Here is a 72,089-nt window from a genome sequence, read left to right as displayed (position 1 = left end):
ACCGCAGCCAAATAGACCAGCAGAGCTACCAGACAACTGTCATTGTTTAAAAGGAAATACATATGGCAGCCTCCATATTCTTTTCACTTCAGGTGCCCTTTAAGAAGTGAGGAGGAAAATTCAATAGTGCACTTTTCATCAAATATTTCTTCAGCGCTAATTATTGGGATCCATCACCATGCACCAATAAAAACAGAGATACGCTTACCAATAGATGTTAGACCTTTAATTACAGGGTCTAATTGTAGCATCACAGGACCAGCAGCTGGTGTCTTCCCTGCCAACCTCCCTTTTAAGCACCGATGTCCAGAATATCTCACAATGGTGTATCCATCAATTAATTACAGTGCATGCGAAGAGTAATAATAAAGAAGCATCTAAACCTATCCATCTTCAGCAGTTTTAATACAGCATATCAATAAAACCAGATAAGTTTAAAAGTAACTCACATGTGGACCCTTGTGACAGGGACCCAAGATGATAACAAGCATTTCAAAACACAGGACTCCGTCCAACCAATCATCAGGTACACCCAACCTGTTTCACTACAATAGTTTCTTCAGGGACTAAAAAAGATAGGGCTGGAACGGCATTTAAATAACTTTTATCGTATGCAGGAGACGTTTCCCGGCCGCATGACGGGGGAGGCGTGAGTATCTCCTATCTAAAATGGCACTGCATGCCACGCAACATCACTTCCGCTTCCGTTCCCCAATGTCCATGCGGAGACGTCCATACATAATTACGCAAATGCACACTCTATAGGTGTGCAGCACAATCGGGTGTAGGAACGTACGCGTCAACCCAAAAGTTAATTATGTCCCTACATTTCTTACACGCACTTTCGTGCACGTCAATTACTACGCATGACTCAAATGACTTCTTTCCAAATCTTATAAGACAGCTATCATCAATTTATTTTCTATTATTATCAAGTATCCCCCAAAACACTTTCCAGAAAGAAAAAAATGTATTAAAAATTCTGATATTGATGGGAGGACGTCCTGTTCACAAAAGTACAATATTGCATTACAAAATGGCCTCATCTGCCATCTAGTGGTAATTTTCCAAAACTACATCTCTAAAATTACAGAATAAATTACTTATTCATTTGATATAAAACAATTCAGATGCAATTCAATATTCAGGCCTTGTGGAGCCATGCTATTCAATTCATGGATCTACTTGGTCTCCAGTTTTGACACCTCCCTATTTTATTAGATCCCCTCCAATTGCTAATGTATTTTTGAATACCACAAACGTAGGGTCTTTTTGGTGCATTAAACGAAAATGATCCAAAACAGAATGCCCTTCTACTCCATTTTGTAATATTATTCACATGTGCTGATAAACATTTTCTCAACCTCCTCTTTGTTCTTCCAACATATTTTAAGCCACAAGGGCAAATCAAGAGATTCACTACATATTCTGACTCACATGTAATAAATTCTTTAATATCGTAATTATCGCCAAAAGAAGTTCGTATTCTAGGGGTTTGTAAACATGTAGTGCATCCTGTACATTTTCTACATCTGTAGAACCCTTTTTCTCTGAAAAAACATAACCCTCTGTAGTGAAGTTGATCTATAGCACTACTGGTTATTCTATCCTTAAAGTGAACCTAAAGCCGATAAAAAAAAATGAGATTAACTCACCTGGGGCTTCCCTCAGCCCCCTGCAGATGATCGGTGCTCTCGCAGCCCCGCTCAGATGCTTCTGCACCCACTGGCGAACACTTCCGGTTTGGCCGTCACCGGCCGACAGGCATGGGAACGCTAGTGATTGTTCGCGTTCCCAGCCTGTATATCGCCCCCTATGCTGCTATTGCGACCTCCTGGCCACAATAGCAGCATAGGGGGCGATATACAAGCTGGGAACGCGAACAATCACTCGCGTTCCCATGCCTGTCGACCGGTGACGGCCGAACCGGAAGTCATCGCCGGCGGGTCCAGAGGCATCGGAGCGGAGCTGCGAGGGCACCGATCGGCTGCAGGGGGCTGAGGGAAGCCCCAGGTGAGTTAATCTCATTTTTTTTGATCGGCTTTAGGTTCACTTTAATATTCAGTGAATGCCTATATATCATTTCTGGTCGTTCTGGCACTACAGAGCCGAGTATCGGATCTTCCTTTAGTACTGGCCAATATTTATTAATGATTTTCTTAATTTTCTTATGATGTACACTGTAATCAGTCACAAAGGGGCAAAAAAGGGACTTTTTTTCTTCCACTTTTTGATTTTCTCTTAATAACATGGACCTGTCTGATTTCAAAATGTCCTTTTCCACTTCATCTAACTCCTTTCTTTCATATCCTTTTCTAACAAATCTTTCTGTTCAAATCTTCGCCTTCTCTTGAAAATCATTTTTATTGCTGAAGTTTCTGTATACCCTCATTAGTTGACCCTTTGGAACTGCCTTTATCCAATTTTGATGGTGACAGCTTCCAACGGGGATAAAGCTGTTTCTATCTGTGGGCTTAAAGAGACACTGAAGCGGAAAAAAAATTATGATATTATGATTTGTATGTGTAGTACAGCTAAGAAAAAAAACATTAAGATCAGATACATCAGTCTAATTGTTTCCAGTACAGGAAGAGTTGAGAAACTCCAGTTGTTATCTCTATGCAAAAAAGCTATTAAGCTCTCCGACTAAAGCTGGCCATACACTGGCCCGATTTGCGCTAGTTTCGACAGCAGATTCGATCACTGGGATCGAATCTGCTGCCAATCGTTCACGCTACACGCCGAATTTCGATCCATTTCGTTCGATCCCGTCGATGCGCCGTGCGGAAAATAACCGTCGATCGCCCGCGGGTAAAGAGCGCATCGCTAGCGGCATTCGAGTGCCCGACGACCGACGCAATAGAGCCCGCATACATTACCTGCTCTGCCGGCGCGACTCCAGTCTCCCGGTCACCGCTGCTCTGTCTGCGCTCTGGTCTCCAGGTCCGGCATGCCTCACTTCTTCTAGCCCGGCAGGAAGTTTAAGCAGTAGAGGCATGCCTCACTTCTTCTAGCCCGGCAGGAAGTTTAAACAGTAGAGCGCCCTCTACTGTTTAAACTTCCTGCCGGGCTAGAAGAAGTGAGGCATGCCGGACCTGGAGACCAGAGCGCAGACAGAGCAGCGGTGACCGGGAGACTGGAGTTGCGCCGGCGGAGCAGGTAATGTATGCGGGCGCAGGGCCGGATTTGTACTTTTTACCGCCCAAGGCCAACTATACTGTCTGTTTGGTTTTTATATCTGTGTGCCCCAATGAGAATTCTACTTACTTTCCATCATTGGATGTCACAGACAATAACTATTTTAGTAATATGCGTTTAGACTTTGTTATGTTTTCCTTAAGAACTTTTATGTTATGCTTGCCATCTCATTGATGATGGAACCATTGTGTCACCATTAGAGTTAGGCTGATGTGTACCTGCATGATAGAGCTTACATGTCTTGCAGGGACGTCACGAGTACAGGACAGAGGGTTCAAAGGGTAAATCTGTCCTTGTAGATAGGGTTGGCTGCATAGAACAGCTTTACTGCCCCTCACTGAGCCGCCCCTAAATTTCTGGTGCCCTAGGCCATGGCCTATGTGGCCTTGCCAGAAATCCGGCCCTGGGCGGGCGGGGGCAGCAGCACCACCACCACCACAACAGATTGTGAACGGTTTCAGGCTGAAATTGGTTCACAATCTGTTTGCTGTAAAGGTAGCCATACGATCCCTCTCTGATCAGATTCGATCAGAGAGGGATCTATCTGTTGGTCGAATCTGATGGCAAATCGACCAGTGTATGGCCACCTTAACTTAGTCGTGGAGAGGGCTGTTATCTGACTTTTATTATCTCAACTGTAATTGAACTGTTTACTTTTCCTCTGCTAGAGGAGAGGTCATTACTTCACAGACTGCTCTGAAAGACTCATTTTGAATGCTGAGTGTTGTGTAATCTGCACATATTATAGAATCATGCAATGTTAGAAAAAACACTATATACCTGAAAATAAAAATATGAGAATATTTTCTTTGCTGCTAATCTTCTAGAAATTATTCATAGTACACAACCAATTCATTATATCATATATTTTTTTTCGCTTCAGTGTCTCTTTAAAGGACAACTGTAGGGAGGCTGCCACGTTTTTTTTTTCTTTTTGTGCAAGTTGCCCCAGTACCAGTTGCCTGGCTGTCCTGCTGATCCACTACCTCTAATACGTTTAGCCATAGACCCTAAACAAGCATGCAGCAGATCAGGTGTTTCCGACATTAATGTCGGAACTGACAAGATTAGCTACATGCTTGTTTCTGGTGTTATTCAGACACTGCTGAATCCAAATAGATCAGCAGGGCTGCCAGGCAACTGGCATTCCTTAATGGGGAATAAATATGCAGCCTCTATATACCACCCACGCTACAGTTGTCCTTTAAAATATGTGCTAGTAGTAAGAACTTCATTATTCAAATTAATTTGAAAGTCTAGAAAATGGATGCTCTCCCTACTATATTCACAACTTAATCTAATATTGAGCTCCTTTCCTTTTTAATTTCCCAATGAACTCAAGCAAAGGTGTCTCTTCTTCCTTCCACATAAAGAGCACGTCGTCTATGTACCGACCCCAAAGGAGGAGTCCCGAGGAAGCGGCCCCATAGACGACACACCCCTCCCACCTGGCCATAAATAAATTAGCCATGATTGGGACAAACTTAGCCCACATGGCTACACCCACGTGTTGGAGGTAATAAATCCCCCCAAACCAAAAACAATTATGCTTCAATGCAAAATTAGTACATTCAATCAAAATTCTATCTGCTCTTCTGAATAGAGATTCGATTCTCTCAGAAAATAGGCTATAGCTTCTAAGTCTTCCTCATGGCCAATTATAGTGTAAAAGGAGGCTACATCGGCCGGCACTGAATGTTAAACGAAACACTATCGCGAAAATCATAACATTTTAAATACATGTAAACATATACAAATAAGAAGTACATTTCTTCCAGAATAAAATGAGCCATAAATTACTTTTTTCCTATGTTGCTGTCACTTACAGTAAGTAGTAGAAATCTGACATTACCGACAGATTTTGGGCTAGTCCATCTCTCTATAGGGGATTCTCAGCATGGCCTTTATTCTTTATAAAGACATTCCCTGAAGAAGATGTATAAAAAGATGCTGGCCAGCCTCTGTGCTCGCTGCACACTTTTTTTTGGCAGTTGGACGGAGAAACTGCCTTTCGCTAAGTGCTTTTGAAACTAAACAAAACCATAAGAATCCCCCATGAGGAGATGGGCCTGTCCAGAACCTGTCGGTTCTGTCAGATTTCTACTACCTGCTGTAAGTGACAGCAACATAGGAGAAAGGTAATTTATGGCTCATTTTACTCTGGAAGAAATGTACTTCTTATTTGTATGTGTTTAAATGCATTTTAAATTTTACGATTTTCGCGATAGTGGTCCTTTAAAAGTGTACGGTGAGCAGTGAGGCTGGCCAGCATCTTTGTATGAATCTGTTTCAGGGAGTGTCTTTATAAAGCATAAAGGCCATGCTGAGAATCCCCTATGGAGAGATGGACTAGCCCAAAACCTGTCGGTAATGGCAGATTTCTACTACCCACTGTACTCTTTACTGTACTACTTACTGTACTCTACTACTACTTGTACTTTTTTTCTGGTTGAACTCGATGGACGTATGTCTTTTTTCAACCCAAATAACTATGTAGCTATTAACTGTAAGTGACAGCAACATAGGAGAAAAGTGATTTATGGCTCATTTTACTTTGAAAGAAACATGCTTCTTATTTGTATGTTTTTACGTGTATTTTCAAAATTTTTGGATTTTCGCGACAGTGAACACTTTAAGATTTGTTATTAAAGAGGATCTGTATTGTTAAAATCGCACAAAAGTAAACATACCAGTGTGTTAGGGGACATCTCCTATTACCCTGTCACAATTTCGCCGCTCCCCGCCGCATTAAAAGTAGTCAAAAACAGTTTTAAAAAGTTTGTTTATAAACAAACAAAATGGCCACCAAAACAGGAAGTAGATTGATGTACAATATGTCCATATGTCCACACATAGAAAATACATCCATACACAAGCAGGCTGTATACAGCTTTCCTTTTGAATCTCAAAAGATCATTTGTGTGTTTACCTTCTGTCCCCTTCTTCTCTCATGCACTGAACATTACAGGCAGGGATGCTCAAATTCGGCTTCGGGAGATATCCGGATTTTTGCTATCCGGATATCTCCCAGTAATGCTGTGCGGGCTGGGCGGGGGGGTCAAGCTTACCTCTCTGACGTCTTCTTCGGTCGTCCCTCGGCGCCTCCCACGATGCGCTCCAAGCGGCGGTCACCTGATTACAAACACTTCCTCCTTCCGGGTTGAAGGAGGAAGTGTTTGTAATCACGTGACGCGCATGGAGCGCATCGTGGGAGGCGCTGAGGGACGACCGAAGAAGACGTCAGAGAGGTAAGCTTGACCCCCCCGCCCAGCCTGCACAGCATTACTGGGAGATATCCGGATAGCAAAAATCCGGATATCTCCCGAAGCCGAATTTGAGCATCCCTGATTACAGGCTTCCTGCAGACAGCTCTGCCTGTGCCTGTGTTTGTAATTCCTCATTATGTGTCAGCCAGCTACTTTCACAGCCTAACAGAGGAGGATTTTTATCCAGCTCTCTTCTATCACTGATAAGATAGCAGAGAAGCTGCTGGCTTATGTAAATAAAACACACACTGAAGTGTGCATAGAGGAACAGACCAGCACGGAAGAGTTGGCAGCCTTCCAGACACAGGCCGACAAGTCTGACAGGGGAAAGATACATTGATTTATTACAGAGACCGTGATAGTACAAAGTGCTGCAGTGAGCCAGAACAGATTAGAATAGGTTTAGGAACTTGTAGGATGGTAGAAAAAACGTTGTAATTTTTGTTACAGAGTCACTTTAATGGAGTAATAAACTTTTGATATTTTGCATATATATCCCGGAGTGGTACTGTATATATGGGGGACCTTCACTTGTTCCTATAAGAAGAACCATCAAGAGAAAAATTGATTGAGTAGAACCCACATGACGTCTTTCACGTTATACTTTTCTTAGTCTATATATATATAAAATTGTATGTATTTATGTATGTGTATGTATGTGCCGCGATCACTCGAAAATAGAGTTGGGCCGAACGGTTCGCCGGCGAACGTGGTTCGCGCGAACTTAGGTGGTTCGCGTGCGGGTGTCGCACGCGAACGTTTTGCGGCAAAAGTTCGCAAAAAATCGGTTCGCCCCATAATGCACCTGAGGGTCAACTTTGACCCTCTACATCACAGTCAGCAGGCCCAGTGTAGCCAATTAGGCTACACTAGCCCCTGGAGCCCCACCCCCCCTTATATAAGGCAGGCAGCGGCGGCCGTTATGGCCACTCGTGTGCCTGCATTAGTGAGAGTAGGGCGAGCTGCTGCAGTCTCTCATAGGGAAAGATTAGTTAGGCTTAACTTCTTCCTGGCTGCATACCTGTTCTGTTCAGTGAGCCCTCAGCCCACTGCATACCTGTACTGTGATCCTGCCACTGCATACCTGTTCAGTGATCCTGCCACTGCATACCTGTTCATTGATCCTGCCACTGCATACCTGTTCAGTGATCCTGCCAGTGCATACCTGTTCATTGATCCTGCCACTGCATACCTGTTCAGTGATCCTGCCAGTGCATACCTGTTCATTGATCCTGCCACTGCATACCTGTTCAGTGATCCTGCCAGTGCATACCTGTTCATTGATCCTGCCACTGCATACCTGTTCAGTGATCCTGCCAGTGCATACCTGTTCATTGATCCTGCCACTGCATACCTGTTCAGTGATCCTGCCAGTGCATACCTGTTCATTGATCCTGCCACTGCATACCTGTTCATTGATCCTGCCACTGCATACCTGTTCAGTGATCCTGCCAGTGCATACCTGTTCATTGATCCTGCCACTGCATACCTGTTCAGTGATCCTGCCACTGCGTACCTGTTCAGTGATCCTGCCACTGCATACCTGTTCATTGATCCTGCCACTGCATACCTGTTCAGTGAACCCGCCACTGCATACCTGTTCTGTTCAGTGAACAGTTTGGTGTGTCAGTGTGAAGCAGTACCTTAATTACACTACCTGATTGATGTATACACATGCAAGATGTTTTAAAGCACTTTAGGCCTGTCATTTAGCATTCAATGTGATTTCTGCCCTTAAAACGCTGCTTTGCGTCAAATCCAGATTTTTCCCGGGGACTTTTGGCATCTATCCCACTCCGCCATGCCCCCCTCCAGGTGTTAGACCCCTTGAAACATCTTTTCCATCACTTTTGTGGCCAGCATAATTTTTTTTTTTTTTCAAAGTTCGCATCCCCATTGAAGTCTATTGCGGTTCGCGAACTTTAACGCGAACCGAACCTTCCGCGAAAGTTCGCGAACCCGGTTCGCGAACCTAAAATCGGAGGTTCGGCCCAACTCTACTCGAAAACGCCTTTGACTGATTTCAACAAAGCTTGGTATACAGATCCCTTACTACCTGGGATGATATATAATTTCTATGGGAGAATGCAAATTATTGATGCCAAGGACCACAAAGCTCATAAACTTGGTCATTGAGTGTCTGTATGTCAATGTTAGAAACAGTGGGTGGAGCCAAAAACAGTTAACTTTTTACATGGAAAAATATAAACTGCAGCCATTCTTACACTGTTAATGGCAGGGTTCTCAAACTTTACACAGTTGGTCACTGGGTGACTGGGGTTAATATTCAGAAAAGTGGGTGGAGCCCAACAGCCAATCAAAACTCAACTATCGATTTTCAAGGGGAATATTTAACTTGCTGCCATTCTTAGGCTCCCTGCACACTGCAAATCCGATTTGAGATTCCGATTCCGCTTTTCAAAATCCGATTCTGATTTTCCCTGAATGCTATGAACAGAAAAACGCAGAAAAAAACACAGCATGCAGTAACGATTCGAAATCGGAATCAGAATCTCATGTACAAAATCGGAATCGCATGAAATGTGCAGGAAGCCTTACACTGTTAACGGCAGAGGCCTCAAACATGCTACAGTCGGTCATTTAATGACTGGGGTTCAAATTCACCAAAGGGGCGGAGACACAAATTCCCAATCAGATCTCTTTGCTGGATAAACTACTTCCATTCAAACAATTTTGATGCCAGGAACCTGAAAGCTCACAAACTTCATTGAGTGTGTGTCAAGGTTACAAAAAGTGGGCAAAGCCAAATACAAATTTCACTGGTTAAATGTAAACTGCAGCCATTCTTACATTGTTAATGGCAGGGCTCTCAAACTGTGCACAGTTGGCCACTGGGTGACTGAGATAAATATTCAGAAAAGTGTGTGGAGCCTACAAAAGCCAATCAAAAATCACTTATGGATTTTCAAGGGGAATATTTAAATTGCTGCCATTCTTGCACTGTTAAAGGCACAAGACTCAAACCCGGTACACTTGGTCATTGGGTGACTGGGGTTCAAATTCAGAAGAAGCGGTGGAGCCACAAAAAGCCAATCAGATTTGTTTCATTTCAATGGGAAAATACAAATTATTGATGCCACGGACCCCAAAACTCACAAACTTGGTCAATGAGGATTTGTGTGTTGGTGTTAGAAAAAGTGGGCAGAGCCAACAGCAGCCAAATAACATACCCGGGCAATGCTGGGTCATCAGCTAGTACAGCGCCTACGCAGTACCATCCCGATGACTTCAGCGAGACCACGTGGCCTGCGCGGTGGAGCACAGAAGAAGCCGACCCGGAAACCGACCTGGCGAGGTCAGCTTCACCACCAAAGGAGACCGGGAGCCACCGGAGCTGCGGCGAGGGCACAGGACGGCTGCCAGGGGCTAGAGGAAGCCCCAGGTAAGTAGATATTTATTTTTTTTCCAGCCTGGACGTATCCTTTAACCACTTCACCACTGAGGGGTTTTACCCCCTAAACACCAGAGCAATTTTCACCTTTCCGCGCTCCTTCCATTCATTCGTCTATAACTTTATCATTACTTATCGCAATGAAATGAACTATATCTTGTTTTTTCCGCCACCAATTAGGCTTTCTTTAGGTGGGACATTATGCCAAGAATTATTTTATTCTAAATGTGTTTTAATGGGAAAATAGGAAAAATGTGGGAAAAAAATTAATTATTTTTCAGATTTCGGCCATTATAGTTTTTAAATAATGCATGCTACTGTAATTAAAACCTATGAAATTTATTTGCCCTCTTGTCCCGGTTATAAAACCGTTTAAATTATGTCCCTATCACAATGTTTGGCGCCAATATTTTATTTGGAAATAAAGGTGCATTTTTTTCAGTTTTGCATCCATCCCTAATTACAAGCCCATAGTTTATAAAGTAACAGTGTTATACCCTCTTGACATAAATATTTAAAAAGTTCAGTCCCTAAGGTAACTATTTATGTATTTTTTTTAATTGTAAATTTTTGAATTTTTTTTTAATTACAAAAAAAAAAAAAAATGGGGACGCTCGCAGGAAGTAGTAGGAGGCTGTAAGTGTTTGTTTTTTCTCACAATGATCACGCTGCCCATCGGAGAGCAGCGGATCATTGTGGGGCTTAGATCAACGAACGGGAATGCATTTTCCCGTTCATTGATCTCCGGGCGAGCGGGCGGCAGCATGTTTACTAGCGGCGGGCGGCGTGTTTACGAGCGGGAGCGCGGGCAGCGGCGGGAGCGCGGAAAGTACGGATATCTCCGTCCCTGGGGGTTAAAGGATGGAAAAAGGGACGGAGAAATTCGTACGGGCGGGGGTAAAGTGGTTAAAGCAGGGCTTTTCAACCCTGTCCTCAAGTACCACCAACTGTGCATGTTTTGCAGAAAGCCACAAACATGCACAGGTGAGGTAATTAGTGTTTCAGCAGAGTTGATTAACTGCCTCTGTGGATTTCCACAAAATATGCACTGTTGGTAGTACTTGAGGACAGGGTTGAAAAGCTCTGCTTTAAAGGACTGAGGGGGATATTGCGGCTGCCATGTTTTACTTTCTCTTAAACATTACTGTTTGCCTGGCTGTCCTAGAAAAGGGGAGGGGGAGTTTTACATTGCAGGAAGCCCTTCCATGCAAGTGTGATAAGGTTAGGTATAGCTTCCTTAATTAAGGTCTGTTTTCCTAGTGCTGAACCCTATAAGACTAGATAATCTGTTAGATAATATACAATGCAATTTATTGTGTACGCCAACGTAGAAACATTACCGTGTTCAGCGTGGAATTCCACATAAAGGTGACTGGTACTGAATGTAAGTGTGATCAGTTTATTATGTATTTGACAAATTGTTAAAACACAATTCCACTGATATCAACTTTAACCACTTTAGGTCACAGGTCATTTTACAGGCATTGCTAAGAGCCATTTTCACCTGTCAGTGCTGCTCCTATTTATTTGACCATAACTTTATCATTAGGCTTTTAGTGGGTGATACTTGTTTTCAGTAATTGCTTTATTTTGTATGCATTTTATAGGGAAAAACAAGGAAAATATAAAAAGACACTGTTTTTTCCAATTCCATCCCTTATACTTTTAAAATAAGCAATGCATCAGCATAAATAAAACCCACCTATTAGTCCCGGCTATCACAACATTTAAATTATGATCCTACTACAATGTATGGCAACAATATATTATTTGGAAATAAAGGTTTATTTTTTCTATTTTAGTTTTTTTTTTTTATTTTATACAGTCAACAATGACAAGCCCTTATTTACTAAAATAACAGTAATATACCGTGATGAGACATCCATATAAAAAAAGCAGAGTCCCTGAGGCAACTATTTATTTACTCTTTTAAACTGTTATTTTTTTTTTTGCAAGTGTTTGTTTGTTTGTTTGGGGGGGGGGGGTAATTTTCCTAATTGTTAACTACATTTATTTATACTTTCTTTACTTTCTGTATTTTGAATGGACATGGCCCCCGATAGGGGTCATCTCTGATCATTCCAGGCGCTGCGATTGGCTTGGGGAACACTCGTTCCCTTTCACCAATTGCCATCACGTAAATGCCGACGGGAACGAGCGGCAGGCACGTAAGTGTGCGGGCTCACCTGCCCAGTAAAACTGGATGTGTATATGCCCCTAGTTAGACTTCAGGAGATTCTATCTGGACTACAATAGTCATCCAGATAGACTTAAGTGTTTAAAGAGTCACTTAAGTCTGCTAAAAAAAAATGTGTTTTACTCACCTGGGGCTTCTACCAGCCCCCTGCAGTTGTCCGGTGCCCATGCAGTCTCGCTTGGATCCTTCTGTCCCCCACCGGCAGCTACTTCAATTTCAGCGACAGGCCCAACAGGTTGATTGATTTCTGTTATTGACCTCTGCCTGCTCCTTACTCCGCTTGATCTCCGCCCTGCCCTGACCTTTGCTTGTTTATACTGTTTATGATAGTACTCTGCTTGCCTTGACCCCTGGCCTGTTATGCATTTTATGATTGAACTCCGCCTGCTTTGTCCTCAGACTGCTTGACTACGCTTTGACTGTTTATTCTGTACCACGCTTCTTGGACTCCACATTGCGGTGTCTCCTGTTCTCTGCCTCACTGTTAGGGTCTCTCCTTGAGCTTAACCTTGTGAACAATAGGCATCTGAAAGTTTATCGTCCCTTGCGGGGTGCTCTGGTGAACACCCATGGGCACATAGACTCTACGCTCTTGGAGGACTCTCACCTCAGTGAGAATCAACAGGTTGCTCACCCCGATATAACAATCTGTATGTTATCCACATCGAAACCTATCTGTGTTTATAGAGCATAATTTAGATAAGCATTGCTTAAAGAGACACTGAAGTGAACTAATTTTGCCCATTTTACCTTATAATTCTCTTCAGTGCTCTCATGACAAGTAAACCGCCGCTTCCCGGCCGCAAAACAAGGGCTGCAGAGCCCATAAATCCCTCTGCAAATATCCATGACCAACTTGGTTGTGGATTTTGCTGCTCTGAGAGGCAGAGCTATGAGCTGTAGCTCTGCCTCTCTTGCCGCAATCGCCGCACGGATGTCTCTTTAATAGAATGCCAGGAAAAGAGTCGCCTTCACATTTCAGATCTGCCTAGTCTACGTTTGATGTTTCTCAGGCAAGCATGTGAATCAGATAAGTTAATAATATGTAGTGTGCCAGGTAAAAGGTAACAGTGGTGGAATTAGTTTAAAAGCATTTCCCCTATGAGTTTTTTCCTAGAAGATATTCTTTCATTTTCTCTTTAACCACTTCTGCCTTCAGTGTACAGTATTTTCCCCTTATGGAGCAGAGCAATTTTAATATTTCAACTCTCCTCCCATTCATTTGCAAATAACTTAAAATCACAACAAAATGATTTATATCTTGTTTTTTTTTCCGTCACCAATTAGGCTTTCTTTTGGTGGTACATTATTTTATTCTAAATGCATTTTAACAGGAATAATAAGGAAAAAAATGGAAAAAAAAATCATTATTTCTCAGTTTTCATCTACGAAAGTTTTAAAATAATACATGCTACCATAATTAAAACCCACATATTTTATTTGCCTATTCGTCCCGGTTATTACACTGTTTAAATTATGTCCCTATCACAATATATGGTGCTAATATTTTATTTGAAAATAAAGGTGCATTTTTTTTTAGTTTTGTGGCCCTCATTTACAAGCCCACAATCAGGGGCGTAACAATAGCCTCAGCAAGGGATGCAATCAATGGGGGGGGGGGGCCCTTACAGGGAGAAGCCTAAGGGGGGCTCCTGGTTCTGGGGCCCTCCAGGGCCATTCTTTGGGGCAGGAGGGGCACAGCAAAGGAAGAGGGGGAAAACAGGAACAAACAGCAGCGGAGAAGGAGGCCCCCCTCACCTCGGGCTACCATCAGTGCTCCTTCTTCCAGCAACGACATTTGAGGGGGGGGGCCCATCCAAAAGTTTTGCAGGGGGGCCCAGTGATTTCTAGTTATGCCCCTGCCCAAAATTTAAAAAACAACAGTAATATACCCTCTTGGCTTACATATTAAATAATTCAGTCCCTAAGGTAACTATGAGAGTGTGGGAGGGAAGAAGTTAATTTTAAATGTAAAAAAAAAAGTCTTTAATGAAAAAAAAATGTTTGCAGATGTAATTTTACTATTTGGTCACAAGATGTCAGTAAAAAAAAATGTGTATGCGTCCTGTGAGCGTACTATTAATCTTACAGGAAGTAAAAGGTGGATGGGAAACGTTTTTTTTCATAATGATCACAGCTTCTCATAGAAGCTGCCAATCATTGCAATGGGGACTTAGATCGTTGATCTCCGGGCTGACGGGCAGCGGCGAGAATGAGTGTGGGTGCGCGCAGACAAGCAAGCAGGAGCACGTGCAGTGGCGATCGTGGCAGAGATACGTATATCTACGCCCCTGAGGCTTAGGTGAAGTTTTTAGGGGCATAGATATTCTGTAGTGGAGGCAGAAAAATAAAGGACTCATGAGGCCAAAAAAATAAATCTATCTTTACTTACCTGGGGCTTCTTCCTGCCAGAGCCAAATGACTTCTAGGGGCTGGAAGAAGCCCCAGGTAAGCAGATAGATTTCTTTTTTGGCCTCATGAGTCCTTTAAAGAGAACTTAAGACCATAAATTACAAAAAAAAACAGATACTTTTCTAAGGGAGTGAAGCCTCTGGAGCCTAATGAGGCCTTTTCTGGTCCCCAGTCACTGCCCATGGACCCTTCAGTGCTGTTGAGCCGAAATTATGCAAATTCTGCCGCTACTATGCGAATTCGTAATTTTGTAATTACCATACAAACCATAATTCGGAATTCGTAAATTCTGTCCCGTAATTTCGGTGCAAATTCGCGTCTAATGCAAAATGTTGTAATTTCGTGTTTTCTATACAAACAAAGTCCATTAATCAAGAAAATGGATGTAATTTTGTTTCTAAAAGTAATTATGCAAGTTTAAGTAATTACTAAATTCAGGAAAGTCACTCATTTGATTGCTATTACTGATAATGCAAAGGCCCCTGCACACGCTGTTGCTTTAAATGTATCAGGAGTCTCTAACTGCAGCCACTTCTAAGACAGGTGCTCTTTGTCAAGGTTCACTTAGCAGTCATGCATGCTGAGATACTTAGTTTTGGGCCTTGCAATATGTGATAATGCAAAGGTTCCTGCCCGTGCTGTCGCTTTAAATGTATCAGGAGGCTTTAACTGCAGCCACTTCTAAGACAGGTGCTCTTTGTCAAGGTGCACTTAGCAGTCATTCATGCTGAGACACTTGGTTTTGGGCCTTGCATCATCTGATAATACAAAGGTCCCCGCACATGCTGGCGCATTAAATGTATCAGGAGGCTCTGGACTGGAACACAATTTCAAGAACGGCTGAATTTCCGCGTTCAACACAAAATTCGGATTCATTTCCGTTACGGAAATGATCGTATTTACGGAAAACGATTCGCAAAATGATGAATGTCCGATTATGGCCGTAATCATAAGTTTGCGAATTACACAAAATTTCATGTCATTGTAATTAGGTCATTACGCTCATCACTACGCTCCAGCTGATCAGAGCCATGCTCCTTTTCTGGTACGAGTGTAGCAGTGCTGGAGCTGCATGAGCGCACCTGTGCAGTAGCATGGCCGCACTCGCACAGGCACAGTACAGCCACACTCGTACTTAAAGATCAGATTGCCGACAAGCTCTTGTCTTAGTGGGCACTTTAACCTCCCCGGTGGCATGATTCCTTCTGATTTTAGGGTCTAAAAGTGGTACAATTTTTTTCATTTGTAGACCCTAGCAGCATAAAGAAAAATCAGCGGTGAGAGTGCCTGCGACCCCGCGGTCCCCCGGTTGTATGGGGGCATTGGGAAGCCTCCCCGTGGCACTCCTGGATAGTGCTAATGTGGCATGAACTAATTCCCGCAGGGCGACCGCTTTGCGGTATTGGTTTTTGAACCCTGCATAGTTTGGCGTGCGAAAGCAAATGCATATTTGCATGAGCATTGCCTCATGAATAGCCAATTGAGCCAGATTTGCAGAACCAGACTTGCTAGGGTTAAAACTTGGTGTTAGAGCATGCATACATTTTCCTCAGGTAAGCATAAAAAAAATCATACCACAAGAGTCTGCAGCAGCCCCAGAATTTACTCATCTCCTGGACTCTAGCGCTTCAGTTTTCCCTCCGTCCTCCGGGTGGTGCTGTAACTCTATAGTGAGATTGCTGGCTGTCGTTATGACGACAGACGGCGATCTCACCAGGGGAAGCAGAGCCTTGGAGGAGAGGAAGAAGAATGGCGGCCGACGTCGGGAACCCCGGGAGGGGAGTTCAAACTCCCGCTGCACACATTGCTCTGCATAGACCTCCGGCGGCTACCCTTAGTGTAGGTCGGGGTTAACGCTTTGAGCTGCGGTTATGAATCTTGTGAATCAGTCCTAGGGGTCTGTATCCACCAACTTCTAGCACATAGCCCTCCCATGGAATTCTCTCTACTCCAGTTAGAGAAAATCTAATGGTGTTTTGGGGGGCGAAAGTCGGCACTTGATTCACAAGAGTAAGACCCAGCAGTTACTTATAACTTTACAGGAGAACAGATCCATTGAATACGGGTTACATGCTGGATACAAGGGTGTAACTAGAGGGAAGCAGCCACTGCAATTGCAGGGGGGCCTACAGCTGTCTTGGGGCCCCAACTAGTAACCCTCCCTTCCTCCGATACAGGAAACTATTTCAGATCAGGTGTTTTTGTGTCTATACTTGTTATGGCTGTGAAGAATGTGATGGCCACACTTGTTTTATGACCCATGCAAGATGGGCCCCAAGGCCGTGTTGGGCACCAAGGGTGGCTAGGGATTGGGGGGCCCGCATCAAAGTTTTGCTGGCGGGCAAAGCTGGGACAAGGTCCTCCAGCACCCAAGGCTGAGACACCGAAGTGCGCCCCTCCATCCCTCCCACACCCCAGCCATCATACACTGATTGCTATTAGACTTAGAGGCGCCCCAGGGCCCCCAACCCCCCCAACACCTGAATCTCTAGTTATCTGACTGCAGTCGCTGCCATGCATTCCCCTTTTCTTATTTCTTTCTGCTTCAAACACAATAAGGGAATGATAGCTGAGCGAATTGTGCGCCCCTCCTACACTGCGCCCTGAGGCTGGAGCCTCTCTTGCTTCTGCCTCGGCCCGGCCCTGCTGGTGGGCCCTATAAATTGCCATTGGCTGGATATCTGTTTTAAATCACTACTAATTTTGTTCTAGCTTAGTTATTCTGATTGTGTTGGAATTACTATGTTCTAGTCTAGACAACATATCAATTTAGCTTCAATTCTAACACTTTTATCTTCTTTGCTGTGTATTTTTACTTGTAGATAAAAAAGGTTGCTTTGGCAGGCCTCTTGAAAGTGACTCAGGGCCCTTTTCCACTAGAGCAATTGTGATTGCTGAATCGCAAAATCGCAAATCACTAGTGATTTTTAAATCGCTAGAGTTGTTACTTTATCATAGAAATCATGAGAAGTATTTTCCACTACAGTGATTCGATTTGGAAATCGCTAATCGCAAATCGCAATCGCTTGCTGGAGCGATTTTTACAATGATAATGCAATGCAAATGAAAATCACAAATCGCAATCGCATAACAGAATTAATGAAAAATCGCAATCGCAATCGCTGGCGTTTGTGATTTGTGATTGCGATTGCTAGTGGAAAAGGGCCCTTAGAGTTCTCCTTTAGTTTCTTGTCAGACCGACATGTTTTTCCAAAGAATGCTGGGCACTGAAGGGTTTCATATTTTTATTGTATTTTATTTGTGTTGGTCACATAAAACAAGCAATTACATCAAATCCATGCAACGTACCAGCCATGTAACGTATAGTCCATGTAACATATCTTTGCCAAGGTACAGTAACTATTTACTGTAAACAGGTAGTCCCCGACGTAACGAACAACCCACCTATACGAACGGCTCGGAAATGCAAAATGGTTTTTAAACTTGGTAAAATGACATTTTGCTGCGGTACACTATACTATATATTCTGTATACACGTTTATACATTCTAACACTTGATTTTGATCCAAAAATCAATCAACATGTCAAGTGGAGTCAGTGGACACAATGGAAAATCTAGGTTAATTGGGCCTGAGGCTGGAGTGGCGGTTCCCTGCTGGAATCTATTTAAAATCGATGTTCTGTGCTTGAAAGGAATCGACTCAAGTCTGAAACGAATCGATTGTTTTGGAACATTGGGTGGAAATCTGAGTATATGGCCAGCGTAACTAGTATATGAGATGAGATACAAATAGGCAAAGCTTTATACTTGCAAATACGGGTAGAAGGCTGCGCATCCCTGACCTAATACTACAGTTAAATGGTTAATCGCTGTGACGTACACCGCCCCTCCTGGACTAAAAATGCACACCCCGCATCCAAACAATGCAATACTGGTTTATGGAGAAAGTTTAGCTTCGATTACAGTTTGCATGCAAAATACAATTTACTGGACATCTGCTCCGGAGAATTACCTCAACGTTGGTGCAGATGTCCAGTAAATTGTATTTTGCATGCAAACTATAATGGAAGCTAAACTTTCTCCATAAACCAGTACTGCATTGTTTGCATGCGGGGCGTGCATTTTTAGTCCAGGAGGGGCGGTGTACGCCACAGCGATTAACCATTCAACTGTAGTATTAGGTCAGGGAAATAGGAACATTTGGGAAATAGTGATCACAACATGATAACGTTTGATCTGGTGACTGATAGGCCACGGGGCAGCGGGACCACTAAAACTATGAATTTTAGAAAAGCAAAGTTCACTCAAATTAGGCAGGCACTAAGTTTGGTGAACTGGGATAATGTACTACAAGGGGAAGACACTAAAGGGAAATGGCAAGCTTTTAAACTTATACACAATCAATACTGTAGTATGTATATCCCATATGGAAACAAAATGTCTAGGAATAAAAAAAGGCCTCTATGGATGAATAGAAAGGTTAAAGATAAAATGAAGAGGAAAAAGAATGCCTATAAGGTCTTAAAACAGGAGGGGACCGAGGCTGCACTAAGCAATTATAAGGAGTGCAATAAAAATTGTAAAAAAGAAATTAGGCAGGCAAAGATTGAAGCTGAAAAACAAATCGCTAAGGATATCAAATCTAACCCAAAAAAGTTTTACAAGTACATTAACTCTAAAAAAAAGAAAGGTTGACTGTATAGGACTCCTAAAGGATGCGGATGGGAACTCAATGGTGGATGACCAAGGTAAGGCAGAGTTATTAAATGCTTTCTTTGCTTCTGTCTTCACAAAAGAAACAGCACTGTTACTATACACGACTTCATAGTAGAAAATAATCTTATTTCTCAGCATCAACATGGGTTTACTAAAGACAGGTCCTGTTTGACTAACATGCTCAGCTTTTATGAGGTAGTGAATGCTAATATGGATATTGGGAATGCTGTAGATGTGATATACTTGGACTTTGCAAAGGCCTTCGACACTGTTCCCCACAAAAGTCTGGTGCAAAAGTTGAGGATGCAAGGACTGGGGAAGAGTCTGTGTTCATGGATAGGGAACTGGCTAATGGACAGAAAACAAAGAGTTGTGGTCAATGGATCGTACTCAAAATGGGAGACTGTTAGCAGTGGGGTCCCACAGGGGTCTGTTCTGGGTCCAGTGCTCTTCAATTTATTTATTAATGACCTAGTAGATGCAGTAGTGATCAATGTTGCTATTTTTGCAGATGATACAAAATTGTGCAGAATCATCAACTCTCAGGAAGATAGTGTCATATTGCAACAGGATCTGGATAGGATGGCAATATGGGCACATACATGGCAGATGAAATTCAATGTTGACAAATGTAAGGTCATGCATTTTGGACGTACTAATGGTCTAGCACCATACAAAATAAATGGGATACAGTTGGGGACATCAAACTTGGAGAAGGACTTAGGAGTACTCATTGACAACAAGTTAAATAATCGTACTCAATGCCAAGCAGCTGCAGCTAAAGCTAACAAAATTTTGGGATGCATTAAAAGGGAAATAAAAACTCGAGATGCTAGCATAATATTGCCCCTGTTTAACTCTCTAGTAAGGCCACATCTGGAATATGGAATTCAGTTCTGGGCACCACATTACAAAAAAGATATTGCAGTTTTAGAGCAGGTGCAGAGACGAGCAACAAAATTGATGCGTGGGATGGAAGGTCTCACTTATCGAGAAAGGTTAGATAAACTGGGTTTATTTAGTCTAGAGAAAAGACGCCTTAGAGGGGATCTAATTAACATGTATAAATACATCAGAGGGCAATATAATACCTTGGCGGATGAGCTTTTTGTCCCTAGGCCTTCTCAAAGGACTAGAGGACATGATCTGCGCATGGAGGAAAAACGTTTTAGCCATTTATTTAGGAAAGGGTTCTTTACAGTTAGAGTGATTAAGATGTGGAATGCATTGCCACAGGAAGTCGTTATGGCAAACTCTATACCTGCATTTAAAGGGGGCTTAGATGCTTTCCTTGCGTTGAAAGACATCCATGGCTACAATTACTAGGTAATGCCTAATGATGTTGATCCAGGGATTTTATCTGATTGCCATCTGGAGTCGGGAAGGAATTTTTCCCTTTAGGGGCTAATTGGACCATGCCTTGTAAGGGTTTTTTTGCCTTCCTCTGGATCAACAGGGATATGTGAGGGAGCAGGCTGGTGTTGTACTTTATACTGGTTGAACTCGATGGACGTATGTCTTTTTTCAACCAAAATAACTATGTAACTATGTAACTATGGATGCGCAGCCTTTTACCCATATTTGTTTCCATACATTTGTAACTACCAGGCTAGCAGCCCCCATTGTGCTTTCCTGTTTGCATGGTAAGTATTTAGTTATGCATATGTCTTGCATCTGTTTGATTACTGAGTGTGTATTTGAGCTGTATAAGTGGTGCACATGGAGGTGATAAGTCATTCAAATGCAGCCCATGTGGTGAGCGCTGGCTTTATTCTCTGCTGTCCATATTGAAAGCTTTATACTTGTTCCCAAAATAAGCAAGCAGACTTGATCACGTAGCTGTGATGGCATTGCTTGCTGGAGGACGCTGTGGGGGAATCCTTTTGTTGCCTGATAATGCCAAATACTAAATGATGCAGATATTCTTGTGTTCTGTAAATAGAAAAGGACAAAAGTAGAATTAGCAATTAAGAAAAATGGAAAACAAATAAAGCACAGCTCCATTTAGATTGCCACCCATCGTGGCAAAAAGATCAATCTTCCTCTGATCTGGATCTGATCAGAGAGGGATCAAATCCCCCCCATACTCGACACCAGGGGGTAACTAGAGGGGAGCTTCCCCTGGTATAGTGGGGGGCCCAGGGCTGGGGGGGAACTACTAACCTTCCCTTCCTCTGATACAGAAGACTATACTTCAGATCAGGTGTTTTTGTGGCTACACTTGTTATGGGTGTGAAGATCACACTTGTTATATGACCCTTGTGAGGTCGGCCCTCAGACCGCGAAGGGCACCAAAGGGAGGCAAAGGAAGGGGTTTGAACATTTGGGGGGGGGCATCAAAGTTTTTTGCTTGGGGCCCCATGAATTGAACTGCACGACACACAGATTTTCTAGTTTTAAATATGAAAAATTCAGTATCAATGTTAACACTCTGTCACTGGCCAATCCCTTATGACCCTCACAGCCTTGGGGCCCATCATGCAAGGGTCATAAAGCAAGAGTGACCATCATGATTTTCACACCCATAACAAGAGTAGCCACAAAAACACCTGATTTGAAGGATTGGTCCTTTTATCAGAGGGAGTGGAGTTGTAGTTGGGGCCCCCTTACAGCTCTGCCCCCCCCCCCCCCCCCCCCGAGTCGCAGGGACTACACCTCTCTAGTTGCACCCTGGTGTGATTGAATCTTATGGTCAAAGTTGATCCATGTATGGCCATCTTATATATGCCATCTGCTGCCTGAGTAGGCATGATTGTAAACAAGGATCTTGCAGTTGAAAGTCCTAAAAGCAGAGTATTTAGGTAAAGGGTAAAGGGTCAAAAGACCCTGTTCAGGGCTGCTCATCACGGCCTCTTGATCACGGCATAGCTGTGGTTCACAAGTATTGTTTCATTATCCGACATCATGATCCGAATTCGTGATTGCCTCTCAATTTTCAAAATTTTTTGTGTGATGCTTCTCAGTTTTATTGTATTAGAGATTGCTTTCACATCACAACTTGAGAAGGCACAGGTGATTGTACAGAGCACAAGTTCGTTATGGCACCGTACAGGTCAGCGCTCGTCGGCAGGTATTAGCTCTAGAATAACCACAGTTATCCAGAGTCGAGACAAGGTCCTCCAGCACCCAAGGCTGAGACACGGAAGTACGCCCCTCCATCCCTCCCACCCCAGCCATCACACACTGATTGCTATTAGACTAAGAGGCGCCCCGGGGCCTCCCCAACACCTTATTCACTAGTTATCTGGCTTGCAGTCACTGCCATGTATACCCTTTTCTTATTTCTCTCTGCATCAAACACAATGAGGGAATGATTGATAGCTGAGTGAGCTGTGCGCCCCCTCCTACACTGCGCCCTGAGACTGGAGCCTCTCTCACCTCGACCCGGCCCTGCAGTTATCAAAGTTACATATCAGGTAAAAAAACATTGTAGAATTTTATAAATCACTTTTCAATTTTCAATCAATCAAAAAAAAACCCCATATTTTTATTTTCATCATCATGGCCTGCGCTCTCGCCAACGTGCACACGAGCACGGCCATCACTACACAAACATTGCCGGCGAGAGGACTGACATTTTATGTCCTGAGATTGTCAACTAATGACAACCCTCTGCGGCTGTTTGCGGCATTGCCGTGAGTTTGGTGTGTCAGTGTGAAGCAGTACACTACTTACACTACCTGATCGATGTATACACACGCAAGATGTTTTAAAGCACTTTATGCCTCCAATTTAGGAATGTAATGTGAAATTCTGCCCTTTAGGGATTATAACCCTGCTCTGCATCAAATCCATCATTTTCCAAGGGACTTTTGGCATGTATCCCACTCCGGCATGCCCCCTCCAGGTGTTGAACCCTTTGAAACAACTTTTCCATCACTTTTGTGGCCAGAAATAGTCCCTGTATGTTTTAAAATCCGCCTGCCCATTGAAGTCTATGGCGGTTCACCCAGTTTGCATGAACTCAAACTTTTGCGGAAGTTCGCGGTTCAAGAACACAAAATCTGATGTTCGGGCCATCTCTAGAAACAAATACCAAAAGTGAATAACTTTAGAAAATAGAAAAACGACTGTTTTTAGTTATTCTATTTACTAAAGTTATTCTCTTTTTGCATTTGTTGTTAGATTCCATGGGGTTGAGCTGCGGTCATCTGATGGTGGTATGTTTTTCTTTGTCATTGCTGTGCATGTACTGGTACACTTGATGATATGGGACAGTGTCTCCTTTAATCAGATCCTGTGGGGTTTGTAGATGCTTATTCAGCACTGGAGCGCTGCATAAATTTGATTGAAGGGGTTTGTTTTTTCAGTATACGAGCTTGTGTTGCCGAGGTAACGTTCAGGCTCCTGATTAGACCTCCCCCTGTTTCATATTTGGACATAGGATGCCGCTTTGATGACGTCATCACGTCCTTGGGAAGCCCCGCCCCATGGCATGCGTTGCCAGAAACAGCAGTCTGTCATTGCAGCCTTGTTTCAAATAAAAGAGATATAATTTCACATTGGTGGTGCCGACCCAACTTTGAGCTATACTCCTGGAGGCCCTGGGGTTGGGGTCTGGACATGCTGCCTGCCTCATTGGGTGCTACTTCATCTGTTTTTGTTTACTAAGCCTGATGTGGCATAGTTTTAACGCCGGCGGCTCCAGAACATGGGATGCAGTAAATAGCCTGTTCCCGCTGGCACAGATCTACGCTGTCTAAAAACAATGGAGTTCCGTACATCGTTCAGGAGCTGCTTTCTTTGGCTTCTGACCTCCTGATCTCTTTGACTGTCTCACAGTTGACTTGAACAGGATTTGATAAATTTTTTACGTACCATATTCTCAAATACATTGTAAGAAAATATAAAAATACTGTATTTTTCAGCATATAAAATGCACTTTTTCTCCCCCCAAGTTGGGCGGAAAAAGTCAGAGTGTCTTATATCCCGAAGGTCTGGCCATGTGTCCCCCCCAAATGCTCTTACTCGTTCAGCCATGCACTCCGTCTCTTCTGTCCGTCTCCCTGCTGTATACAGCCGATTCCCCCACTGTATACACTCGTTCTGCGTTCTGCATGGCCTCGGCCCTTTCGGGATCACTGGTGCCCTCTAGCTGCGCATGGCGTCAGGTCACGAATGATGTGTGCAGCTAGATGGCGCTAGTGAACCCGGAAGGACATCGGCCACGCAGAATGAGTGTATACAGTGGGGGAATCTGCTGTATGCAGCGGCGGAGATGGACAGAAGAGTTGGCGCGCATTGCTGGATGAGTCAGGCAAAGAACACACTTGTCTTTCAGTTTTCTGCGCATGTTTTTCTGCGTACCTTTTCTGCACACCTAAGGCTCAATTCTCTAAAGTGTGATAACTGCTATCACAGCAGTTATCACGCGAGCTGCCGCGCGCAAAGGTTTTCACGTGAACAGTGTTACTTCGCGTGATAAGCCAAGGTTTGCGCGAGATCACGCATGATTTTTAACGTGAAAAGCGCACGTAATCACGCGCAAACCTTCGCTTATCGTGCGAAGTAACGATGTTCGCGTGAAAACTTTTGCGTTCGGCAGCTTGCATGATAACTGCTGTGATAGCAGTTATCACACTCAGTGGCGTAGCTAAGGAGCTGTGGGCCCCGATGCAAGTTTTACAATGGGGCCCCCCCAAGCACTCTATACGTAACAATTAATACGGCGCACCAAAACCTGCCAATGGCAGCTACAGTGTCAGAGGTGCTAGAATGGGATGGGGAACAGTTTGTTAATGATTACCAGTATTCAAAGTATCTTTAGAAGTGATTTTTATGAGCACAGGACCAATAGAGAGCTAATACTGTAGTTGAGAGAGGGCCCTTAAGGGCCCCTCTGGCCCAAGGGCCCCGATGCGGTCGCTACCTCTGCACCCCCTATTGCTACGCCCCTGATCACACTTCAGTGAATCGAGCCCCAAGTATGTTTCTATGCAGGAAAACGCGCCCGTTTTTTTTCACAGCAGCTGATGTAATTTATAGAGAAAACTGACAAAATGTGCAGAGTCATCATGCAGAATGTCAGTTTTGTTTCTGCGCACGAAAAACACATTAAGTGTGAACTAGCCCATTGATTAACAGAGTTTTTCTTTGCAGAAAACGCGCACGAAAACAATCAAGTGTGTTCACTGCCTAAGAGCTTTTGTGGGGGACACATAGCCAGGCAGTTTATGTAGCTCTTTATGTGTTCATTGGACATTTCATGTCACTGTCTCCCAGTGGGGCTCACTATCTGTCAGTACCTGAAGTGCCCAAAAGAAACCTGCAAACATAGGGATATCACACAGCTCTGTGCATGCAATGTCCAGGCTGGGAAAAAAGGTCATCCATGCTACATTGGTACTTATGTAGACTGTGCTGTATCTAGCAATATGTTACATTGCAGATCAATCAGATACAGCACTTAGCTCTAAAACTAGGTGTCCCATAGTCAGTTTACATGGGTGTGTAGTCAGTGAAGCTGTTTGTGTAGTCAGTGTAGCTGTGTGTGTAGTCAGTGAAGCTGTGTGCATAGTCACTAAAGTTGTGTGTGTAGTCAGTGAAGCTGTGCAGGTAGTCAGCGAAGCTGTGTAGGTAGTCAGTGTAGCTATCAGTGTGTCAGTGTAGCTGGGATAAAGACATATTTAGGCAGAAAAGACACATAAGAAGCCCCTGCATTATAGATGCATCAGGGTTTAGTATTTTTAGTTTTTTTCCCCTGATATTTGCTCTCTAAACCTAGGCATGCCCCCCAAGTGTCCCGAATCCTGCGGGACTTTCCCGATTTGGGGGGCTCTCCCGCTATACCGGTATGACCCCCCCCCCCAGTGTCCCGGTCGGCAGTGGGCAGAGAGGTTAAAAAAAATAATGGAGGCTCCAGCCGCACTGATGTGGGATGCGGGATGCTTGGCATCACTTTTCTAGCTCCCTCCCTCGTAATGTGTCCCCCCTGCTAGCAGAGTGTGGAGTGAAGCGGGTTGTCATCTTACCTTCCATCCATGCGTACCGTCATCTGACTTCACCCTGCTTCCTGTGACATCACAGGAAGCAGAGAAGAGCCAGATGCCGGTACTGTGGATGGACGGTAAGATGACAGCCCACTCTGCTCTGCTGCGCACTCTGCTAGCAGGGGGGCACATTCCGAGGGAGGGAGGGAGGAAGGAATGTCATGCCAGGCATCCCGCATCCCACATTGGCGCGGCTGGAGCCTCGATCATTTTTTTTTACTTCTCTCCAGTGGCACCCTCCTCCCCACTCACGGACATACGCCCACGGGCACCCTCACCCTCCTTCCCACTCACGGGCAAAGTAGATAAGGGGATATTAATTAAAAAACAAAAAAATATTCAAAAATCTTTATGGTAGGCGTGACTAGGGGGTGTTTTGGGGGTGTGGTTAGGGGTAAGTGTCTCGATTTCCAATTTAAAAATGTTGGGAGGTATGAACCTATGTGCGTCTCTATATGCCAAAAAATACGGTAGATAAAAAAGTGATAATTTATGAGAAAGGTTTAGGACATCCCACTCTACTTACAACATATGTTGGTTAAAGGATATCTGAGCTGAAAAAAAAAGTTAACCTTTACTTACTTCCAGCCCCTAGAAGTCTATCTGGCCCAGCGCTGCAGTTCTGCTACCCTCCAGGGTGCTGCTGTTCCCTCCATAAGATTGGCAAACACAGCTGGGTTGCAGGCTTCTTGCGATTGCATTCTCATGGCTGCGAGAGCACTGGGCTTGCAGTCTTTGTGAACTTTGCAAGTGCAGAATATTCCCGACTACAAGAGCACAATCACAAGAGGCATGCGGTGCCCCCAGGCATGTGCAGAAGCCCACAACCCAGTTCTGGTCGGTGATCTTATGTACAGTGACCAGATTTTTCTGGGTCCAACCTGGACGTGGCCATGACATTGTATGAGCGGAGCATAACCGTAACCCCAAAGCAGCAAATATAGCCAACTATGACCATTAAATAATAAATACAGCAACAGTTACCCCAAACACCAGAAAATTAACACAATGTGGGCAACATTTCACCAGAAAAAAAATGCAATTTGGGCAACATTTCAGCAGAAAACAAATGCAATTTGGGCAACATTTCAGCAGAAAACAAACACAATTTGGGCAACATTTCAGCAGAAAAGAATCGCAATTTGTGCAACATTTCAGCAGAAAACAAACGCAAATTGGGCAACATGTCAGCAGAAAATAAACGCAATTTGGGCAACATTTCAGGAGAAAATAACGCAGTGGGCAACATTTCAGCAGAAAATAATGCAGTGGGCCACATTTCTGCAGAAAATAATGCATTGGGCTACATTTCAGCAGAAAATAACACAGTGGGCAACATTTCACCAGAAAATAATGCAGTGGGCCACATTTCTGCAGAAAATAACGCAGTGGGCAACATTTTAGCAGAAAATAACACAGTGGGCAACATTTCAGCAGAAAATAATGCAATGTGGGCAACATTTCACCAGCAAAAATAGAAATTTACTCACCTGACAGAAATCTCCTCTCCCGGCCGGCCTCTGGCGCGCAGCTCCCCCGGAGATCTTGCTCCTCCAATCTCCCGTACTAAATGGAATAGCAGGGCTACGGGAAGATGGTGCCCAAAGCCCTGTACTGGAGACACAAATAGTCTCCAGTACAGGGCTTCGGATGCCATCTTCCCGTAGCCCTGCTCTGCCTGCCGGAAGACTATGCAGGCTGGAGCCTGGCTGCGGGCTATGAACTGGCACGACGTCTATTAGACGCCGCGGCCAGTTCATGCAATCGTACGGTGGCCAGAGTCCCGAGGCCGGGACGTCCCACGGCTAAAAGCGGGACTTTTCCTGGGACCTCATGCAGCCTGGGACAAGGGACCCCAAATCCGGGACCTGTCCCAAGTAAATCGGGACGTATGGTCAGCGTATCTTATGGAGGGGCCAGCGGCACCCTGGAGTGCAGCAGAACTGCAGCGCTGGACCAGATAGACTTTTAGTGGCTGGAAGAAGCCCCAGGTAAGTAAAGCTTGACTTTTTTTTTTGAGTTCAGATATCCCTTAACCACTTCAGGACCACATGCTTACACCCCCTAGTGACTAGGCCATTTTTCATAAAACAGGGCTGTGCAGCTTTGTCAGGTTGCTGCACAGCCGTACAACTAAGCACACAAATGAATATTACCTTGTTTTCTTGTGGTTAATAAGACATTCTTTTGGAGGTGTCTGATCGGAAGCGGGAAAAAAGGGCGCAGGCCGCTAGTGGACAAAAAGGGCGCCGCCATTCACTCTCATAAATAACGTTTAATGGGCGCAGGAAAAAAGGGCGCAGGACATAAATAACGTTTACAAACGGCGCCAGGAGATTTTTAATGATTTATAAGTGTGCTTGTGGTGATTTACATTTATAAAATGCACCCGTGCCGAATAACGTTTATAAAAATACTAAACATATTAATCTTATTTAACTAATTAAAACATTATTTAAAGTTTTATCCCTTACTGTTTGTATAACATTATTATTCACAAAATAAAGCGATTAGTACGTAACGTAAATTGCAAGGAGGAGGAAGGAGGAAGTGTTTGAAGTCACGCGAGCGCCGAGTGGAACACATCGTGGGAGGCGCCGAGGGACGGCCGGAGAAGACGTCAGAAGGGTAAGCTTGATCCTCCGCCCAGCCCGCACAGCACAGCAGTACTGGGTGTCATCCGGATAACTACTATCCGGATCACCCGAAGATTGCCCGCCGCTGCCCAGACACTGCCCGGACTTAGATGTAAGGCGGAGGGGAGCGCAGAGGGGAAAGCCCCGAGGTGAGGGAGGGGGGGACCTTCCCCCCTCCCCGCCGAATTGCTGCATGGCTTTCCCCTCATGCTGCGTCCCCTCCAACCCCCACAAAACGGCCCCGAGCGGGGGGGGGGCGCTCAGAAATTCTGCAGGGGGGCCCGGTGGGGCCTAGTTACGCCCCTGGTTAGGGACTTAAACACTAGACCTTAAAGAGACTCCATAACAAAAATTGCATCCTGTTTTTTATCATCCTGTAACCCTGAGTGGTGTTCTTCTTTACTTTTAAGTCACTTTACTTTTTATAAAAGCCACAATAAAGAAAAAGTCCAGATGTCACAGTATGAACTCGTTTTATGCTGAATAAATGTATAACAGGTTTAATCAAGTAGCACCTTATAGGAAATATTCTTCTCGCAGGAAGATCTCGTCTTACAGTAACACCAACTTCAGAGAAAACAGTTCTTCGTTCACTATACTGCAATGTCTCTAACAGGGTTATTTAATCATTAGACAATCTGCCTTCCATGGCATAGCAAGCAATGCAGGATATTCCTATTTATCTCTGATAACTACAATATCCACCACTGAACTTCTTCCTGTGACTGAACAATGTAGGATATTTTATTATTTTGCAAAAGAACACTGTCGCTTTAAGGATTTCTTTATGAACATAACATGCACAGATTAGGTTTTTTTTGTTTGCAACCAAGTAATGATGAGCAGTAGAAATACTTTGTGTTGGTAATATGTAAGATCTCTCTCTGGAGCTACACAGCACAGGTAGTCCGGATGGCTTGAGACACACCTCTTAAGAATATGGTATTGGTGGGTTATTCCTTCCTTCTTCTCCTCTAATAAAGAAGGGCCTGGATAGGCGAGAGCAGGAGCTGAGGAAGGCCTCCCATGATAGGGATAGACCTTCTGTCAGGAAAGGAAGGGGTTAATTTCTGGGTGGGCTTGGCCAGGCGACCTGAGTCAGAGGGAAGGCGGGTCGGACAGCAGTGGCTGAGGACAGGAAGGGTGTCAGCGGAAGGGGAGGAGCCAGAACGAGAGGAGATCACAGGAGAAAGTTGGCTTCTCTGTGTGTTCTCCTGCTTACAGCAACGTGATGGAGGAGTTGGACAGCCTGATGGCAATGCTGAGGAGCGAGGCAGCGGCAAGAGGACCTGAATGGGTGGCACAGCAGATTGCGGAGAGGACGGAGGGCGCAGCCAGCGAACAAGCCAGGCGGGTCAGTGCACGCATCTCCAGGCCGCCGGAGCGGCTGAGTCCCAGCGCTTCCCCCGCAGGTCAGAGGAGAGGAGGTAGCCCGGGACAAGCTACTACAGCCCCCCCAGCAAGGAAGAATAGCGCGGCTGGGAGCAAAGTAGCTGGGAGTAAACGACCACAAGGAGACCAGGAGGTGGCGGGCCCAAGCGGTATGGGGCCTAGTGGCGGCAAACAGCGCAGAGGTAACCCCAAGCAGAGCGGAGCAGCAGCTTCAAACAGGCGAAGTGGTCTGAAGGATACTAGGGGAAACAAGGCGGCAGAGGGGAGGCGGCAGCGTGAGGCGGATGCCCCTACACCCAGGCAGTCCAAGCGATCAAAGAAGGACTCCAATCCGGGGTCTGGGAAGAAGGTGACAGCTGCTAAGGGGAAGCAAGCTTGCAGACCAAGGTCCAGTAGCTCTGATAGCAGCATACGGAGTGCGGCTGCTGGGCATGGCAGGTCATCTTCTCCGTCACCACCTCGTCAGGAAACAGCATCGGGTAGCAGAGGACGGTCTGGGCGCAATGGATCACTTCGTGGTCAGTCGGCTCGAGACGGGGACCGCCAATCTGAGGGGTCTGGGGAGAGGCGACTGGAAAGTGAAAGGCGCAGGAGTAACAACAGGGCCGCTTCCCCTGCGGTCGCTGCTTCCGGGAGATCGGATGGAAATGGTGGTCGGTTCGAGGCGGCAAGGCCAAGAGGGTCGGCTGATCGGGACCCACGTCCGGTGCAGCCAGGTGAGAGCAACCTTGTTGGAAATGTTGTAAATGATGATAACAGGGGTGATGTGCTAGTGAGGGGGGGGGGGGAGAGTGCTAGTGGGGCGAGTAGCAGTGGGGGATCACTGTCTGTAGCACAGTCAGCAGTTACTACAGGTTTAGGGGACAGCTCATCATCGGCATTATCCCTCATTAATACCCTGCTTGTCGGCATCAGAGATGCCTTACAGGGGCCTAGTCGGACCCAGGTGGCCTCTGAGCAGTCACCTGTGGCAGCATGGATTCCTTCGGGTGTGGGAGGGTCCACAGCATTAGTGCCAGCTGGTGGGGTTACGCAGCCTGGGGGGAATGTGGTTACCAACGCGGTGGTCACTGCCCCGGCGCAGAATGCCCCAAAGGATAAGGAAATGGATACGGTGCGGCTGGCAGACGCAGCAAAAGGGGAGGTTTATCTTTGCTTTTCTGGACCGTTGGGTTTGCATTTAAAACAGGAAGTTAGGGAAAAAATTTGGAAGGGTGAGTATATCGAGATCTTCTCGTTACTGCAATTGGGTAAGTTTAACTTGGATCGGGTCAAGCCCGACGAGAGTAAAAAAGAGGAGGAGGAACGTAGGAGGTACCGACTCATTCCCCGGACGTTCCAAAACTGGTCACAGGCTTTTTCCATATATGCCAGTGTACTGGGGGAGAAGCAACCCGAGTGTTGCTCGTCCCTTTTTTGTTACCAGGAATGTATAGCGGAGGCCCACAGGTTATACGGAGGTTCAGCATGGCTGCGCTATGATGAACATTTTAGGCAGTCTAAAGCGATTCGCCCAACGATCAGGTGGGATCAGAAAGACATAGGCATGTGGATGCAGTTGATGATCCCCGGGACTAAGAGCAATCAGCCCTTTCAGGGAGCTGCCGGCAGCTCAGGGTCAGCTGGGCAGCCGGCTAATAAGAAGCCAGGAGTGTGCTGGAAGTTTAATGAGGGGGCATGCAGATTCGGAAGTTCGTGCAGGTTCAAGCATGAATGCTCATCCTGTGGTGGAAGCCATGCCCTTACCAGGTGCTATAAGCAAAACAAAGGTCGTTCCGCAGATGCTGCAAACAAAAGGGAGGACTCCAGTGATGGTGGAAAGGATGGAGCGATATCTAAGTAGGTATCCGGATGCGGCAGATGCGGATTTTCTGCGTAAGGGTTTTGCGGAGGGTTTTCATATTCCTAGTTCAGGTGTTCCAGGTTCTCATCCGCCATATCGCAATTTAAAGTCTGTTATGTTACGCCCAGAGGTTGTTTCTGCCAAATTACAGAAGGAGGTGGAGTTGGGCCGCATGGCAGGCCCTTTTTCAGAATCCCCGATTACTGACTTGGTGGTATCTCCACTAGGTTTAGTCCCAAAAAAGGACCCAGGATCGTACAGGCTGATTCATCATCTTTCTCATCCGAGAGGTTTTTCGGTCAATGACGGTATAGATCCCGAGGCTTCATCGGTTGTTTATACGTCATTTGACTCAGCAGTCCGGCTGGTCAAAAGGACAGGTAAAGGGGCTTTGCTGGCTAAAGCTGATGTGGAAGCAGCCTTTCGGTTGCTTCCTGTGCATCCAGATAGTTTTCGCTTGCTGGGCTGCTTTTGGGAGTCACACCTGTACGTAGACTGCTGCCTCCCGATGGGGTGCTCCATATCCTGTTCTTACTTCGAGCGCTTTAGTTCGTTTGTAGAATGGGTGGTCAAAGAAGTGTCAGGGTTAAAGTCAGTCATTCATTATTTGGATGACTTTCTTTTTATCGGGGGGCAGGCTCTAGCTGAATGCGCTTACCTGCTGGCCTCCATGCGCCAGGTGTGTGCGCAGTTTGGCATACCCTTAGCAGAAGAAAAGACCGAAGGCCCACAGACTACAATCAAGTTTTTGGGGATTGTCATCGACTCGGTCGCCATGGAGTGCAGGCTGCCTGGTGATAAGGTGGATGACTTGCGTCTCACTATTACCAGGACGCTCGGTTCAAAAAAGATCACCTTGCGAGAGCTTCAGTCGCTTCTCGGTAAGCTGAACTTTGCGTGCAGAATTATGCCCATGGGGCGTATTTTCTGCCGACGTTTGGCAAGGGCTACAGCAGGCGTTGCGTCCCCGCACCATAGGATCCGGTTGGTGGCAGAGCACAAGGAGGACTTGCGTATGTGGTTGGTATTCCTGGCTGACTTTAATGGCCGTTCTATGTGGATGGAGGAAGCTCTCGCAAACCATGACTTGGAGTTATTTACGGACGCCGCAGGATCTCTGGGCTTCGGTGCGTTCTTCTCGGGTAAGTGGTGCGCCGAGGCCTGGCCTGAAACATGGGAACCGTTAGGCCTGACGAAAAATTTGATACTGTTAGAATTATTCCCTATCTTGGTGGCGGTTGAGCTGTGGGGACCTTTGTTGAGGAATAGGAGAATCCGATTTAATTGCGACAATATGGGTGTGGTGCAGGCAATCAATAGTTTGACGGCATCATCACCTCCGGTGGTGAGAGTACTGCGTCAGTTGGTGTTAAGATGTTTGAGATTCAACATGTTGATGTTTGCAGTCCATTTGCCTGGAGTAGAGAATGAAGTGGCTGACGCTCTTTCTCGATTCCAATGGCAGAGATTTTGGACCCTCGTCCCGGGAGCAGAACGGCAGGGGGCTTCCTGCCCTCCGGCCTTATGGAAGATACCCGTGGGACAATAGGAGTTTGGATTTCTCAATCATTGTCAGCATCAACCTGGGCAGCGTATTCAGCGGTGTGGACGCAATGGGAGGAGTCGTGGCGACAAGTTGGAGGTTGCCAAGCAGATGAGGAAAGGTTGTTTTTGTTGCTGAAATTCATGGCGGAAAAAGGGGTTGCGGGGATCACCCCGGGGGTAATAGCAAAAAATTTGGCTGCATTATCGTTTTATTTCAAAGTTCAGGGTTTAACTGATGTTACTAAAGATTTCAGAGTTCGCATGGCATTGAGAGGTTTGAGGAGACAAGTAGTAGCCCCCAAGGATACTAGGCGCCCAGTTACATTTGGCCTGTTGATTTCAATTTTAGGGAAGTTGGGAGAGATATGTAGTTCCCCATACGAGGTTTTGTTATTTAGTGCTGCTTTTGTACTGGCATTTTTCGGGGCTTTCAGGGTGAGTGAATTAGTGAGCCCCAATAAAAGAGGGGTGGGTGGCTTCTTGGAAGGGGATGTGGCATGGTCGGAGACAGGAGTGGAGGTGCAGTTGCGTAGATCAAAGACAGATCAGTTAGGCGGGGGCCGGAAGATCACGTTGTTCCCCGTGGAAGGATCAGTGGGTTGTCCAGTGGCGGTGGTGGGTCAGTTTTTGAGGGTGCGCCCCCGGACGGGTGGTTCATGGCTGTGTCACGCAGATGGGGTGCCATTGACAAAATACCAGTTTGTGGCGGTGTTTAGGAAAACATTGAGCAGCTTGGGCCTTGTTGCGGCCGAGTTTGCATCGCACTCATTTAGGATAGGAGCGGCCACGGAGGCGGCCAGATGGGGGCTTCGAGATGATCAGATTAAGAGCATAGGAAGATGGGAATCAGCTAGATTCCAGTTGTACGTCAGGCCACAGTTGGTATGATGGGTCAGCGAAGGGGAGGTAAACTAGTGTTAGGTATTATGTTAGTTGTTCAGTTTTTGTTTATTTCAGATAACCCAGCTCCTCCAATCTTGGTTTGGATTTTCGGCCACTCATATGTCGCATGGGGTGCACGCAGAGCCGCTGTGCGGCCGGACGGCCGGCAGTTGGGTATCCCGAGAGCGACTGCAACTGTCCGGTGGATCGGAATTCCAGGCATGCAATGGGCCAAGGTATTGCCAGAACTGCAGAGATTCGTGGCCCTGGACAGGGCCCCTGAGGTACTGGTTCTCCATGTCGGTGGGAATGATCTGGCCTCAAGGACCACGAGGCAGATTATACAAGAGATAAAATGTGATTTCATGAGGATGCGGTCGACTTTCCCACGAACAATTATAGTGTGGTCTGAGATTATTGGCAGAAGCCATTGGAGGTTGGCTCGGTCCGTTGACAAAATTAATCGAGCTCGCAAGAAGCTGAACAGGGAGGTGTCCCGGTTTGTGGTTAGGAATGGGGGGGTGGCAGTGAGACACGAAGATTTAGAGGAGGATTTAGATTTGTTTCTGAGGCGTGATGGAGTACACCTCAACGCCATAGGTACAGATTTGTGGTCCCTGGCTTTAGAGGGTGGTATTCAGCGGGGGCTCCGTTTGTGGGCTGCACAAGGGTGAGGTTTCTCCCTTGTTTGTGGTGGCGGGGCAGGGAGCCCGGAGGACGGTGGTTAATTATTGGAGGAATTCACGCGGGTGAATTTCTCAGGGTATCCGTCATCTGAAAGAGGTTAGTAAGGGTATGCAGCTGTCCCTGAGCCGGAGTTTGCGGCTGGGGGCCGGTTATATATATAGTTGCATTACCTACGTTTGTTAGCTTCCGGGGTTCCTTGTCCTGCAAGGTTTATACTTCTTAGGTTATTAAGAATTGTTTTATATTAAAATATTGTTCAATAAATTGGGCTGCATTGGCCTATTTTCTCCACGTCAATGGTAGTCCTTTGTATTTTTGTGAGGAAGTTTGGTGAGTGGGTAAAGGTTTGGGGACAGGTAATGGGATATTCCCAGATCAAGAAGGGCCTGGATAGGCGAGAGCAGGAGCTGAGGAAGGCCTCCCATGATAGGGATAGACCTTCTGTCAGGAAAGGAAGGGGTTAATTTCTGGGTGGGCTTGGCCAGGCGACCTGAGTCAGAGGGAAGGCGGGTCGGACAGCAGTGGCTGAGGACAGGAAGGGTGTCAGCGGAAGGGGAGGAGCCAGAACGAGAGGAGATCACAGGAGAAAGTTCCCTCCCACCCTCCCTTAGTTAGAAAGTTTTAGTTGGTTGTCATTGCAGCTGGCGGGGCAGGGAGCCCGGAGGACGGTGGTTAATTATTGGAGGAATTCACGCGGGTGAATTTCTCAGGGTATCCGTCATCTGAAAGAGGTTAGTAAGGGTATGCAGCTGTCCCTGAGCCGGAGTTTGCGGCTGGGGGCCGGTTATATATATAGTTGCATTACCTACGTTTGTTAGCTTCCGGGGTTCCTTGTCCTGCAAGGTTTATACTTCTTAGGTTATTAAGAATTGTTTTATATTAAAATATTGTTCAATAAATTGGGCTGCATTGGCCTATTTTCTCCACGTCAATGGTAGTCCTTTGTATTTTTGTGAGGAAGTTTGGTGAGTGGGTAAAGGTTTGGGGACAGGTAATGGGATATTCCCAGATCATGGCTACTGACACTCCCAATTGTTCAATATCTCCCTTCAGTAATCCTGGCATGCAACTTCCAGGGCAAGGTGTAGTTACAGAATAGGAAGTCTTTGGGTCACACTGCAGCAGCAATGATGCACTAGAGTTGCAGGGACAGATGAGTGAGTGGGGAGCTAACAAGGCCCAGGAATGATCTCTCCTTTAGGTGTGAGTGTGACACTTATCTGGAGTGCTGCAGCCACATGCAGCTTAGACTGGAGTCCTGTCTGAGGGTGCTGCTGGGGTGTCTGGCTCACTGTTCTCCTGAATCCAGCTTGTCCTGTCCTCTCCTGAAGTATCTCTCTCCTACCCTTGTAGACTCTCCTTTCAGTTTCTAGTGTTGTCCGGATCATGAACGATTCAGATCTTTGATCCGAATCTATTTTGTGAGTCGAATCATCCGAATCATCAAAATGAGTGATTCGGATCGCAAAAGGGGCGGGGGCCAGGAGCGACACGCCCCCTCTCAGCGGGCAGCGGGGTCCTGGAAGCAGAGCTGAGATGGATCGCTCTGTTGGATGGGAGCCAGCCTTGCAGGGAGACAGGTAGATGGGAGAGAGGGGACATGGGTGCCACTGCCAGGTATGTGTAGAGCACACATACTGGCTATAATGTGCTGCTGATTATAGGCTGTCTGTTCCGTAGTTGTGCACAGTGAACACATTGGAAGCTTTTGGCTCAGCACAGCACAGTAACTTTGCAGGCACTGTGATTGCAGCGCAATATGATCCTCCTAAACAGCTGCACTTTACTTTGGGGAATGCTTTCTTTCACTGTGCGACGTTTGCATGCAAAGTATACAGATGAACATATAGGTGAAATGTATGTAAAGCATATGATTGCAGCATGTGGGTATTGTGTGCAAACAAACATTTCTGCTCTCTGCTCGTCCCTCCTCCCTTCTCTGTCCACTCCCTGCCCTCTGTCCATCTTCTCCCCTTCTCCTGTCCTGCTAGTCATTTCACCCCCGAATGCTTCCGTAGTCAAATGATCCGAGATTCGGATCAAAGATCCGGATCTTTTCAATGATCCGATTCGAATCATCCGGATCATTGAAAATATCCGAACTTCCCATCTCTATCAGTTTCCTCTCGACCCACCTTATCAGCCTTCTCTCTTCTGCTCTCCCAAAAGGACAACTCCCCTTTCTGCTTTTCTAACTTTATTGTCCTAAAACAAAATAGACACAGACATGCTCTGAGAGCACAGCCAGTGGCTCCCAGGTATGTCCCCTCCCCCCAGAAGGAAGTTAACCCTCAGCCATCCAGACCACTGTGAATTTTAACCCTGCTTGCTTGCTTCCATCAAAAACACATATACATATATAGGCAGCCAAGCACAACACAGTTTGCACTTCACATATGTGGGTAACAATCCTACAAGTTCCAAAAGCTATTCTAATGTGTTCTGGCTCACTGCAGCACTTTCTACTATAACAGTCTCTGTAATAAATCAATGTATCCTTCCCCTGTCAGACTTGTCGGCCTGTGTCTGGAAGGGTGCCAAGTTCTTCAGTGTTGTGGTTCTGTGATGAATCTTCCCCCTCCAGGCCCCTCTCTGCACACTGCCTGTGTGTTATTTAGATTATGGCAGATTCTCTCTTCTCTCTTATCTTTTACAAGCTGGATAAATCGTCCTCTGAGCTGGCTGGGCTTTCACATACTGAGAATTACAGACAAGGGCAAAGCTGTTTGCAAGAAGAAAAGAGCAGCCTGAAACTTCAGTGCATGAGAGCAGAAGGGGGAAAGAAACACACAATGATCTCTTGAGATACAAAAGGAAGGGTGTATACAGCCTGCTTGTGTATGGATGTATTTTCTATGTGTGGACATGCTGTACATCAACCTACTTCCTGTTTTGGTGGCCATTTTGTTTGTTTATAAAAAAACTTTTTAAAACTGTTTTTAACTACTTTTAATGCGGCGGGGAGCGGCGAAATTGTGACAGAGGGTAATAGGAGATGTCCCCTAACGCACTGGTATGTTTACTTTTGTGCGATTTTAACAATACAGATTCTCTTTAAGGTTAAGGCAGGAAATAGTTGGAACGAATTGACACAGAGTAGCAGCAGGCAAGCAGCGGTGGAAGTTAAACAGAAGGCTTCTTAGAAGCCACCATAAGTAAGACATTGATGAATGCTTTGACTAATTTCATGTAATGAAGAATGCTGCAGGAAAAGTCTCACCATGCTCCAGCAGAAGAAGTGAGACTCTGTCTGTTGCTGTATAGAACACGCCTGGCTTTTCTGGTATATGTAAATGTCCAGTGATCCACCCGAGGACGGACCTTGAAATAGCTAGAAGGCCACCCATGATCTGAACCCTTCTCTTGGTACTTACATTTGTAATAACCACCACCAGATGATCACTTGAGGAGAAGTGTTGGAAAAAGAGCCAATAACATTATCCCCAGGAGCCCTCCAGGACCTACAGAGAAAAAAATCAGAGAGTCAATCCCTCCTCTGGTTATCTGACCAAAGATCTACAACCTTGAGTAAGTATTTATATGTGTATACAAAGATAAAATATAGTACCATCACCTGGGCAACTTTTGGTATTCTGGAGCAGATGTTTCATCATTATTAGTGAGCAACTTTACCAGAAAGAAATACTCTCATGGTGTCTTTGTCACTTCATTAGAATGGGGGTCGTGGAGGCACACCATGGGGCAGCAGAGGCTGGTGTTAGTGTGCACAACCAGCCTCTGCGCCCCACTAACATAATTCAATCCCACCTCGGGTTCTCTTTAAGGTTCCTGACATTTTAGACACTTTAGCTATGTCGTTTTGATACAGCTGTAAATTTTCAATTACTTATACCATCTTAGTGATATAGCTAAGCATGTGGTGGCACGTTATCCCCAGCCTGCGCATTTGCGGCGATCAAATGGAAGCCAATTCAGGGGCCATAGAGCCGTACCGATGTATAGCTAGGCAGGGGCAGAGCATTACATCTGTAGAGCATTGGGGCCCGAAACTTTCGCCTTAGCATTCGCAAGCCATGATTCACAGACACATCTGGTCACTGGTGTTCAAAAGAACATATGGTCATGAACAGTCAGGGTCAACTAAATGAATAAGGAGGAACATGACTGGTCACCAACTTCTGAAAATACGTGGGGTTACAAAATCCTGCCTGATGTTCTTTTCACTATTCAGGGAGCTACAAAAAACGTTAAAGTGTACATGCGAGAGATTAAAAAAGCAAGTTAGGGGGGGCGTGTCTGCTGCGCGTCCATGCTAGACGTGCAGGACTAGAGCTCTGCTTCCACAGCCTCCAAAGCGACACTCTCAGCCGCCAGAAAGCATCCCAAACAGACCCCACAGATGGAGGAATCCCCGATGGTCCTAGAGACCAACAACAAACGGAAGATGGGGAGGACAAAGGTCCAGAAATTGCCGGAGTTGTTCGCGGGCATCCAGGTGCGCTCAGCGAGCAAAGATGGCGCCGGAACCCTGCCCCAGACAGCGCCCGGAGCGATATCTCTGAGCTCCGTAGGAGTAGCAGCTGCACCTGGGCAGACACTGGACAACAGCGGGGACACATCCCCGGACACAGCCTCTCCCTCCTCCCGCAGCCCAGTCAAGTCCAGACAGAGGACGGAGGTTCTGGAAGATCAGGTAGGCCTGCACCCACTCCCACAGTCACCGGCTGCAGCAGCCCTGATAGAATCATTCCCTGCCTCAGAGCAGGTCCTGACACAAGCGTATATGAAAGAGATGCTGCTCTCTTTCAAAACATCTTTAACTCTAGATTACACTGCTATCACCAACCACCTTCAAGTATCCATCTCTGCTCTAGGAGATAGAATAGCCCAAAACGAAGAGCACATTGCAGCTCTCACCAAAGAGCACAACAAGACAGTGGATTGCATAGAGGAAAACCAGTCAGATATCACATGGCTCAAGTCTAAGGCGGCAGACCTAGAAGACAGGAACCGCCGCTGTAATTTAAAGTTTAGAGGAATCACAGAAGCTATCTCCCCTGCTGAACTTAGGGAATATGTCACCAACTTAACTAAATCCGCCCTGCCTCAATTGGCTGACATTGAAGCAGCAATAGAGAGAGTGCACAGGCTCCCAAAACCTGCCAGTCTGCCAGCGTCCACTCCCAGAGATGTTATCTGCTGCTTTCAATTCTACACTACTAAAGACAGCCTGCTCCAGCTCATCCGAACAAAAGGTTCTCTCCCTGATCCTTTTAGCCACATAACCCTCTACGGAGACCTATCTCAAGCTACCTTAGCTAAGCGCAAAGAATTCCAGCCCATCACCAAGATTCTAAGAGATAACAATATAAAGTACCGTTGGGGTTTCCCGACCAAACTCCTAATACCGAATGAAGGGAAGATTCTAGCCATCAATACCACCGCAGAAGGATTTAAGCTGTTAAAAGCTTGGAATCTCCCCATCTATGACACCGCAAATAAACCTGCCCATCCTAAGTAGGTGTCCAAGATACCTCAAACCTGGCAACGCGTACCCTGAAGAGGCCACGGAAGTCTAGACCCCATGCCTTATACACTATCCATCCAGCCGGACACAGTCTCGGAATCCCCAGATCTCCGGCTAATGCTCCCCAATGGAGAACTTTCTTACAGTCCTTGTGTACTAGAAACAAGCTCCACTCAGCTAATCGCTAATTAACCTCTTGATACCAACCATGCGCTCTGGTTTGTACTACATCCCTCACCCATCTCCCCTATCTCTCCCAACCCCAGGCCAGACATCTGCACTAAAGAAATTCTTCCTAAATATCTCATGCATCACCATCCTACTTAGAGATGGCTATTAAGATAACATCCATAAACGCCAAAGGGCTCAACAACCCAATCAAGAGACATTCTCTATGGAAGGAAGCTTCTACCCTTAAGACGGACCTGCTTTTTGTCCAGGAAACCCACCTGCTGGACTCCACCGCCCCACTCTGTAAACACCCCTCCTACTCCAACATCATCTTCAACAACTTTACTAAAAAGAAAAGGGGCCTCTTAGTAGCATTCCATAACAATTTAGCAGTATCCATCCAATCTGTGGAAAAAGACTCACAAGGCAGATTCATCCTCATAACTGGCACCATTAACAATGCAGAAGTTACACTCCTCAATGTATACGCCCCTAACACAGGGCAATGTAAATTCATTAAAAAGCTGATTGTCAAAGCCAAAGCACTGCAAAAAGGGAAGTTAATAATTGGCGGGGACTTCAATGCTATCTCAGATCATTCCCTAGACACCTCTAACTGCCGTGCCAAACCGTACAACACCCTATCCAGTCTTCTTCACAAGGAGGATCTATATGACGCATGGAGAGCCACTCATGGATCGGAAAGAGACTATACTTTCTTCTCACACATCCACCACAGCTATACAAGAATAGACTTTTTTCTTACGGACAGATACACGCTACAACTAGTTCAAAAATCGGACATCCACTCCATCTCATGGTCAGACCACGCCCCTGTCTCCCTAACGTTAACCCTGTCGCCGGAAACAAAAAAACCTAGCTTATGGAGACTGAATACATCCCTACTTCTCCCCTCTAATAATGCAAAACTAATCGCGGAACACATTGAGGAATTTTATAACATTAATAACACGGGGGAAATTAGAGGGACCACAGTATGGCAGGCTCATAAAGCCTTCATCAGAGGCATCTTGATAAAAATGGGATCAAAGGCAAAGAGAGATAAAACAAAAAAAATATCAGACCTTCTATTAAAAATTAAAACAAAGGAAGCAGAAAATAAAATCACTCCCAATTCTACTCTTATCAAAGAATTATTCACGTTACGCCATCTGCTTAAATTAGCACTAGCCGAGGAATATGAATTTCATACCTCCAAGATGAAATTCAACTATTATCATCATCATAATAAAGCCAGTCCCCTTTTGGCAAAATTAATCAAAAATAGACAAGCCAAAGCGAAAATACATAAATTAGTCCATCCCTTTACAAAAAGACAACTCACCAACCCCCAAGATATAGCAAATGCCTTCAGAGACTTCTACAGCTCCCTCTACAATCTAAGAGACGACCCCGCCACCACCCAACCAAATCTCACCACCATTGGAAACTTCCTTGGCCAGATTAACCTCCCCACCATCACTGATCAACAAAAAATTACCCTAAACTCCCCAATCACTATCTCGGAAGTTCTAAATACAATACACAAATCAAAAGCACAAAAAGCCCCGGGCCCTGACGGGTTCTCCAATGAATATTACAAGACCTTCTCTACAATTTTAGCACCAAAGCTTACAGCCTTATTTAATGACTTCATTATACAGGGCCAAATACCTCCAGAATTCACCAAAGCAACCATCACGGTGATCCCAAAACCAGGGAAAGATGCCTCATCTCCCTCTAATTACCGCCCGATCTCCCTTTTGAACTGTGACCTTAAATTGTATTCTAAAATCCTAGCAAACCGTATATTTGATATACTACCAGATCTACTCCATATAGACCAAGTAGGGTTCACAAAAGGAAGACAAGCTGCAGATGGTACTCGTAAAGTTATTAACATTCTACACACTCTAGAACCCGGGCGAAGGCCTGCTATCCTGCTAGCCTTAGATGCGGAGAAGGCCTTCGACCGGGTTCATTGGGGTTTTCTAGAACAAACGCTACTCAAATTCGGGTTTGAGGGGTCTTTCTTGAGAGCAATTTTAGCCCTATACCAGTCTCCTTCAGCACAGGTCAATGTGTCGGGGTTCATCTCAAAACAATTCCCTATTACAAATGGTACGAGACAGGGATGCCCCCTATCTCCTCTAATTTTTGTTTTAATGATGGAGTCCCTAGCTGAACATATAAGAGTTAACCCCAACATCCGAGGCATCCCTTTCTCCAGAATGGAACAGAAAATTAATCTGTTCGCAGATGACGTACTACTTTCAATCTCAGACCCATTAACCGCCATCCCGCACATTTGCAATACACTTAAAGAGTTTTCGGAAGCCTCACTCTACAAAGTTAATGACAATAAGTCACTACTAATGGGAATAAACATCTCCTCCCCACTAAAAGATGAAATTTCAAAAATATCCCCTTTCCCATGGGCCAAACATACAATTACATACTTGGGGGTTAATATTCCTCCAAAAACGAGTGAACTCTACTCCAATAATTTCCTCCCTCTCTTAGAGACCATCAAAGCTGAACTAGACCATTTAGCACAATATGAGTTTTCCCTCTCAGACAAAATCGCTGCATACAAAATGTCAACATTCCCTAAGATCCTCTACTTTTTCAGGACGCTCCCCATCCCCCTTCACTATAAATTCTTCCACAGGCTCCGTAAGATAGTCATTCAATATCTGTGGAAAAACAAAAAACATAGAATATCGTATCAAACCCTAACATCCCCCCCACATCAAGGAGGTTTTGGCCTGCCAGACCCCTTTTCTTACTACACAGCCTCAATCCTGGACATGTCAAAATACTGGTGGCCGGAATTCCCCGACAAAACATGGGTAACACTAGAAAGAGATCTAGCCGATATCCCCTTACTTGACTATGTCTATATCACTTGGGCATCTCAAACTCCCCCTAAAACCACACACCCAACTATCTCGGCAACGATTACAGCCTGGAACACCCTATGCAAAAAAAGTCAACCCAAGAAGGATCCAGCACCAGCCAACATTCCTATAACGATGCTAAAATCGCTAATTCCTAACTTTAACCCGCAATCCTGGTTAAAAGCCGACATCCTCTGGCTCAATAACTTGTTTGACCAGTCAACCCTAATCCCCTTCCCACACCTAAAATGGAAATATAAGCTTAAGGACCAAGAGACATTTAAATATTTACAGATCTCACACTTACACAAAAAAAATCCTATCAAAATTACACCCCTCCACAAGGAGGTTGGGGACCTAATTCACCCTCAACCCCGCCCCACCAAGGTTAAGGGCCAAATATCAGTCTGGTACAAACTGCTAAGCTCCCCCTCCGAAAACCCTCTTCAACACTTAGCTCACACCTGGGATATAGATATGCAAACCCCGTTAACAGTGGAGCACCTCCAAAGAGCCTTAGCAGACTTAAAACGCTACTCAAAATGCATAACCCACTTAGAAACTTCAAAAAAAATAATGTTCAGCTGGTATATGACCCCCGCAAAGCTATCCAAATTCTCCCCTCAACGTTCCCCACTATGCTGGAGAAACTGTAATTCCCTGGGATCACTGCTACATATTCTGTGGGAATGTCCCCTCATTAAAGGATTTTGGTCCAAAATTTTCAAAATAATAACCATACTATCGGGACAAAACACTCCCCCAAACCTACCACTTGGACTCCTTCTAGTAGGTCTAGACTCATACCAAGCCCTCGAAAGACCAACTATCACCCACATTATATGTGCCGCTCGCCAGCTAATTCTATCTAATTGGGGCCACGACCATCTACCCACGTTAACCCAGCTCCGAAATCAGGTAGATATAAATTTAAACATGGAAGCCTTGTTTCTGAAACGCTCCCTTCCAGGGAGAGCAACAGATCACCTTAAAATCCTGTGGGCCAAAATCCTACCACAACTATCACTTAACTGATACTCTTGCAGTGTTGAGCACACTTTGGTAACTACCCCTCAAAATCTAGCTCTGGCCCTCCTTAACCATCTGGACAGGATAGAACAAACATACCATGCTGTCATCCGTGTCAGTCTTTGAGAGACACGTCTTGGAACAGCTTAGCAACTACAACATTTAGGTTGACCAAACCTGGATTAGCTCATACTTCATGAGGTTCACCCTAGTGACACTAGCTCTGTATTCTCCGCCATTGTTGTATTCACGCATGTTTCTGTATTCATTTGATCAGTTAAACAGCAGGATGTAGTTTTGTCCTGCTATGTGTGTGATGTTTTTATTTCTTTATTTCTATTTTATTTTATTTTATTCTATACTCAAGCTCATAATATATGCTTTATACCATAAGCAAAAGTTTGTTAACTACTGTTTCAAAATATTCAATAAAAAATTATTGAAAAAAAAAAAAAAAAAAAAAAAGCAAGTTAGATACTTATCTCATTAAAGGGCTTTCGCCTTCCTCCTCGCCCCACCGATCCAGCGCTCTGAACCTCCACACATTTTGGATAAGTGCTTATTGATTATGTTCATGCGACCGCGCTCCTGTTCCTGTATGAGCGTGGATGCACTGTGGGAAGCAATGATGGCCCAAGCCTGTGCAGCCGCTTCTGCATGGTTTTGTCCTCTGTGCACAAGCGGCTCCCAGCTGCTGCTCAGACGTGGGCTGTCATTACACCTGCACAGTACTGCCACCCTCGTACACGGAAGGGAGTGTGGCCATGAAGGAGAAGAGGGTCTCAGTGAGCAGTGTTGGGCTACAGGAGGATCGAAGAAGCCTTTGGATCATCCAGAGGCTTTCCTCTACTGAGGTAGGTATCTAACTTTCGCTTTTTTTTTTCTCATGGGTTTACTTTAAAGTGGGATTATACTCCCAAAACTAAAATTCCAGTAATTACCTTTAGTTAAATAGAATTATTTGAAATCATGTTCACGCATTCCATGGGTTTGAAATCGTTTATTTTCCCTACAAAGAGCAGAAGTTTGCTTATCACTTGTGATCGGCAAAGGCGTATGTAATCATTGTCTGCAGAACCTCTTTGAGGAATGTGTCTTCATACTGCCTCCCTCTCTCTCTCTGCTGCCCAGACATTGCCCTGGCAACAGCTGAGTCACTACATCAGAAAAGGAGGGTGGTGGTGGTGGTGGTGGTGGTGGGGGGGGGGGGGGGGGGGGGGTTGAAGACACATGCCTCAGAGAGCTTCAGCCGGCAATGATTACATTTGCTAATGACCAGAGATAAGCAGGCCTGTACTGCTCACTGCAGTGTAAATAAATGTTTTTACACACAGGTAATGTGTGGGATTGCTTTCAAATGTTCTTTTATGTATCTTCGCTGATGTAAACAGTAACCACGTCAGCCTGCGTGTCAGCTGACTAGCTGACACGCTGAACGCTATTGGTGTGTTTTCAACTCTGCTTCATGTTGATTGGTTAGTCCTTGTATTTAAACTCAGCGAGCGCTCCCAGTCTTTTCTCGTGATAGCATTAGCTTTGGCTTGCTGGGTGTGGGCTCAATGTCTGATTGATTCCTGTTGCTGATACCTGCCTTGTACCTTGACCACGCTTAACCTCTGATTGATTCCTGTTGCTGATACCTGCCTTGTACCTTGACCATGCTTTACTTCTGCTGGATTCCTGTTGCCAACCACTGCCTGAACTTGACTATGCCTTGCCTGCTGCCTGGATTGACCTCTGCTCTGGACACGGATTGTATGAACTCTGCCTGGACTGACTCTGGCTTGTTTTGACTACGAAATCTCTGGGAACTCCACCCCTGATTCGCTACTGCTCACTGAAGCTCATGGCTTTCTGCATCTTCTCGTCTGGATAGTCTCATCCTCTAGGCCTCAGGTGACCGTCTTATTTTGCTTATATTGCTCTTTTGAGCACATATTGCATTGCCAAGTAATCAGGATCTGTCTGGTGGTTTACTATCTGTCAGACTGTATGCTACATCTACCTGCAGGGTATTGTTAGTATCATGCTAGGTAAGAGATTGTGCAGGTGTTATGGACAGTCATATGGGCATACAGCCTGACCTCTAGTCATTGACCAGACAAGCCTGGCAGACACTTTACATGGATTTCTACTTACACAATGCCTCCTGTCCGTTCCGCTTTCCATGGCCCTCACTTTTAGGAGTGGTGGTCTCAGTGGTGGAAGTCCCTAGCATAATGGAGGCAGCTGAAGCGTTGTGTTGTGTTTCGGGGTTACGGTGGGTGGTTGTGCTGCCTTCATACACATAATCTAGATTTATTATGGCTGTTCCATTTGGCACATCAAGCACTGCACCTTCATGAAAACTAACATTCTTGCCGATATTTATTGTCAGCCGCCGGCCTCTGGTGTGGTTAGTGCAGTAGTTGTAGGTTTTGCCATAGTTTGTGGATACCCAAATTGTGACGTTTAGAAGGGGATCAGGACAAGACATTGCGGTGGGATCACTGGAGATGGTGGCAGTGGTGGAGCTGGCATTGCAAACTGTTTCATTTTTCTCAGCTGTGATGGTAACCGAGAGAGGATGATCTGACGTTTTCTCTGTTGTAGCTGACACAATCACTGTGGTGTGAAGCTGGGATTGGGGTACGGAGACTTGAGTGTGTAATTCATGGATGTACTGAGTTGCTTGAGCTGTAGAGAGAATGTAAGGATATTCAGGTCATGCTTAAAGAGTAACTGTAACCAAGGATTGAACTTCATCCCAATCAGTAGCTGATACCCCTTTCCCCATGAGAGATCTTTTTCCTTTTATCAAACTGATCACCAGGGGGCTCTGTGTGGCTGATATTGTGGTGAAACCCCTCCCACAGTGTGATGTCAGGACCATGGTTCTGACAGTTTACTATCTGTGAGCCTTGTTGCACTGTGGGAAATAACAGCTGTTTCCAACTGCCAAGCAACCAGTATCTCCCTCTGTGTATATGTATCTTTTTTTTTTTTTTAAATATTGTTTCCCGCTATCTTTTTAACATATCCAGCATCTTTTTAGCCTATTGCATACTTAGGTGGTGCAGTTATAGATGACTAGTGACCTTAGCCTGCTTAACGTCCTCTCCGGTCTAATTAACGCCAGCAAGGAGGCAGCGCATAACTTTATTTTTTTTTTTAAATCATGTAGCGAGCCCAGGGCTCGCCACATGATAGCCGCTGAGCGGCGGCATCCCCCCACTCACTCAGTAAGCAGGAAATCCCGTCGAGAACGGGATTTCCTGCAGGGTTTCCCCGGTCGCCATGGCGACGGGGCAGGATGACGTCACCGACGTCATGGACGTCGGGACGTCATAGGGAATCCCGATCCGCCCCTCAGCGCTGCCTGGCACTGATTGGCCAGGCTGCGCAGGGGTCTGGGGAGGGGGGGGGCGGCTCGGCGTGGCGGGTAGCGGCGAATCGGTGGGTAGCGGCGGCGATCGAATGTTACAAGCAGATAGCAAAGTGCTAGCTGCTTGTAACAAAAAAAAATTATGCAAATCGGCCCAGCGGGGCCTGAGCAATCCTCCTGCGCAGGTTACCCTGAGCTGAGCTCGGGATAACCGGCAAGGAGCATAAAGGGAACCTGAAGCGAGGAAAATTATTTAAAATAAACACATGACATAGTTGCAAATGAATATTACATACTAACCTCACCGTCAGTTCCTCTCAGATGCTCACCATTTTCTTTTTACAGTGATCCCTTCCAGTTCTGAAAAGATTTTGTCAGAACTGAAATATACCAGTTGCTGTCAGTTATAGATCAGCAGCTGTCAGTTACAACTGAATGTGCAAGGTAATGTCCATGTCTCCCTATGGCTCAAGTGGGTGATATTACAGTTTAACAGTGTACTGACCAGGAAGCTGTTATGGGGTAATGGCCATTTTTAAAATGGAGGATGGAGAATTATTTGATCACAGTGGACATACAGGACGCAGGAGAGAAGACAGAGATTGAGGAGTAGACTACACGGGTGGTAAGTATGACCTGTATATGGTTATTTTGACTTTTTATTTTCAGTTCAGGTTCTCTTTAATAACGGGCTCTAGGTCTGTCACCACCGCTATGCACACAAACATACCCGGCCGGCCCCCTGGCTGTCCTGCTCCTGTCCCAACAACAGCTGCAGCTCTATAGTGCTGGGAAAATGTCATTTTTTCTTGAAGAGACATTACTTATATTGTCTCTTTTGCTCCACAGCTGCTATTATGGGCCGCTCGTCTAAAAAAGACCACCCCAGTTCAAACAGGTAAGGGTGGTAAGTATTTTTTGGGAGTGCTATGGTTTTTTTTTTAACCAAGCTTTTTAAAGACATATTCTTGTCTTTTACGCTTTCAGTCACCGGGGTTCCTCATCGAGGAAATCAAAGAAAGCCGAGAAGAGGCGCAAGACTCCGTCTCCTGAAAGGGATAATGAAAGGCCTCATTCAAACTGACGATCACCTTCTAGGGGGTCACATCGTTCTGACGCCTCTAGATCCAAAGTCTCTTCCGAATCTTCAGTAATTCTGGGGCATTTGACTCCGCTACAAGAAGGGCCTGTTGATGCTCCATCTGAGGAGCAATGCTGGATATGTGGAAATCCAAGACTGCCTCATAAAACGACATGCAGTGCCTGCTACTCTGATATTGCTGCTGAGAGTCAGGATATGACGACAGTTATTAAGCTGTTATGGATACGATGGCAGAACTAAACATACAGGCTAATGAGGTTGAGTCTCCTTCTACTTCCAAAGCACAAGAGAAGTCATATCTTCATGAAGATTCAGGCTCAGAACCTGAGTGTGACTCTATGTTAGACTTCAACCTGCTACCCCCATTTATATCTCAGGTGAAAGACGCCATTGAATGGGAGGAACTTACCGACAGCAATCAAAGAAGAAAAGATACTATAAGTATCTGTCTAAAGAACAAATAAACGTTCCTTTTATGGAGGACATTAGAGAGATTGTTACTGAAGAATGTAGTAAGACAGCAAAGAAACCTTCCTTTAAAAAGTGGTTACGTAAACTTTATCTAAGAAAGATGAGACATTCCTTACCGCATACCCAGTTGTAGATGCATCTGTGATGAGGCTCGCCAAGAATGTTACTTTGCCACTGGAGGACGCAATATCGTTCAGGGACGTCCTTGACAGACACTTAGATCTGGATCTCAAGCGGTTTTACTTAGCTTCAGCTGACGCAGCCAGGCCTGCTGTGGCCTTGCCTTCAGTAGCCAAAGCAATTAAAGTCTGGACTAACAATATTGAAAGTGCAGTTTTGAGAGGTCTTGATCAAGATTCAATTGTCCATTCTTTGGACGAGCTAAGGCTCGCATCAGAATTTGTAGGGGAAGCTGCAATAGATGTGGTCCACAACTCTAGCAGATCTATGGTGTACTCTACAATGGCCAAAAGAGCGCTTTGGTTGAAGCCATGGCAAGCAGACCCAACTTCAAAGTCCAACTGGACTCGCATACCATTTGATGGAAAGGCTTTATTCAGTGAAAAAATTGACTCAGCCATATCAAGAGTAATCGGGGGACAGTCTTGACTCATTTTCCAAGATAGGAAATTCATAAGCCAACGGTTCAACCACAGACAGCAGACTTCCCAGAAGTTTAAGGATTCCTAAACCTATAGGCCTGGAAAACCTTTCAACCAAAACTGGCGTGGTACACAGTCATCTTTTCTGAAAAAAGCAGAATCCAAGTCAAATCTTCAGTCTTTGGATAATGTTAAATCTTTTTGATATGAGGCCTGCTCAAATTGGGGGGGTCAGCACTTGCCTGTGTCGTTTTTTTCCACTTTGGGCAGAGTACGGTTCAGATCCTTGGATTTTAAGCATTCTTTCAGAGGGACACAAGTGGACCTTCAAGCGGGTTCCAGTAACTCCGAAGGTACGCGAAACGAGAATTCCACAGTGTCCTCAGAAAAGGAAAATCCCGTTCTATGTCACAGAGTTGATAACTCAAGAAGCTGTTGTAGAAGTACTGTTGCAGAAGAGGAACAAGGGTTACTATTCCCGGTATTCCTTGTAAGGAAAAAGATAGGAGATATGCGTCTAGTTTTGGATCTAAAGTCACTCAACCGTTTCATAGATATCCCAAGTTTCAAAATGGAGTCTCTTCAGACTGTGGTCAGGGCAATAAAACCAGGAGATTGGATGTGCTCCATCGACCTCAAAGATGCCTACCTCCACAGTCCTCTTTTTAAAAAATATTTGCATTTTGTCGTGGGGCACATCCATCTTCAGTTTTGTTGTCTCCCCTTCAGACTTTCTACCTCCCTAAAGACTTTCTTAAGAGTCTTGCTGGCAGTGATAGCCATTCTAAGGGAGAAGAAAGTCAGGGTTTTACATTACCTGGACGACATACTGGTCTTAGCAGACGAAAGACAGCTGTTACTGGAGCATCGGCACTTGACCGTGTCAGTTCTGGAGAAGTTCGTTTGGATCCTAAACCGAGAAAAAAGCCATCTAGAACCTTGCCTGCAGATGGTGTTTCTGGGTGCACAGTTTTGCACAATATCAGAGACAGTCTCCATGCCAGTGGAGAAAATAGCACCTTTCATGCGCAGAATCAACAAGGTTCTTCCAAATACCTTACTCTTGGCAAGACAGTGTATGAAAGTTCTGGGACTGCCTTCATCAATAATCCCATTAGTGAAGTGGGCCCATTGGAGCCTTTGTTTATTTCAAATAAACTGTCCGCTACAGTGGAACAATTGAGACCTGTCTCAAAAAATATTCATCCCACACAGAGTGTGGTCCAGTCTCCAGTGGTGGACAAGTGTATGCAATATCCAGAATCCTTGCTCGATTTGGCTTCCAATGTGGAGGATTATATCGGATGCCAGTGCATCAGGTTGGGGTGCAACTCTGGAACATCGAGCAGTTCAAGGGCAATAAAACTTTTGTACAGAAAACGTTGTGTCAAACATCTTAGAGCTCAGAGCTGCCCACCAGGCCTTAAAGGCGTTTCTTCCTGTGATCAAGGGCAGCCCAGTTCTCTTTCGCCTGGACAATCGCCCTGCAGTTTCCTATGTGAGGAAGCAGGGTGGGACTCACAGTCTCACACTGATGAGGGAAGTATGGCCAATCATGGAGCTAGCTCAAGCTCATCTGTCCAACCTGACGGTAGTGTACTTGCCAGGTCACCAGAATACACAGGCAGATTGTCTCTCTCGTCATCAAATGGACAACAACGAGTGGGTGTTGAGCCATCTGGCCTTCAGGCTGATAGTAGACTGCTGGGGATAGACTTGTTCGCTAACGGGGAGAACAGGAAAGTTCTGTGCTTCTATTCTCGTTACCCAGTTCTCAATGCTTTGGAAATAGATGCACTGCTTCAAACTTGAAGTTTCAGTCTGGGATATGCATTCCCTCCAGTGCCACTAGTGTTCAAGTTTCTGCAGAAGTTGGTTCACAGCAAAGTAGAAGTCCTAGCAGTTGTTCCATTCTGGCCGAGGAGGCCTTGGTTCACTCTCCTCAACTGTCTGGCAGTGGACTCACCAATGAGGTTACCAGTGACAGACAACCTGTTGTCTCAGAAGGGGTTTCTACATCTGAATCCAGCTCGACTAAAGTTAACGGTCTGGAAGTTCAGAGGCAAAGGTTGATCTCTCAAGGCTGTCCTTCAAGTGTGGTGTCTACCCTTCTTTCCGCTAGACAGTCTTCAACTTCCACAGTCTTCAACAGAAACTGGCACGCTTTTACGTCTTTTTCCAAAGAGAATGGCTTTGATCCGAAAGTTCAGTTAATTTGCAATGTATTGTCCTTTTTACAGAAGGGGATGGATTTAGGTCTTGCTTACAGTACTTTGATGATGCAAATTTCAACTTTGTCTGCTGTCCTTGGGAAACTTTCTTGAAAGCTTGAAAAACAGGCCTCCAAAAAAGCCAAGGTTTCCCCAATGGGATTTGCCTTTTGTGTTGGACTTTCTGTCTTCTGCTCCGTTTTTTCCTCCGGAATCATATTTGCAGTATAACGTGACATTAAAGTTGTCATTTTTGATTGCCATTTTCTTCTGTTTTCCACCTTAATCAAGAATGGACTCTTCCAAGATTCAGGGATGAAAGTAATCTGGATCTTCCCTATTCTCTGGATCCAGTATCTTTGTTGAAAGTGTATTTAGAACATACTCTTTTAGACAGACAGAAAGATTGTTTGTTGTACCTACAGGGCCTAATAGAGGGAAAGCTGCTACATTCAGGTTAATTTCAAAGTGGATTGTTTCTTTAATCCAAAGGGCTTAAAAAGCAAGGAGTCTGGAACCTCCTCAGAGAGTATCAGCTCACTCAACCAGAAGTATGTCAGCTTCTTGGGCCTCGTTTGGAGGAGTTTCAATCGAAACCATCTGTAAGGCAGCAAACTGGGCTTCCAGTAACACTTTCATAAACCATTATAGAATTGAGCCAGTGGCTCTTTCTTTCGTAGCTTTTGGAAAGAATGTTATTTCCTCTGCACCTCAATCTGTGCTATAGTTTTTTGTGATAACTGTGTGTAATTAAATTTATTTTCTGAGTTTTCAGCAATTCCCGACCCTTGTATTTTTCTCTAGTTATGTAGACCCAAACGTGTGCTGTCATGGAGAGACCAGGAAACTGTAAAATCAGATACTCACCTAACAGAAATTTTCCTTTCCTGGTCAATTTTTATTACAGCATAGGTTTCCACCCATTACATTGTTCCTGGGCGGCTCAGCCAAAGTTCAGGAATAATGGTAGTGGGAGAGGCCGATCTTTTATTCTAATGAGTGTCCTATCTGGCAGTTGGAGGTGGGGAACTACCCAAACTTGTGCTGTCATGGAGGTTGACCAGGAAATGAAAATTTCTGTTAGGTGAGTATTTAATCTTCCAGTTTATAACAAGGATGTGGGGGAATTAAGCTTAGTAAACAGATTGCGAAAGGAACATAGTTGATTAAGAAAGCAGCTACCTTCTTTTGTAGACTGCAGATAATCATCCGGTATATTTGTACGAGATTAAAACATGCATGTTAGGACTGGATCATTTTTGCATATGGTACTTACGTCATGGTCTAAGTGAGCTGTTGGAGGCAGGAGGGGGCTGCACATGCAAGAGGGTCTTAAAAGAGCAAAAGAAAGGCTGAGAGGGGGGCAGCAAGCAAGCTATCAGTATAAGTGGGCTGCACCTGAAATAAAGGGGGCTGCTGCTGCCAATGTAAAGTTACACATGGGATGCGGACCGTCACTGCAAATAGGATTTTAATATACGGTACTTACATAGGTGGCATGCTGTACATGGCAAAGGGGGCGGCTGCACATTTAAAAGGAACTACACATGCAATGGGGACTGTGACTAGACATGTGGGGGCTGTTGGATATTGGAGAGGGCAGCTGTTTAACTCCTCTGCGACCGCCTAATGGCTCCCCCAGAACCACCTAACATCGATTGGTGTCAGGTCCTGAAGGCGGGGATCAGCAGGGAATGCGCACATGCATGCACGCGAGTTCCCTGCTGTCACGCACAGCGGGGTCTGTGAATAGCCTGCCAGCTGCAATTGGAGCTGGCAGGCTGTTAGAAAAATAAAACAAGTATTTTCATTTGTACAGCGCTGTGATCTAGCGCAGCGCTGTACAGGGACAGCATCGTGACTTAGCTGTCCCCTGGAGTGGCTCACAATCTTATCCCTCATTAGACATCAGCCTATAAGAGGCGATTGAAGTTAAAGGATCTCGGGGGGAGATGCTTTCACTTCAATCGCCTCTTATAGGCTGATGTCTTATGAGGGATAAGATTGTGAGCCACTCCAGGGGAAAAAGGCCACCGTTTTATGCTATGTTTAAAAACTTAAAAAAAGGTATATTTATTGTTTTGACCAAGCTCAATGACACGATATTTCTCAGTGGAAAATACATGAATTATTGACCTTTTTATCTACCACCTATTCTCAGGATCCCCTTCTCTCAGGAGGATCTCAGTTCTATGCCAGGAAAGCTGTAATACCTTATCAGTGAAGGAGGCTATATATAGTCTGACTGGTTCCTGACTGGAGAAAAACTGTCAGTTGCATAGCTGAATATTAATTCTTTCAGGCACAGGAAAAAAAAGTACAGTACGGAATTATGTGAAATTATACATAATAATGCAAAATTGTGAATGGATTAAGGGACATTAATTGAATTTCCAAATCATAATTGAGTGAAATTTTATGCAAAATTTCACGTTATCATAAGTAGCAGATTACGATCATTATTATTTAACACTGAAAGGGCTCGTTCACATCTAGGGCGTTTTCGGCCTTTTATCAAGCGCAGACTATTTTCAAAGTCGCCCACAAAATGCTTGTGCAATGAATCTCTATAAGAAAGGTTCATTTCGGAGCGCAAAGCCTGTACCATTTTGGGGGCTTTTTTGGTCTAATGGAAGATATAGGAAGAGCGCTAAGCGCTCGCAAAATCGCTTTGTGCGGCGATTGCGTTCACGATTTTAAGAATAAATACCTTGTATTTATTATTTTCCGGGTCAAAGAGTTCACTTCCTGACTTGCGTCAGGGAGTGAATTAAAAAATCACTCTGCAAAAGTGCTTTAGAAAAGTGCTTTTAAAAAACAGCGCAGCCTAGCCCCGGGAGGCGCTAAAAAAACGGAAAAAACGCGCACAAAATCGCAAAACGCTTGCATTTGTGAATTCATTTTTAGATGTGAACAAGGCCAAAGAGAATGAGGAGGCTGCATATGGAAGAGGGGATAAGATGACACTGAGATGGTGGCCTAGGGAGGTAAATCTATAATTCCTTCCCTTTCAAAAGCTCACAGCATTGGTTCTATCACTTGCAACAACACCTAGGGCTTGATTCACAAAAGGGTGCTAAGTGTCAGCACGCCAGTGAAAAGCCCTGTAGCGCGCACAAAGTGTCTTTGCGTGCACTAATAGTCGCACAAAAAGTTTGCAGCTCTAATGCGACGTTTCGGGCGCACAGGTGCTACGGTTTGGCCGCACCGGTTGCGACGCTTTGCACGCACCAACTTCGCAAAACTTTGCGGGCGCTAACTTTTTGCGCGAATATTAGTGCAACGTTTCGCGCTGTGTGACACTTTGCATGCACCGCGCAGCGCTAAACTTTGCGCGCTAACAATAATAGCTTTGGACTTGCAAACTATTTAGCACCCTAGTTAGAAAGTCCAAACCCTTAAGACGTGCTAACTGAGTTAGCACCAGTTAGTGAATCGAGGCCCTAGACTGAATTTATATAAGAGAGGAGGAGCTTGGGTATTCAGCAGCCAGGGACAAAGACAGGATTTGGGGTCCTACCCTTAACACGGCTGCAAAGGTTGTTGCTCTAAGGAAAAAGGAAGAGGACTTCTTGTGTGTCCTTGTGGGGCGCCTCTATTTGCTGCATAATCAAAGACAGTATTTGTGCCCCCATCTGGACAAAATGTGCATCGTGGTCATGGGTGGAGTCAAATGTAAAAATTATTTTTAATTAGCCAGATGAGCACATTTCCCCACCATAGATAGCTGTATGTGCCCCCTTCCCTCCTTCAGATAGCTAGATGTGCCCCACTGCCCCCTATAGATTGCCAGATGTGCCACTTTAGATAGCCAGATGTGCCCCCTACACATAACCAAATGATCCCTTAGACAGGGTTGTCATACAATCCAACCACTCCATCCACCCAGGCAGATTTTTGGCCCATTTCTCCATCGAGGGATCCCTTTCACTGCCACTGCCGCTGCCTCGGGAGCTCCTCGCACATCAGTTGGACTGATTGTCGGACCCAGGGGTATCTTTTTGATCTGCAGCCCCAAAAGGTCCCTGCCTCTGTCCCTCTCTTCTTGGTTCTTCTCTTTATCTCTCTCTTAGCTATCCCTTCTCTCTCTCTTTCTCTATCCACTCTTTTCCAGGACACACTGCGGGGCATCTGGAACTGCTGTGGAGCGAGCGAGCGCCGTCGGTAGTTGGCAGGCTGCTCCCCTCACATAGCACTCCAGATTCCCCAGGCGTCCTCCACTACAGTTATGGGCGATATGTATATTAGGTATATGCTTACTTGTATTACTGTCTGATTGTATGTGTTGAATTGCATGTATGTGTTTGTACCATCTCCTACCCTGTATGAGCCAAAAATAATTCCGGGTACAACCCCCATTGTACTTGGCGAAATAAAAATGATTCTGATTCTCATCTGTCAAACTGTTTCCCCAGTCCCGCTGGTAGGTATGTCTGAAATCTATTGGGGATTGATTCATGATAGAATATAAGAAGGGTAGGACCCCTTTCCTGGTAGGATCTGCTAGACATAGACTAATAATTCTTTTACTAGTGAAACGGGCTAGGTCTTTTAACACTCGTTTCAGCACGCATGCGCACACTCGCCATGCACGCGCCCGCACCCGCCAACCATGCGGGCGCATACACACACACGCCCACGCCTTCTGGCCTCCCCCTCCCCCAGCTCTCTTCAGTGTCCCTGCGTCCCTCCCTGCACATGCGCAGTGCAAAAAAGCACTGACACAAAAGATGTGTAGGAAAAGAAGTAATATAACAATAAACATAGCAATAACAACCAGGGGCGTAGCTAGAAACCATGGGGACCCATAGCAAAATGTTGGTTAGATTTATATTTATGTTTGGTTACACACTCTCACACCAGCTTCGGTAGCCAGAGGTGCTCAGCAGACCTAGGCAATCCCCCAGTATCAATAGCTAGAGGTACCCTCAGTATTAGGTAGCTACCCATCATAGGTGGCCAGAAGTGCTCCCCAATATAGGTAGTCAGAAGTGCTTCCCACTATAGGTAGTCAGAAGTGCTCCCCAATATAGGTAGTCAGAAGTGCTCCCCATTATAGGTAGTCAGAAGTGCTCCCCAATACAGGAAGTCAGAAGTGCTTCCCAATATAGGTAGTCAGAAGTGCTCCCCAATATAGGTAGTCAGAAGTGCTCCCCATTATAGGTAGTCAGAAGTGCTCCCCAATACAGGTAGTCAGAAGTGCTTCCCAATATAGGTAGTCAGAAGTGCTCCCCAATACAGGTAGTCAGAAGTGCTCCCCAATATAGGTAGTCAGAAGTGCTCCCCAATACAGGTAGTCAGAAGTGCTTCCCAATATAGGTAGACAGAAGTGCTCCCCAATACAGGTAGTCAGAAGTGCTTCCCAATATAGGTAGTCAGAAGTGCTCCCCATTATAGGTAGTCAGAAGTGCTCCCCAATACAGGAAGTCAGAAGTGCTTCCCAATATAGGTAGACAGAAGTGCTCCCCAATACAGGTAGTCAGAAGTGCTTCCCAATATAGGTAGTCAGAAGTGCTTCCCAATATAGGTAGACAGAAGTGCTCCCCAATACAGGTAGTCAGAAGTGCTCCCCAATATAGGTAGTCAGAAGTCTTTCCCACTATAGGTAGACAGAAGTGCTCCCCAATACAGGTAGTCAGAAGTGCTTCCCACTATAGGTAGTCAGAAGTGCTCCCCATTATAGGTAGTCAGAAGTGCTCCCCATTATAGGTAGTCAGAAGTGCTCCCCATTATAGGTAGTCAGAAGTGCTCCCCATTATAGGTAGATATAAGTGCTAATTCAGATATCAAACCGTGCTTACATTAGGATTTCTGCTATAATTAGCTGGTGAAAAGCAATTTGAATTAAGTCAATATAAATAAATGAATAATCAATTCAGTACATTTATTTGTGCACAAATATAATAAAAACAAATAGCTTCTTTTTATATGGTTAGCATATGATTATCAATAATAAAATTGCAAAATTATGCAAATGCATATAATTGAATTGATAAGATTTGAATTGATTATCTATGGTATCCTACAGTCAACCAATAATCATTTGTTTCACTCGTGCACACTGCAGTGAGAAAAAAAAAGTGGTGTCTGCAGAAAAAAAGATACAAATGATAAAATGCAGATAAAAATGATTTTTATGCAGACACCACTTTCTTTTTTTTTACTACAGTGTGCACGAGTGAAACGAATGATTGTAGGTAGCCACCAAGCATAAGTAGGCAGAGGGGCCCCCAGTATTAGGTATCCCCCAGTACAGAAAACGTCTCTCCTTTGCTCCACTCACATAACTGCTCTTCAGGGGTCTACTGGGGACCTCATTATCACCACTGGCCATTGCCACTGGGCTCTACTTGGCCACTGGGTTCATAGCAGCCGTTATGGCTGCTATGGCGATCCCTATGCCTCTGATAACAACTGCATTTTTTAAATTCTGTTCCAGCTTTGTCTTACCAGTTGCACATAAGCTCAGAAGAGTGAAGATCTGCAGTGCCTTATCCATGTTTGACTTCACATGTGCGTTATTTCTCCTTCAGAAAGTCTCTTGTACAGGACAGATCTGCTCCAAGTGTGGTGACACCACTAGTTCTGAACATTCACTCCAAAACATCTTCTGTTATGCAACATACTGGTCAGGATTTCCTCTTTTTTGCATTTGCTTCATCTGTGTCGTTATATGTTTTGTCTACATTTGGTAATTGTGAAAGCTGAAGCCTCATCAGACCATCGTACACTCAACATCACAGGTGATACCAGCTAACACCAAACCTTTATCCCTTGTGTGTGTGTGAGGGGGATACCTTCTGCCGGTGCCGCCATTGGCGCCCATGCAATTATCAGCAATAGTGTGAAATTTACGCACGCTACAATACTCCAGTTGTCATAGAGGGCAGCTGTGTCCACTATTTATCGGGTGGAAGTTTCTCACTATCACTGATAAGTGTATGGGCACCTATGGCTGTGCCGATAAGTAGTATTATTTTGTGGTGGGTTTTTGGCGGGGGTTGAGGCAGAGGCAGTTAATGTTAAGGGCTCGTTCACACTTGAGCGGGAATTGCGCAATTCCCGCTCACTGCAAACAGCTAGCGGTTTTGTAAACCGCATAGCTAATGTTTCCCTATGGCAGTGATCTCACTGCCGCAATTGCGGGCATTTTGCGATTAGCGTTAATTGCAAACGCGTTACATGCAGCCTTTTGGCGGTGATTCTGGAGCGATTGTGATTTGCGTGTATAGTACCACTAATCGCGATCGCTCCTAAAACGCTACTCTGTCCAGTGATTTTTCCACGTTAATCACGGCAAAATCACTCCTGCAAAATGCTAACGGTAATTGCTAGCGTTTTGCGATTTTAGGCCTAACCGTGTGTGGGGCAGGGGCGTTGCTAGCTCCAAAGATCAGTGGCATGTGCCCCGGATATATTATGGGGTGCCCCGGATCTCCCTCAGGCAGAGTCAGGCAGTGGGCGGCAGTACTCATTTTCGGCTGCCAGATTCTGCAAACATCTCCTCTTTCGGGCTTTTTTCCTTTCTCCACCACAACACCCAACACGCCAAATAGAGGCACCACTGCACCAAGCATGACACCACACAGGGCATCTATGTAGGTCTACTAGGTGCTGTGGTGCCATGCTGGGTGCTGTGATGCCTTTATACAGGGAGCTGTGGTTCTACTATGGTAGAGTGACCAGACGTCCCGGATTGCCCGGGACGCGTCCCGGATTCGGGGTCCGCTGTCCCAGGCTTAATGAGGTCCCGGGAAACGTCCTGCTTTCAGCAGCGGGACGTCCCGGCCTCGGGACTCTGGCCACTCTCTCCTCAATGAACTGGCAGCGGCGTCTATAGACGCCGTGCCAGTTCATTGCCTGCAGCCCCGCTCCAGCCTCCTCTTCCGGTGTCTGTTTCCGACACCGGCAGGTGAGCAGGGCTACGGCAAGATGGCTGCCGAAGCCCTGTGCTGGAGACCTATTTGTGTCTCTAGTACAGGGCTTCGGGCGCCATCTTGCCGTAGCCCTGCTCTGCCAGGCTGTCAGCGCGGGAGACTGCAGGAGAAGTAAGACGGTCCCAGGAGCAGCGCGCCAGAGGCCGGAGACTTCTGCCAGGTGAGTAAATGCTTTCTTTTCCAGGTGAAATGTTTGCCCGCATTAGGTTTCTTTTCTGGTGAAATGTTTGCCTGCATTGTTTCTTTTCTGGTGAAATGTTTGCCCGCATTGTTTCTTTTCTAGCGAAATGTTTGCCCGCAGTGCGTTTCTTTTTTGGTGAAATGTTTGCCCGCATTGTTTCTTTTCTAGCGAAATGTTTGCCCGCAGTGCGTTTCTTTTCTGGTGAAATGTTTGCCCGCAGTGCGTTTCTTTTCTGGTGAAATGTTTGCCCGCATTGTTTCTTTTGTGGTGAAATGTTTGCCCGCATTGTTTCTTTTCTGGTGAAATGTTTGCCTGCATTGTTTCTTTTCTAGCGAAATGTTTGCCCACAGTGCGTTTCTTTTCTGGTGAAATGTTTGCCCGCAGTGCGTTTCTTTTCTGGTGAAATGTTTGCCCGCATTGCGTTTCTTTTCTGGTGAAATGTTTGCCCGCATTGCGTTTATTTTGTACCGACATGTTGCCCGCATTGCGTTTATTTTGTACTGACATGTTTGCCCGCATTGCATTTATTTTATACTGACATGTTGCCCGCATTGCGGTTATTTTGTGCTGACATGTTGCCTATTGCGTTTATTTTCTGGTGTCCGGGGTAACTGTTACTGCATTTATTATCTAATGGTCATAGATGGCTATGTTTGCTGCTTTGTGGTTACGGTATACTATTAGCATCACACAGTTTCTGCACACCCATGATGCAAAGTCTCGTTTGTCCACATCATGGCGTAAACACTGTTTTTTTATGCCTCGCTGTTACATCATTACGTTAGCTCCGCCCATACAATGTCATGACCACGCGCCGCACCCGCCCCAGTCTTCGCCGCTGCGCGCTCCTCAGTCCTCCCCACTTTTCGCCCCCCCCCCCCCCCCCTCCTCCCCGTCCCAGGTTGGATCCACAAAAATCTGGCCACTCTAACTATGGGGTCATACTGGGAGTTGTGGTGCCTCAATAGGAGGCCTGTGGGAGCATGGGAGGGGGTCCACTAAAAGGTCAGGAAATGCTATGGTGGACTGCCAGACAACCTGGCAGCAGGCCGTCACGCCCATCAGAAAGCCAGACCAGCCAGCACAGAAGCCAGGTACCTGTGCCTAGTTATATTTAAGTGGCACTGCTTATTTATGTGATATGCTGCACTTTTTTGTATTAATGGAGATGGGTGCTTCATTCAACATTTTGCTGGGCAGTTCTAATTAGATCGCTGTTATTTTCATGTAAATTTAGCTCCACTCATGGCCACACCCACATTCTCGTACAAGGCCACACCCATTTTCGGCTGGGGTGCCCAAAAGTGCCCCGGATCTCTTGGGATCCTAGCAACGCCCCTGGTGTGGGGTATTTTTTAGGTTAGGCGTAGGGAAGATGGTTTAGGTTAGGCATGGGGATGAGGATTTTCAAGGTTTGGCGTGTGTGTTTGGGGGGGAGGGAGGGTCTTGTGCAGGGCCGGTTGTAGTAACAATGGGGCACCCCGGCAAAATTAATCCAGGGGCCCCTCAATAGACACCCCTCAACCAAAAAGCCGCAGTAGAGGCCCTTTGTTGCAGACAAATTTACCCCCAGGGCCCCTGAGCCGGGCCAGGTGAGATGCTATGCTGCTGAAGACTCTCCAGGGACCCACAGGGATCAACAATTAAGTTGGAGGGAGACACCTTGGGGCCTCCTACCGGCTCTGGGGCCCTGGGGCAATTGCCCCCTTTCCCTCTATGGTAGCACCGGCCCTGGTCTTGTGGGGGTGGTTTAGGGTTAGGCATCGGTAGAGGGAGGGTATGTTGAGAATATGGTTAGTTTTAGTTGTAGTAAAAGATCAGTAATATTTTATTTACTGATATTTTCAAAATTGCCACTAAAATAGTAGAATATGGGTAAATGTAACAGATACTCTTAGGGCTATTTACGGGCACTTAAATTGCATGGTTCCTTTATCTTGTGTATGCCCAGAAACTGACTGGGAAACTCTTCGTATGAATAAATAGTTAAAGTGGACCTGAACTCTTGCACAGGACAGAAGGGAAACATAGAATAATGCACCCTGTATTAAAAGAGTTTAGGCTGTCTAATCCCCCCTTATCTGTAACTAATCACTGCGATAATTTGATCTCTTCAGCTGTGTCAGCTCAGGAATCTCTTCTGCCATGGCAGAGCTGCTAATTTCTAAACACAGTTAACCCTATATTAACCCTATGTGCAATTCCATGAAAGCAGGAAGTTGACACATTGCAGATTTATTGCTGTTACAAAGAAATGTTTTTCTTTAAGGCTGGGTTCACATATGACATAGTGTGAAAGGTAGGGTTTTTTGGCATGTGTGTTGCGGTTTTTTTGTGCGTTTTTACTGCTTTTTTTGTGCATTTGTGCTTTTGATGCGTTTTACGTGCTTTTTTTATCCATTTGCAAGTCGCTAATTAAAAAGGCATATGCGTTTTGTATGCATTCTTCATGTGTTTTTCTATTGCGTTTTATGCAAATCACTAGGAAGACAACAGGAAGCGCGAATGCATCCCTAAACAGTTTTTAAGCAAAAATGTTTAAAAAAACGCATCGAAAATGCATGTAAAACGCACACCTTTGCATTCCCATTGGCTTTCATTATATGCGTTTTTGGCAGCCATACTGCATATTATGCAACAGAACCAGCATTTTGCGAAACGCATTCTGCAAATGCATATAAAACGCATATGCGGTTTTTCCTGCGGCCCATAGACTTTCATGGAGCAGCAAAAACACAGCGTTTTACACTACGCTAGCGTTTCTGTCATGTGTGCACCTAGCCTGAAGGTTTTCATGCTATTGCTTATGTTTTAGAGCAGAGAGGAAGTTCTGAGTTCAGGTCCGCTCTGTACAGGGAGTTAAAACGTATAAAATAATTACGGATAAAAACACCCTGAAAAAAATTAGTTTTAAACCCCAGTCACAGAAATGAGAAACGATCAGAGTGAAATCCAGTGGACTGAAGTTAAGTACCCATGCGCAATCAGTGTTATCCATCAGCATATTATTATTATTATTATTAACTAGCTGATGGCCCGGTGTTGCCCGGGTATGTATTTGGCTGGTGTTGGCTCTGCACACTTTTCTAACCCTAACACACAATGGGCCTGATTCACAAAGCGGTGCTAACAGTTAGCACGCTGGTGAAAAGCCCTTTATCATGCCTAAACTCTGTTTAGGCATGATAAGTTTAGGTGTGATAAGTTTAGGTGTGATAAGTTTAGGCATGATAAGTTTAAGCGCCAACTGCGTTAGCACCGCAGTGCACAGCTGATCAAAAGTTTTACGCTAGCAAAGTCTGGTGCACTTCGTATAAAGTTTAATGGCGCTGCTTTACGTGCGGGACTTTGCAAGCGATCTAAACTTATCTAAACTTATCATGCCTAAACTTATCACACCTAAACTTATCATGCCTAAACTTATCACACCTAAACTGGCTTTTCACCAGCGTGGTGCAATGGTTATCATGCCTAAAGTCTCTAACTGGGTTAACACCGCTTTGTGAATCGAGCCCAATGGGCCTGATTCACAAAGCGGTGCTAGCAGTTAGCACCGTGGTGAAAAGCCCTTTATCACGCCTAAACTCTGTTTAGGCATGATAAGTTTAGGTGTGATAAGTTTAGGTGTGATAAGTTTTTAGGTGTGATAAGTTTAAGCACCAACTGGGTTAGCAGCGCAGTGCACAGCTGATCAAAAGTTTTGCGCTAGCGAAGTCTGGTGCACTTTGCATAGAGTTTAATGGTGCTGCTTTGCGTGCGGGACTTTGCGCGCAATCTAAACTTATCTAAACTTATCATGCCTAAACTTATCATGCCTAAACTTATCATGCCTAAACTGAGTTTAGGCATGATAAAAATGGTTATCACGCCTAGGGCTCGATTCACAAAGCGGTGCTAACCCAGTTAGCATGCCTAAAAGACTTTAGGCATGATAACCATTGCACCATGCTGGTGAAAAGCCAGTTTAGGCGTGATAAGTTTAGGTGTGATAAGTTTAGGTGTGATAAGTTTAGGCATGCTAAGTTTAGATAAGTTTAGATCGCTTGCAAAGTCCCGCACGCAAAGCAGCGCCATTAAACTTTATACAAAGTGCACCAGTCTTTGCTAGCGTAAAACTTTTGATCAGCTGTGCACTGCGGTGCTAACGCAGTTGGCGCTTAAACTTAGCATGCCTAAACTTATCACACCTAAACTTATCATGCCTAAACTTATCACACCTAAACTTATCACACCTAAACTTATCATGCCTAAACTGAGTTTAGGCGTGATAAAGGGCTTTTCACCAGCGTGCTAACTGTTAGCACCGCTTTGTGAATCAAGCCCCTAAAGTCTTTAACTGGGTTATCACCGCTTTGTGAATCGAGCCCAATGGGCCTGATTCACAGGCCTCGATTCACAAAGCGGTGATAACCCAGTTATCACGCCTAAAAGACTTTAGGCGTGATGACCTTTTCACCACTGAGTTATCACCGCTTTTTCCTGCTCTTCGCGCGAAGTTACCGCGCGTACGCGCGTGAGAGCGCGCGCAAAGTCCCATAGGGTTTAATGGGAGCTTCGCGCGAAGCGTCGGGTGCTGCGCGCGCACTTACGCGCGTACGCGCGTACGCGCGGTAACTTCGCGCGAGTTTCTTCTTATCACGCCTAAAGTGAGTTTAGGCGTGATAAGGGGCTTTTCACTGGCGTGCAAACACTTTGCACCGCTTTGTGAATCAAGCCCACAAAGCGGTGCTAACAGTTAGCACCGTGGTGAAAAGCCCTTTATCATGCCTAAACTCAGTTTAGGCATGATAAGTTTAGGTGTGATAAGTTTAGGTGTGATAAGTTTAGGCATGATAAGTTTAGGTGTGATAAGTTTAGGCATGCTAAGTTTAAGCGCCAACTGCGTTAGCACCGCAGTGCACAGCTGATCAAAAGTTTTACGCTAGCAAAGACTGGTGCACTTTGTATAAAGTTTAATGGCGCTGCTTTGCGTGCGGGACTTTGCAAGCGATCTAAACTTATCTAAACTTAGCATGCCTAAACTTATCACACCTAAACTTATCACACCTAAACTTATCACGCCTCAACTGGCTTTTCACCAGCATGGTGCAATGGTTATCATGCCTAAAGTCTTTTAGGCATGCTAACTGGGTTATCACCGCTTTGTGAATCGAGCCCGATAAGTTTAAGGGCTCGATTCACAAAGCGGTGCTAACAGTTAGCACGCTGGTGAAAAGCCCTTTATCACGCCTAAACTCAGTTTAGGCATGATAAGTTTAGGTGTGATAAGTTTAGGTGTGATAAGTTTAGGCATGATAAGTTTAGGTGTGATAAGTTTTTAGGCGTGATAAGTTTAAGAACCAACTTGCTTAGCACCGTAGTGCACAGCTGATCAAAAGTTTTACGCTAGCAAAGTCTGGTGCACTTTGCATACAGTTTAATGGCGCTGCTTTGCGTGCGGGACTTTGCATGCGATCTAAACTTATCTAAACTTAGCATGCCTAAACTTATCATGCCTAAACTTATCATGCCTTAACTTATCATGCCTAAACTTATCATGCCTAAACTGAGTTTAGGCATGATAAAAATGGTTATCACGCCTAGGGCCTGATTCACAAAGCGGTGCTAACAGTTAGCACCCTGGTGAAAAGCCCTTTATCATGCCTAAACTCAGTTTAGGCATGATAAGTTTAGGTGTGATAAGTTTAGGTGTGATAAGTTTAGGCATGATAAGTTTAGGTGTGATAAGTTTAGGCATGCTAAGTTTAAGCGCCAACTGCGTTAGCACCGCAGTGCACAGCTGATCAAAAGTTTTACGCTAGCAAAGACTGGTGCACTTTGTATAAAGTTTAATGGCGCTGCTTTGCGTGCGGGACTTTGCAAGCGATCTAAACTTATCTAAACTTAGCATGCCTAAACTTATCACACCTAAACTTATCACACCTAAACTTATCACGCCTAAACTGGCTTTTCACCAGCATGGTGCAATGGTTATCATGCCTAAAGTCTTTTAGGCATGCTAACTGGGTTAGCACCGCTTTGTGAATCGAGCCCCTAAAGTCTCTAACTGGGTTAGCACCGCTTTGTGAATCGAGCCCAATGGGCTCGATTCACAAAGCGGTGATAACCCAGTTAAAGACTTTAGGCGTGATAACCATTTTTATTATGCCTAAACTCAGTTTAGGCATGATAAGTTTAGGCATGATAAGTTTAGGCATGATAAGTTTAGGAGCTTGATTCACCAAGCGGTGCAAAGTGTTTGCACCGCGGTGAAAAGCCCCTTATCACGCCTAAAGTCACTTTAGGCATGATAAGCAGGGCTTCACGCGAACTCCCGCGCGCAAAGTTTTGCGCGCGTAGCGCGTTGCGCTACGCGCGCAGCGCACCGTGCTTCGCGCGAAGTGCCCATTAAGCCCTATGGGACTTTGCGCGCGCTCTTACGCGCGAAGAGCAGGCAAAAGCGGTGATAACTCAGTGGTGAAGAGGTTATCACGCCTAAAGTACTTTAGGCGTGATAACTGAGTTATCACCGCTTGGTGAATCGAGGCCTAGGTGTGATAAGTTTAGGCATGCTAAGTTTAGATAAGTTTATTACGCGCGCAAAGTCCCGCACGCAAAGCAGCGCCATTAAACTCTATGCAAAGTGCACCAGTCTTTGCTAGCGTAAAACTTTTGATCAGCTGTGCACTGCGGTGCTAACGCAGTTGGCGCTTAAACTTAGCATGCCTAAACTTATCACACCTAAACTTATCACACCTAAACTTATCATGCCTAAACTTATCACACCTAGGCCTCGATTCACAAAGCGGTGCTAACCCAGTTAGCATGCCTAAAAGACTTTAGGCATGATAACCATTGCACCATGCTGGTGAAAAGCCAGTTTAGGCGTGATAAGTTTAGGTGTGATAAGTTTAGGTGTGATAAGTTTAGGCATGCTAAGTTTAGATAAGTGTAGATCGCTTGCAAAGTCCCGCACGCAAAGCAGCGCCATTAAACTTTATACAAAGTGCACCAGTCTTTGCTAGAGTAAAACTTTTGATCAGCTGTGCACTGCGGTGCTAACGCAGTTGGCGCTTAAACTTAGCATGCCTAAACTTATCACACCTAAACTTATCATGCCTAAACTTATCACACCTAAACTTATCACACCTAAACTTATCATGCCTAAACTGAGTTTAGGCATGATAAAGGGCTTTTCACCAGGGTGCTAACTGTTAGCACCGCTTTGTGAATCGAGCCCCTAAACTTATCATGCCTAAACAGAGTTTAGGTGTGATAAAGGGCTTTTCACCACGGTGCTAACTGTTAGCACCGCTTTGTGAATCAGGCCCAATGACTCAATGGGCTTGATTCACAAAGCGGTGCTAACAGTTAGCACGCTGGTGAAAAGCCCTTTATCATGCCTAAACTCAGTTTAGGCATGATAAGTTTAGGTGTGATAAGTTTAGGGGCCTGATTCACAAAGCGGTGCTAACAGTTAGCACGCTGGTGAAAAGCCCTTTATCATGCCTAAACTCAGTTTAGGCATGATAAGTTTAGGTGTGATAAGTTTAGGTGTGATAAGTTTAGGCATGATAAGTTTAGGTGTGATAAGTTTAGGCATGCTAAGTTTAAGCGCCAACTGCGTTAGCACCGCAGTGCACAGCTGATCAAAAGTTTTACGCTAGCAAAGACTGGTGCACTTTGTATAAAGTTTAATGGCGCTGCTTTGCGTGCGGGACTTTGCAAGCGATCTAAACTTATCTAAACTTAGCATGCCTAAACTTATCACACCTAAACTTATCACGCCTAAACTGGCTTTTCACCAGCATGGTGCAATGGTTATCATGCCTAAAGTGTTTTAGGCATGCTAACTGGGTTAGCACCGCTTTGTGAATCGAGCCCAATGACCTAGTTTGTGAGCTTTGCATTGTTTGGCATCAATAATTTGCATTGAAATGAAACAAATCTGATTGGCTGTGGCTTCACCCTTTTTTCTGAATTTGAAACCCAGTCACTCAATGACCAACTGTACCAGGTTTTAAGCTTGTGTCCTTAAGGCCGGGTTTCCACTGCTGCGAACCCGGGCCGATTCCCCGCCCACGAATTCGGATGGATTTCAGCAGCCTATAGAAGTCTATGAGAGCCATCCGAATTCGTGGCTGAGGAAAAATCTGAGGCCCTGTAGCATAATTTTGTGCGTAGCTGTCCGAATCCCATAGCCGTGCATAGCACGGCTAGAGTGATTCGGCTGCGAGAGGCAGCAGCGTCTCGCAAGACGCATGCCGCCGCACAAATGGAAACCTAGCCTAACAGTGCAAGAGTGGCAGCAAATGAATATTCCCCTTAAAAAGCAATAAATGAATTTGGATTGGCTGTTGTAGGCTCCACCCTCTTTTATGAATATTAATCCCAGTCACCCAGTGACCAACTGTGCAAAGTTTGAGAAACCTACTGTTAACAGTGTGAGAATGGCTGCAGTTTACATTTTCCCAGTGAAATTTGTATTTGTCTCCACCCACTGATGACCCAGCATTGCCTGGGTATGTATTTGGCTGGTGTTGGCTATGCCCACTTTTTGTTACAGTAACAGACTTTTACTTAATTACTCAATGACCAAATTTGTGAGCTTTGCATTCTTTGGCATCAATCATTTGCATTGAAATGAAACAAATCTGATTGGCTGTTTGTGTCTCCACCCCTTTTCTGAATTTGAATTTGAACCCCAGTCACCCAATAAATACCTGTACCCAGTTTGGGGCTTGTGCCATTAACAGTGCAAGAATGGCAGTAATGAAATATTTCCCTTGAAATCAATAGATGAATTTTGATTGGCTTTTGTAGGTTCCATCCACTTTTATGAATAATAGCTGATGAATTGGCATTGCCCGGGTATGTATTTGGCTGGTGTTCGCTCCGGCCACTTTTTCTAACCCTAACACACAAATACTCAATGACCAAGTTTGTGAGCTTTGGGGTCTTTGTCATCAATAATTTGTAATTTACCAGTGAGATGAAACAAATCTGATTGGTTGTTTGTAGCTCCACCCCTTTCCTGAATTTGAACCCCATTGACCCAAAGACCAACTGTACCAGGTTTGAGGCTTGTGCCATTAACAGTGCAAGAATAGCAGCAATTTAAATGTTCCCCTTGAAAATCAACAGGTGAATTTTGATTTTCTTTTAAAGCTCCACCCACTTTTCTGAATATTAATCCCAGTCACACAGTGAAAGCTTTTGGGTTTCTGCCATCAAAATTGTGTGAATGGAAGCAGTTTATCCAGTAAAGTAATCTGATTGGCTGTTTGTGGCTCCACCTCTTTAGTGGATTTGAGCCCCAGCCACTTCATGACTGACTGTAGCTGGTTTGAGGCTTCTGCCATTATTAGTGTGAGAGTGGCAGCAGTTTCAATATTTCCCTTAAAAATCAATAGGTGAATTTTGATTGGCTGTTGTAGGTTCCACCCACTTTCCTGAATATCAATCCCAGTCATCCATTGACCAACTGTGTCACGTTTGAGAACCCTGCCAATAACAGAATGGCTGAAATCAATCTAACAAATCTGATTAGCTGTTTGTGGCTACACCCCCTTTAGTGAATTTGGACCCCAGTCCCCTATCAGGTAAGATGCCTCTGCCATTAACCGTGTAAGAATTGTAGCAATGTAAATATTCCCCTTGAAAATCAATAGGTAAAATTTGATTGGCTGTTGTTGGCTCCACCCACATTTCTGAATATTAATCCTAGTCACCCAATGGCCCACTGTGTCAAGTTTGGGAACCCTGCCATTAACAGTGTAAGAATGGCTGCAGTTTATATTTTCTAGAGTGATTCGGCTGCGAGAGGCAGCAGCGTCTCGCAAGACGCATGCCGCCGCACAAATGGAAACCTAGCCTAACAGTGCAAGAGTGGCAGCAAATGAATATTCCCCTTAAAAAGCAATAAATGAATTTGGATTGGCTGTTGTAGGCTCCACCCTCTTTTATGAATATTAATCCCAGTCACCCAGTGACCAACTGTGCAAAGTTTGAGAAACCTACTGTTAACAGTGTGAGAATGGCTGCAGTTTACATTTTCCCAGTGAAATTTGTATTTGTCTCCACCCACTGATGACCCAGCATTGCCTGGGTATGTATTTGGCTGGTGTTGGCTATGCCCACTTTTTGTTATAGTAACAGACTTTTACTTAATTACTCAATGACCAAATTTGTGAGCTTTGCATTCTTTGGCATCAATCATTTGCATTGAAATGAAACAAATCTGATTGGCTGTTTGTGTCTCCACCCCTTTTCTGAATTTGAATTTGAACCCCAGTCACCCAATAAATACCTGTACCCAGTTTGGGGCTTGTGCCATTAACAGTGCAAGAATGGCAGTAATGAAATATTTCCCTTGAAATCAATAGATGAATTTTGATTGGCTTTTGTAGGTTCCATCCACTTTTATGAATAATAGCTGATGAATTGGCATTGCCCGGGTATGTATTTGGCTGGTGTTCGCTCCGGCCACTTTTTCTAACCCTAACACACAAATACTCAATGACCAAGTTTGTGAGCTTTGGGGTCTTTGTCATCAATAATTTGTAATTTACCAGTGAGATGAAACAAATCTGATTGGCTGTTTGTAGCTCCACCCCTTTCCTGAATTTGAACCCCATTGACCCAATGACCAACTGTACCAGGTTTGAGGCTTGTGCCATTAACAGTGCAAGAATGGCAGCAATTTAAATATTCCCCTTGAAAATCAACAGGTGAATTTTGATTTTCTTTTAAAGCTCCACCCACTTTTCTGAATATTAATCCCAGTCACACAGTGAAAGCTTTTGGGTTTCTGCCATCAAAATTGTGTGAATGGAAGCAGTTTATCCAGTAAAGTAATCTGATTGGCTGTTTGTGGCTCCACCTCTTTAGTGGATTTGAGCCCCAGTCACTTCATGACTGACTGTAGCTGGTTTGAGGCTTCTGCCATTATTAGTGTGAGAGTGGCAGCAGTTTCAATATTTCCCTTAAAAATCAATAGGTGAATTTTGATTGGCTGTTGTAGGTTCCACCCACTTTCCTGAATATCAATCCCAGTCATCCATTGACCAACTGTGTCACGTTTGAGAACCCTGCCAATAACAGAATGGCTGAAATCAATCTAACAAATCTGATTAGCTGTTTGTGGCTACACCCCCTTTAGTGAATTTGGACCCCAGTCCCCTATCAGGTAAGATGCCTCTGCCATTAACCGTGTAAGAATTGTAGCAATGTAAATATTCCCCTTGAAAATCAATAGGTAAAATTTGATTGGCTGTTGTTGGCTCCACCCACATTTCTGAATATTAATCCTAGTCACCCAATGGCCCACTGTGTCAAGTTTGGGAACCCTGCCATTAACAGTGTAAGAATGGCTGCAGTTTATATTTTCCCCTGGAATAAAATGTAGTTGTTGGCTCCGCCCACTTTTTCTAACCTTAACATACAGTCACTCAATGACCAAGTTTATGAGCTTTGGGTTTTTGGTATCAATAATTTGTATATTCCCATTGAAATTAAA

The 72,089-nt window shown here is 45.1% G+C and overlaps 1 protein-coding gene across 2 annotated transcripts; it reads right to left on the bottom strand.

The window, feature by feature from the left end:
• Positions 1–20,896: 20,896 nt before the first annotated feature.
• Positions 20,897–59,044, bottom strand: LOC137528136 (uncharacterized). Of its 2 annotated transcripts, none has more exons than XR_011023282.1 (4): positions 58,758–58,821; positions 46,865–47,401; positions 38,512–38,598; positions 20,897–21,095 (listed from the first exon to the last, which is right to left on the bottom strand). XR_011023282.1 is itself a non-coding variant. In XM_068249413.1 (4 exons), the coding sequence occupies exons 1-3, from the start codon at positions 58,971–58,973 to the stop codon at positions 38,537–38,539; spliced, it is 648 nt and encodes a 215-aa protein (XP_068105514.1). In that variant the 5' UTR covers positions 58,974–59,044; the 3' UTR covers positions 20,897–21,095; positions 38,512–38,536. The 2 variants fall into 2 exon arrangements, 1 of the variants encoding a protein (XP_068105514.1); XM_068249413.1 differs by lacking the exon at positions 58,758–58,821 and adding an exon at positions 58,925–59,044.
• Positions 59,045–72,089: the final 13,045 nt, after the last annotated feature.

This window comes from Hyperolius riggenbachi, chromosome 8 (genome assembly GCF_040937935.1).
Source record: "Hyperolius riggenbachi isolate aHypRig1 chromosome 8, aHypRig1.pri, whole genome shotgun sequence".
Lineage (NCBI taxonomy): Eukaryota > Metazoa > Chordata > Amphibia > Anura > Hyperoliidae > Hyperolius > Hyperolius riggenbachi.
Note: the sequence above shows the minus strand (reverse complement) of the source record. Positions and strands in the feature narration are given on the sequence as shown.

Excerpts from the sequence above, each read along its gene's own strand:
- LOC137528136 (XM_068249413.1), bottom strand. The coding sequence starts at position 58,973 with ATGGATAAGGCACTGCAGATCTTCACTCTTCTGAGCTTATGTGCAACT. Across the intron at positions 47,402-58,924 it reads TCTGAGCTTATGTGCAACTG|CTCAAGCAACTCAGTACATC; the intron begins GTAAGACAAAGC and ends TTCTCTCTACAG. Across the intron at positions 38,599-46,864 it reads GAACGGACAGGAGGCATTGT|GTCCTGGAGGGCTCCTGGGG; the intron begins GTAAGTAGAAAT and ends TTTTCTCTGTAG.